This window comes from Coenobita brevimanus, chromosome 91 (assembly GCF_032717465.1).
Source record: "Coenobita brevimanus isolate Jiangsu-jjx chromosome 91, ASM3271746v2, whole genome shotgun sequence".
NCBI lineage: Eukaryota > Metazoa > Arthropoda > Malacostraca > Decapoda > Coenobitidae > Coenobita > Coenobita brevimanus.
Window position 1 is genome coordinate 4380622 of NC_137044.1, and position 72089 is coordinate 4452710.

At 42.1% G+C, this 72089-nt stretch overlaps 1 protein-coding gene across 1 annotated transcript; it reads right to left on the bottom strand.

The window, feature by feature from the left end:
* Positions 1-4167: 4167 nt before the first annotated feature.
* On the bottom strand, positions 4168-59064 carry LOC145411976 (monocarboxylate transporter 9-like). Its single transcript, XM_080281947.1, has 5 exons — positions 58344-59064; positions 31021-31164; positions 8306-9569; positions 7694-7914; positions 4168-7225 (listed from the first exon to the last, which is right to left on the bottom strand). Exons 1-5 carry the CDS (start codon positions 59014-59016, stop codon positions 7050-7052), a joined length of 2478 nt encoding a protein of 825 aa, XP_080138073.1. The 5' UTR covers positions 59017-59064; the 3' UTR covers positions 4168-7049.
* Between the last annotated feature and the right edge of the window lie 13025 nt (positions 59065-72089).

The following is a 72089-nucleotide window of genomic DNA, read 5'->3' on the forward strand; positions in this document are numbered from 1 at the left end:
TTCCGAGCCGCGCTAGATATGTATCGGCTCGCGGCTGGTGTGATTCCCCCCCCCCCAGGGGGGCTCTGGTTATCACAGGGATCAATAGGTGTCCGTCCGTAGAGGTGGGCGGCAGGCCGGCTGGCTGGGCATAGAGATTTCATTTCTGAGCCAGAACTCAGAAAGTTTTCACTGTAGATTCTTGAAATTTCACATGTGTCTTATAGTGAGCTGGTGTCTTTTAATAGGTAGAATACTACGTCTTAATTTTTTTAAATAATGAGAAATTAAAAAAAAAAAAAAAAAAACAGATTTCATTGCAGCCTGCGCAAGGATCTGAAGGACCCAGGTTATGTGTCCTCAAGGCGTTATCCTTACGCCCACCTTTAAAAGAAAAGATTGGGGGGGAGGGTCGTTATGTGCCTGGTTAGATGTGCAGGGAGGTTGGGGGGGTATGTGCTTGGTCAGGTGGAGCGCTGCAACAGCTTAGCGTTGCCTATTTTTTTCTTTTTCGTTTTTCCTTTTTCTTTCATTTATCTGTAAATAAAGGCGATTATGGAACCTTGCTGTACTAAGCTTTATAGCTCATGTTTTTATTGCATCTCTCTTCTTTGACTCTAGGAAGGGTTAGAGGGTCGCAGATGCTTGCATTTTGTGATAATATGCCCCAGTGACGCGTCAGAATGACGTGAATTACTTAAAAACATTTCCCTCTAGAACAGTTTATAAGAATTGGATGCGACACCAGCGTCACTGAAAAGTGGACCCTGAAAATATCTGCCGCAGCAAACAGTGATGGATTGAAATAGATTACAAGGGCTTCCAAGCAGCTTTTTTTCCTACTTAGTGATAATCCCTTCCTTTGCACTCCGCTTTTCCTCGCACTTTGTCTACCTACCTCATTCTCGATCCACCTCTTTCATACACAGTCAACTCCCATACACTGTCCTTCATACTTCACCAAGTCCCTCCACATCATTCTTACTATACGATACCTCGTTTTGCAACCATCTTTTCTTTACACCTAAATATTCAAGCATCACCTCTTTTCTTGGTTCTCTAGATGCTCCCACCTTGTGTTCAGCTTAAAAATGTCTTCCATGGAACACCACACCCTTCTTGCAAGCTAAATAGTCTCGCCACTTGTCAAAAAATCATGAAGCCAGTCAGTGCCTTCCTCGACAGACCCGGAGGTTTGTTACTCTTAGGGATGAATTACTACCACATATTGGTAGGTTAGAGATGAGTTACCAACACATTATTAGGGCAGGGATTTATTACTGTAGTCCGTTTACTGAAACTTGGGCCAGATTTCTATCATTTTGCAACTTATTTACCGTAACACAGTGGCTTAATTAAACACTACGGCTCTACATCCCTTTCATAGCACTTTTTCGTGACGAACATCGCATTTCAGTGTTAATCTGTTATAGCTCACCATTCAAGAAAGAAAGACGACAATTGGAAATCAGGTTGAAGTGAACGGGGTATGCCACGTAGTGTTAGGTTTGTGATGAAATGCTACCACAGATTGTTAGGTCAGTAATGAATACGACCACATTTTTGTGATGAATTATTAACATATGGTTAGGTTAGGGATGAAATACTGCCACATACCGTATTGTTAGGGATGAAATATTACCACTTATTGGTATGTCAGCGATTGAATACAACCACATATCTTTGGGTTAATGATGGAATAACTACATCTTTTCAGGTTAGGTTATATAGGATTGGTGATCTGATAACTTGTACATATTCCTAGTGTGATATGAATTATAGCCACGCCGGTCAGCACAAAACAGATCCCTAAAGAAGACGTGCTCCTAAGCCCACACGAATGTGATCGTGATAGTGTAGATGCAGATGCGAGTTTGGGTGTGGGTGGGTGTGGTTGTGGGTGTGGGTGGGTGTGGTTGTGGGCGTGACTAAGGAGTCGGTGTTTGTGCGTCTGGTGGGTACCATGGGCGATATTCGCGGTGCCGGTGTTCCTGGAGGTGGACGCCCGTGACAACCTGAGACGCCTCCATCCCCTCCTGGGTATCGTCTGCCTTCTGCTCATCGGCTTCACCTTCTCTGCCGCTCCCAGGCCCACACTGTGGATATTTGTAAACAGAGCTCCTCGTACAGTATAAGGAAACAAATGAAAGTACGAGCTACATCATAATCATACGTTCCGTTCACATTGCTGGTGTTCCTCGTTTTGCAATTTTGGTGATGCAGTTTCTGGCAAGCTTAATGTAACAAGAGCTCTTGAATCGTGCATGTAACTTTCATTTCCAAACTTACGTCATTCGATTTTTACCAGCCGCAGTAGCGAAGCTGGTATCGTTTTCAGTGTGTGTGTGTGTGTGTGTGTGTGTGTGTGTGTGTGTGTGTGTGTGTGTGTGTGTGTGTTAGCACGATAACTTCGCAGCCGCTCAAGATATCATCACAAAATTTTACAGGTGTGTAGTAGGGAAAAAACAATCAAGAGTTCGAAATTGGTGAAAGTAAGTCAAAGTCAGTCTGTCTGTTACCACGATAACATCGCAACCGCTCAAGAAATCATCACAACATTTAACAGGTGTTTAGTAACGATGAAAATATCCTAGAGTATTGTTTTCAGTTTGATTGTCTGTCTGTGTCTCTGTTAGCACGATAACTTCCCAACCGCTCAAGATATCATCACAAAATTTTACAAGTGTTTAGTAGGGACGAAAATCTCCAGTGAGTTAAAAATTGATGGAAGTAGGTCAAGGTCTATGTGTCTTTTACCACGATAACTTCGTGACCACTCAAGATGTCAGCACAGAATTTTACAGGTTTGTAGTAGGGATGAAAATCTCCTACGAGTTCGAAATTAGTGAAAGTATGTCAAGGTTATATATATATATATATATATATATATATATATACTGTATATATTATGATGGTGATATATATATATATATATATATATATATATATATATATATATGATGGTGATATATATATATATATATATATATATATATATATATATATATATATATATGATGATGGTGATCTATATATATATATATATATATATATATATATATATATAAAAGATACGTACTGCATATTCTTGCAAGGTTAAGACCATTTTCACCAGGTATGGAGAGAGTTTTCGAACTTGAGGTGTTAGAGAATTTAAAATTTTCAGTACCAGAGCTAAATAAAATGGTTGTATAATATCGTCCTGTGGTAACAGGTATGAATTACGACCAGTGGCTGGCTGGATGAAGGCATGAAGCCCAGACGTCCATTCTACGTCCTTGGTGGCCTTGAGTAAGAAACCTGTAGCCACCTCTTGGGGATTCCAACTTATTACAACTTATACTCCGGCTGGCGTCACGAGACCTCGCTTGTCTAGTTTACTTTTGGGCGTAACCTTCCACGCGGACGTATTTTTATACTTGTTTTTTGTTTAATTCTTGGCTTCATGGATAAGTGATTAAGTAAAGAGGCCGGTAGAGATCGAGCACCGTGGAGAGCTCCCATTAGGTGACCAAGGCCGATGCGTGCATGCATGTTGGAGAATTTTTAAACAAATGGAAAGGAAACGAACTTTCAAAGATTTATTTAGTTTAGTAGAGACTTTCTTGAAGAGAAGGCGGTTAATTTAACATTCTTTCATCCCTTCAGTGCGAGAGACCACCCCTAAGCAGAATAATATAAAATCGTCCGAGGACAACATGATTGAAAAAAAAAAAATCATCGTACCGAAGTAATTATTAGGGTCAAAAGTGATACTCTCAGTATGTAGGAATAATTTATTGCTCGTAAGATCGTAATATACACAGATCTTTGCTTACAAGATGAGATATATTTTCATTCCACATACCTTTATTACGCTCTACAAATAGAAATATACATTATTGTACGTATGGAAATCTCGTTTAAAAATATTTAAACGGGTAACAGAAAATACATATCTATTTATATTAATGCTGTACTTATACATTTATCAACAGTACGCTATATACAGCATATCACACAGTATAACGTGATGTCGCATGTGTGTGTGTGTGTGTGTGTGTGTGTGTGTGTGTGTGTGTGTGTGTGTGTGTGTGTGTGTGTGTGTGTGTGTGTGTGTGTGTGTGTGTGTGTGTGTGTGTGTGTGTGTGTGTGTGCGTGTGTGTGTGTGTGTGTGTGTGTGTGTGTGTGTGTGTGTGTGTGTGTGTGTGTGTGTGTGTGTGTGTGTGTGTGTGTGTGTGTGTGTGTGTGTGTGTGTGTGTGTGTGTGTGTGTGTGTGTGTGTGTGTGTGTGTGTGTGTGTGTGTGTGTGTGTGTGTGTGTGCGTGCGCGCGCGTGCATGCGTGTGCTTGTATGAAGCGCAAGTACAGTGTAATGGACTTGATCAGTTGATCACACAAAGTTCCTGATGCAGTGAAATAGGATGAAGTAGATGCATCACAGTTCAGTTAGTGTATAATCCTGCACCACGTCCTACCTTCCACTTCCCGTTCATCTCTTAAACATACTTAAGATAAATACCCTGTCCTAACTAAAATCTGTTTTGCAGGAAGAATGTGGAAAGGAGAATGCAGGAGCTTTCTGTGTCTTTTTCTACATGCAGAAACAAATCGTAGTTGCGAGAGGAAAGTCTTGTGTGTGTGTATATATATATATATATATATATATATATATATATATATATATACACGCACAGGTATATATTTATTAATAGCCCCGAGTCTATACACCAGTGTGAAGGGTTTCAAAAATCTGGATACACCTGTTGCCTATGAGGCATTTCTGGGTGTCCTAACTTTTTACCCAGTCTATTTTAACCCCTTCAAGCAGGTGAGGTATTTTCTATCACATTGTAACTAATACAGACGATTTTTTTTTTTTTAAGCTTGAGAAGGAGATATTCCGAACTTGAGAAGTTAGTGACAGCCTTGCATAACATGAGCTTTCGTAAGTAAAATAGAACCGTCCAGTTGTAACGAGAATAAAATATATAATACTCAGTTCTCTGAAGCTTATGAACCCATGATCACCGAAATTACACTGCAGTATTTTATCACAGGAAAGGAAACATTTAGCAGTGGAAGGAATGATATAATCAGTTTAACAAATGAGATTAAATTGTCAGCCATTGTGTGTGCAAGCGAGTTATGTACAAGCAATTCCTGATAAAAATAACAGAGGCTTTTGTGCTTCTGTCTCATACATGAAAATTTCGAATGTGGTAATACGGAGTTGGGAGATTCATCCTCTGTACAACTGACACATTTTATAAATCAGGCTGTATCTTAAATTTAAATCAGCCTTTTCAGTAAAGGGCCTGTTTACATTCATTCAAAATCAGGATGGCTCGGAGATTATAGAACGTATTATTGAACCTAAGATTGCCAAGAGGAAGGCAAACCACTGATTTTTATACAACTGGTTATGAATGTAAAGTGGAATGTATTGAAACCATTTCCTATTCCTACAGTGTAAATAAAAATTGTCCGCCGTCAGTTGGGGGTTTGACATCACTCCTGTACTCGTTTAAATAATACAGCTGTACAGTATGACGTTGCTGTGAGCCTGTTTACATAACATTTATTCGAGCCATGATTTTTCAGCCTACTCGCACAGTAGCCTATATTTGTAAGTACAGTGAACAAGCCACTTGCCGAACAGTTTCCATTCAATGAATTTTATTATGTCTACATATTTCGATGACGTTGAAGAGTCAGCATCATTGGTATTGTATGTGTCCTGTTCATATCGCCCTAGTCTGTTCACGATTTTAAGCATTAGGTGGGAAGATCACTTTCTGGAACTAAAATACAGGGAAAGGAAAGTTCCATTTCCAGTCTGATCCTCTTGCATCGTAAGAGCTACATTGATGCCTGCACCTCAGATGGTAAGCGATACGACAGTCACATGCCTAACCATTCGTCGCCCTCGTATGCCCTGTTTTTTGCAGTTAAGGTTAATGTAAATAATGAAAAGAGGCGACAGTGAATGAACTCAAGGTTAGGTGCTTGAGAAGTGCCTGTGGTGCCTGCCATTCCAGGTGAGGTGCCGGTGATGTATGCCCTGGATGCGATAACTGCTGGGAAGTATTTAACGGCAAATATTGTGGTCCGAGTTAACGTATTCCAAACTGGACGGATCTGGCTAAGCCTAAGGTCCCTGCATGACAAATAGTAATCCTAAAATAACTGTATGACGAATTTTACGTCATGCCGATTATAATACTGACAAATGCACATTTAGAAAGACCTTATTGTCGAGAATTGCAGTCGAAGTGGGTCCCGGTTGGAGCCACACTAATGCTATTTTACCATACTAGCATTTCCCAACAAACCCGGATCCATAAAACATTTCCGATGGCGTAAACCCAGATACATCCGCATTTTCACTCACTATCCTGCGTCCTCCTCATGAGGTGACAGGTTGTAGATAAGTAAAGTTACACTTGTTCATGAGGAATGTACACTTCCAACTCGGAGTTTAGTGTAATACTGTAGTTCCTCGTTTTCTAATCAAGAGAGTTAATTACGTTTTGATTACGCCTTAAAAAGGAGCACATATCAACAGCTTGACCTGCGTCTCGCCAAGGCACAGTCAAATTGGCGGGTAAAGAAGTGGGTGCAGTGAACAAGAGAGCATGGAATGGAAATCTGGTGGGCGCTGGGGCTGGAGCAGGAAAGTATACCGTATAGAAATGGACGTTGTACGACTAGTGGTCTGAGGGCAGCGAAGTTTTCCCCAACAAAAAGCAAGAAAGCAGTGAAGAACGCAGTCAGGGTATATTTCTTGTTATATTCCGGGAATGAAAGTATCACTGGGGATCAAGAAATTGGCGTGGGGCATAAAGAAGTGGGTGAGATGACCTGGTATTGTAGTGGGGTGTTTGAAGGATCCATGAAGGAATACCGTGTGAAAATGGATGCGATAGGATTAATGGTCTGAGTCCAGTGAAGGTATAATTTAATGTTTTCTCCAACGCGAGCAAGATAACATTGAGCTCTTCTTGCATTCCTGGCGACTCGCAACACACCCTGTTTTGTGGATCCGGGCCATTGAGAATATAGTTCTATGGAACCTGTCTTGGTTAGTGCTTTAACAAGATTCCTCGTCTGAGTTTGGGAGCGGTGAGGCGTTGGTGTAAAGGAGACGGCTGCGGCAGTGGTGTATGAGCGGCATCGTGATGGCCACCAAGAAAGACCCCGCCACCATGCTGCAGCCCATCAGCAGGTACAGCGCCAAGTAGCTCTCCGTTGCGTCGAACAGCACACCTGCACAAACACCATATTAAAAACTGTCGCACACCATCAGAAGCAAAAATTAATGACTTTAGAATTCTCGTCCTATAGATAAAAAAAGTAATAATTACTGAAGTTGTCAATAAAAGATAACCATTAGTCTATGTAAGTTTCTGTTTGCTTGAGTTTTGTACTGTGATAAATATTTATTGTGACTACGGCCCAACAACTGTATTAAGCTTGATTTAAAAATTAAGTGCGGTTTATAAGTACTGGAGTACAGAATGAATTTTTAGTTTTATTGACGGTTGTGGGCATACGAAGCAAAGCTATTTCCTGGCTTCCGGAGATCGGATGTAAGGCTTTACAAAGCCACTGACATTGGAGAATTTGCTTGCTCTACTCTGTCAGTCCAAATAAGCATATTGAGATATCGCTTACTCCTCCTTAGTGGAGAGGTTTGCTCCTATAGTGATCTATGCATGAACTGAGACTCCATACCAGTCATCTGTGGAGAAACGAAGTTCATCAACCCGTTGAAGAGCCTGACCAGGCCGTACGAGGCAGCGAGATGTGAGGCGCCGTGGTGATGGGCGAGGATTGGGGGGACCATGACAAACCAGGAGCCCACCCCAAACCCGTACACCGCCAGCACTGCTGTCAGCCCAAGAAACGTGGTCCCCAGGGGCACCAACAGCACGGACACACCCGCCGCCAAAGAGCTGAACACAAACACATAATCTCATCAGTTCGATAATCTCTCTCTCTCTCTCTCTCTCTCTCTCTCTCTCTCTCTCTCTCATTATCATATATACGCTGGATATTTTTTCAGTTAATTCATATTATTACCGGGTGATTATCCATCATAGAACACACACACACACACACACACACACACACACACACACACACACACACATTTCTCAGTGTTTAAATGGGCATTTTATATCCTCTGTGAAATGTGGTGTTATGTTGATTGATAGGTATTCGCAGTTAGATCATAGTTCCTGGAATTTTTAATATTTTCTCTATGGAAATTGAACACATTGTTATTATGCATGTGACCCACTGAAAATTGTCAAAATAATGTTGAAACTGTAAAATGTGACTAACCAAACACAGTAGATGTGGTGAAGCTTGAAGAAACCCAGGTCTGATACGAATCCTGTTCCTAAGCGACCGATCAAGTCGAAGACGGAGGATATGGAGAGTATGGTGGGGATGTAAGAAGTTGGAATGTTGACGGACTCAGCATAGGCAGGCACATAGAACAAGGTGAAGGGTGCCCCACAAGCCATTAATACCACTGAGATAGCCATGGTCCAAAATAGGCCATTACGCAGCAGCAATGGATCACACAAGTCGGCACACACCCCACACCAGCGGCAGCAACCACCAGGACCCTCATCTGGCTTGGCTGGTTGGATGTCCTTGTCTTCTTCTGGTTTTGATTCTTTTTGGGTGTCTTTGGCAGTGTCAGAGACCAAACTGGCACTCTCCTGCATTGTGTGTTCATCGTTCTCCGCTTCCTGGACTGACTCCATGATTCTACTCTGGGGTACGCGAATGGAACTCTGCCGGGTGACTGAGGGTCTGGCTTCCTGACCCAGAGCCGTGCGGGACAGGGAAGATCGACGAAAACTGCCACGGTGAACTACGGAGGTGGGAGTTCCCACTCCTTCCTCCTCGGAAGACAATCTTAATACACTAGGATGCTCTGCAAAGAGAGGTAACCGCATTGTAGACAATTTGCTTCCAGTACGATTAAAGAGCGAGGACCTGCTGCCTGTGGGAGAGTCAGTTTCTTCCAAGGGTCTGCTGTCCAAGGAAGGGGAGGCGCGGCCTGACACGGACCAGGAGCGGGCATAGTGCGTTAAATCTGGAATGCTGTTCATCATCGATGCGGTTCTTAGGAAGGAAACTTGACGGTGCAGTTCTTCCTGCCTTAAATCTGTTGTCGTGGTGTGTTTTCTTGAGATCTTCTGCCACAGTGCCCTTGAACGAGATGCTGTTGGAGATTTAATCCTATCATGTGCTGACTGGCGCCATGGGGAGGCCGGGATTTGAGACAGGAGCTTATTTTTCCCAGCATCCTCATCTACCTGATTTTGCCGCTCCCTGGCTTGTATGAGGGCGTGGTGTGAGATGGGGCGGTAGAGCATGGAGGCGGCACAGATATGCAGCTGGAGACCAGCCAGGATAAGAAAGGTACCCCGAAGTCCATACTGGTCCAGGAGGAAATCCGCCAGCAGCGGTAGCATGAACCCACCCAGGGCATTGCCAGACACGCAGATGGCGGAGGCAAAGGCTCGTCGCTTCTCAAAGTATAGTGAGACGATGAGCACGCCAGGAGTCGTGGTGAGTCCAGCCCCGAGCCCTGAAAAATAAAAGTGGTATTGACCAGATTGTCATACAGAAGAAAAGCTTTAACTAATCCACAACGAGGTGTGTCTCCTAAGCTGAAAAAAATGTTTGATGGCAAATAAAGTGAAAATAGATAACATCCTGGCTAATACATGTATAATGGGTCTTCTGCAGCTAAAAATGACACAGTAGCAATACCAATAGGCTGCAGGATTCGCAGTATGTCCCGTGAATGTGATGGTGGATCTCTTACAGTATAAACTGTAAAATATATTACTGTTTAACCTTTGCAACAAAGACTTTGCACCACAACCACCACCTCCATCACAATCACCACCGTCGCCAAGTTTCCACTACAATATGGGGTGGGTAACTAAAAGGTGGTGTGTCAAAGCAGACGTTACCATCAGTATACTACTAATGAAAAGACTGACATAGACATAGATACATAGATGATCACAGACAGACATACAGACAGACAGTTAGATAGATATTCCACAATGTTTGCCGGTAGCCAGAATAAAACTGAGGTAATGTTGGTGAAGGGGTGAAGCTAAATACGACCTCTCCTCCTGATTTTACTCCTTTTGCCCACAGACGATTTTATTCAGCATGGGGAGGATCTCTAGTAGTGTAGGAGATAGAAACACTCTCCATTAACTCCTTCGTTACGAGAAGCCTTCCCTAAGCTGCAGAAATTTCGCGTTTGGTAACAAGAACAAAATGGAATGTCATGGCGCTGATGTGGTTGATGTGCAAATACAAAAGTCCTTGGTAGATGCGGAATCATCAGGGTTGTTATATAGGGCTTCATGTGAAGTGAAGCACCTTGCATGAGAATATATTTAGGGAGCGACTGACTGACTGACCCGCTCAAGTAATGCATCTTCATCTAAAAAGGGAATCATCATCAGGATCCATGGTCTTGGAAAGTTAAAAAAAAAAAAAATGTCATGGATGATGTACTGATAATGTATTCTTGCTGTCACCAGATTATTAAAGTTTGGGAAGGACGTCTTGTAGTGTAACGGTTAGAAATTTTCACCATTAACCTCTTCAGTTCTCCTTTAGCTGAATAACATCGTCTGGTGGTAGCAAATATGTGAAAAATGGCGTCATCGTAGTGAAGAGGTTATAGGCCCGTATACATGTAAGCCACGCGCTGTCGCATCTCTTCCTTACAGGTTTATTCCCACGTCAGCCCTGTCATGGTCGGGACAGTTCTTGTATTCTTGTATTCGAGTGTCCAAAGAAAAGTGAAAGTCGGTGCTTGAGTGACAGAGGCAGTAGTGGGATGATGATGATGATGCTCCACAGTTGCGTAAAGTACAAATCCCGAATATTAGTCTCACAGATAAATCCCAGTTAAGGGGTTATTAGTTCGGGGATAGGAGACAGTTACTATCTGGTTCAGTGGTAATAGTAAGCATTTTATCATTGCGAAGAGGGACAACAAGAAAACCAAAGGTGATAATCATTTCCCTACTTGAGTTTGTGGTTATCCTTGTGACATAATTATCTGTGATTTCTGTCCATATTTATTTACGTGTAAATGAATTCCTCTATTTTCGTTCATTTGATTAACCTTTGAAATCGTTACTGATTTATAGTATTGCGTTTGCATGGTGTAGTGGGGGAGTTAGAAATCAACCATGTTCCGTCCATATTATCTGCAACAGAAGTAAGTGGGCTTCGTTTTCTACAGCATTTCCAGTGAGTATGAGTTCGCTTATTGAACTGAATTCGGCATTTCAATGCATGAATGGAGACTTAATGATTACATGGCACATTTTACAGGGCGCTTTGTCGGCAGCTCCTAGGCTTATATTGTTCTTTTATTGTTTCTTGGATCATACGTACCCAGTCATTGTAGTGTTGGGAAATTGGGTTGTGGTGATTGATGCTTCTGATGATGGTGATGATTATAATTATGAGGAGGAGGAGGAGGAAGAGGAGGAGGTGGACGAAGAGGAAGAGGTGGAAGAAGAGGAGATGGAAAAAGAGAAAGAGGAGGAGGAGGAGGATGGAGGAGGAAGATGATGGTGATGGAAGATGGGTGATGATGAGGGCTGGTGGGGATTGATGATGATGAATCCTCTCCAACATGCCTAATATCTAATAGCGTACACATCACTTCGTTGTATTATCGCCACAGTTACATTTTATAATATTTTGTCCCGTAAAGTCAGTCCGCTTTGTATTTCTACTATTTATGTTTTCACCGCATCAGTGCGCATTAATATGGCACCATTTACTTTTCGTCATACTTGCATTAATTACCATCATCACTGCTTTATGCTACACACTGAGATCGAATGAATGCTAGGCAGGACATACAATCTTTCTGTAATTTCATGCTCTTGCAGCGTAAAGTGCTTGGTTGATCCGTTGATATTCGTTTATTGTCCTGTTTCATAATTTTGTCCACTATGAATTCTTCGTGGCAAACAAGAAGAATGTTACCTACGTAATCATATGTCGAAAGAGACAAACACAAGGAGCTAGAGTGGGAGACAGGAAACCCTACCACCTTATCGTGGCATTGGGCTATATTGAGCCCATCGGTCACCAGCTGGTGCTGCAAGCAGTCTCATACTTTATACGACGTGAAAATGAAAAATATTTTAACGAACTATTGGAAGAAATAAAAGAGCCAAACCATAGGTTTTTTGCATGTATGTAGGCTAAGTGTACTTTTGAGAGATGTACTGTAGCTGCGAGCTGTCCTCCGTGTTAAGCGCCAACACTCGTTTTTGTACTACAGTATAGATATCGAGTGATAATGTTCGTGTGAATAGATATAACTAATATGATATCTCTAGATGGGAATAAAATCTGATGGTACTGAGTTCAGAAACACGGTTTTAATAATTGTATTACTTGTAGACATGACGCAGCCAGGTAGCCGATTAACGTAAAGTCGTAAAGCTGTCTTCACACCTCGGCTTCCCCAGGGTGTAAGTTCCGAGCTTGGATCGAAGCATGCACTTGTTACCAGGAGCGAGGAGGAGGAGGAGAATGGAGGGGGTGCCAGTTTGTTTGAGAGAGGACAAAGGTAACAAGGGAATGCAGGCAACAGACCCTGAATTTGCTAAACGTTGCATGCCAACAAACTACTCTGTAATATTACCCTTCGTCCTCCACATACTATACTCGGTCGGTCAAAATATGGTACTCACACCTGTGAACGCCAGGTATCAGAAATTCCACTCAGATGACTCCTCTGCAAGGGTGGTATGCCTGAATGGGAAGCGGCCACACAAAGGTGTCAGTGAGGAATATACATGAGTGTCATTTATTATTGTCATTTGTTATTGTCATTTATAATTATCGGCACTATTTCGTATTAAGCTTACTCGGTACAAAATATTTGAAATATGTTCACAATAATAATAATCAACAATGGTATTGTGATAGATCTACAGTGTTGCGCAAGAACTGCTTTGAAGAACTGTTTGAGCACATTATTATTAGGTAGAGTATTATTGTGTTAATATAATCGTAGAATTATTATGATTCATTCCTCCAGTCATACCAAGCTTTATTTAACCCAGAAGGCGATCGTAGTTTTTAGGACGAATACTTCCCAGACATTAAGTGTTTATCTATTGTTTCAGATCACAATCCGAGTCATAAAGGAGGGGTCATGCCTTGATATACGTTTTAAAAATGTTTTTTGAAACAAACGAAAAACCCATTAAGAACCCCTGGCTAGAATGAGTGTCATTAGCATAATTAGATTTAGTTTTGGTGTGTCCACTTTCTGCCACATTGTTTGATTACATTATTTTCAAACTATATGCAGTTCTGTAGACTCGCTTAGTAGAAACTGTTCAGATATCTGAATCCTCGTGATGAATCTGCTGAGTGGAAAACATCCACACCTGTGATGAGCAGAGCTACCAGTATGCTGTTCAGGCCAAAGCTACTTGCCCATACTGGTTCGTCCACATTTCATTGTGTTACACTCCCTTCGGGTAAAGATCATTCTTTTACCGAGTGTACATACAAAGTATATTATACTAATTAGGGGTTGTACTTTGGCTAACGCATGATAATTTTATCCTTCAAAGGAAGGGAAGACTTAAAGGGCTTATCGTGACTAACATCAGGCTACTGTATAGTGCTTGTCATTGGAAATCCCCTCGTCCTCCATCTCCCCTCACTGACATACCTACCCGATGCATAACTCGCCTTTCCCCCCTGATCACTAGCCAGTGCTTCCATCAACTTTAGCAGCCCAGCGCCCTCATACTGTTAGAGGTTTGTTCTGAGTAAAATAATATCTTCTGGTGGCAGCAGGAAGATATAATAATACGTCATCAGTGTGAAGTTTAGAGTTCATACTTTACGGAGAGGTGCCTGCTAGCGCTACGTGGTAGGGGCGGGAGTACAGCCAACTGTACATCGATCAAAACAAGCATCTAAAGCTTTTGTCTTTGCATTCTGAAACAGTGGACGAAGCCTTTGAAGATATTCTTTGATAGTAGTTCATGGGATTTTATGTCTGCCGTTATTATCATTACAGCATAAAGAAAGAACTTCATGCACCAGAAGAAATATTGTCGATTTAGAAGTATTTACCTTCATAAAACGCGACAGGTAAACACACTTACTGTGATACCATCGACCACCTAGCTGAAGATACAAATTTGTCAGGTGTACATGAAGCAGGTGTGGAGACTACTGCATATCTCCATTGACACTGATAAGCACTAAGCATGACAGTGATGTAGATAAAACTCCTTTATTCTCTCTACAATACTTTTGTTTTCATCACTGATGAATGCTTGAATTTCCTTTTAGAGTACTAGCAGCATTTTTGTATCATTGAGGAATGCGCGTAACTTTTTTTTTTTTTTTTTTCTATAACACTGGTCCTTCATTCTTTCCTCTTTCTTCTGCCTGTGGGTGACTCGACACTGACTGACAAGCCAAATGGTTTCCTGTACACCAGGAAAGTATTTACTACTCTGGGTGGTAATCATATAACCAAATTTTGGCGCCTGGTGGTTTAGTGGGTAATTATTGTGCTCCAATCGGATTGAGCCGGTGAAGATTTATATCCAAGGGGTGGTTAGGGTTTATTGCTCACGTAATGCCACTCTGGGATGAGTGAGGTTGGTCTCTCTCATCTTAAATTTCAGGACCAACTGCCTAGCCCCGGGCTCCTACGCTCCTCATGGGGCAACGTAGGATGATGGATGGATGGATAATACTGGTCTGTCAATCTGTTATCCAGTTTTTATTGCCCCATCAGAAGCGTAGGAGCCCAGGGATAGGCAACTTAGTCCACGTATTTAGAGCGAGTGACCAGTTGCTCTTCCTTCAGCGATATTATGAAATTATTAAACTCATCCACTCTTCGGAAGAAATCCTTTATGGGCCCCATCTTGTTAAAGGGCCTTAACCTTTAGAGCACAAGGCGTCCATTTGGATATATGGTTACCACCCAACTTAGTACAGTGAATGTTTTCCTGGACCAAGAGAAACCATTTGGCTTAACATTCAGTGCATTCTTCATGAGGCGCGCCCACCTACTACATTTTTTTTTTTTTTATGCGCCTGCAGTTAATCTAATGCTGAAATAGTGCATGAGAATGTTTAGACAAGTAATTGGCACCAGGCCTTCTCATGATTGAAACTGCAGTAATTTAGCCTCATCAGTTGTGCTGAAGGTAGGGCAGCATCAAAGGCGAGCTATGATATACGTTGGTGTGTTGCTGAGACGCACGTCCAAGTAAGGCCATAGCTTTTAATAAAGAGCTCTCGGCAACAGAACCGGGCATACACGAAACTATTTTGGTTGGTTCGGGAGGATGCTTAACGCCTCTTCCTCACCGGTTTATTTAGCATATTTCAACTCATTCTCTTTACTTGGCCTGAATTAAATCGTTGGGAATCGACCAAACTGAAATGCAGTGTTCGCAGTTACCATACCACAGGCTAAAGTAGATAGTTTGTAACCCCTCGCCCCCGTTTGGAAAAAAGAAGGAACCCAAAGCTGACCGCCAGCAAATATTGTCGCTTCCAGAGAACATGGAATAAACATTAATTCCAGATTCATGTATAGTCCATTTCGAGATGTCTGGATACATTGCTTGTTAAAACTCGGTCATAGACTGTGGAGGGTTCTGCTGAGCTGTATAAAATTGTTTGGGGATTGTCACAAAGAACGTTTTTACGTCTCAATAAGTAACATATATATATATATATATATATATATATATATATATATATATATATATATATATATATATATGGTTTCGTGGGTAATTGCAGCACTCCAGTCGGATTTAGTCGGTGAAGGTCTGTATCCAAGGGGTGGTTGGGGTTATTGCACACATAATGCCACTCAGGGATGAGTGAGTCTGGTCACTCTCATCTTAAATGTCAGGACCAACTTGCCTAGCCCCGGGCTCTTACGCTTCTCATGGGGCACCGTAGGATGGATGATGGATGGATGATATATATATATATATATATATATATATATATATATATATATATATATATATATATATGGTACATATTGAGACGTATAAACGTTCTGTATATATGATGTGAAACAGAGAGAGAGAGAGAGAGAGAGAGAGGTGGTAGGGAACCTCATAAGCCCACCGGAATAGCCGTGAGATCTATACGACGGCTGGGGCTATGCTTTGCCTGGAGGCTTCAGACAACGAGGGATAAAAAAAAAAGAAAAAAAAAGTACGATCATTTCCCCGTCGCAACTAAGATTCGTTTTGGGAAGAAGGACGAGAAAGAGACACCACAATTTTCTCACGTCTCCTGTTCGTGCTGCAGAAATGTGTCTTATTTATGAGAGTGAAAGCATCGTAAGTTATTGTGTGAATCACCCCCCTGGTCCCTTGCCAACACCGAGGCCAAGGAAACTGTGGAGAGAGAAGAGAAGGAGAGAAGAGAAGAGACAGGGCGTGCCCAAGAGAATAGGTGGGGGGGGGTAATGATCATGCCTTCCCTCTCTTTCTTCATTCGCTATTCTTACCTCATTATTTTCTCTTCCTTTCACTTCCATTCTTGATATTCCTTCCTTCCTTTATCTCTTTCTTTCCTTCTTCCCGTTCTCTTCCCTTCCTGCCATCCACTATTCCCTTCCTGCCTTCAGCTTTTCCCTTGCTTCCATCTCTTCCCTTCCCTTCCTTCATTCTCTTCTCTTCCTGTCATCCTTCCCTCTCCTTCCTTCCTTCTGTCCAGCCTTCCTTCCTTCCCTTCGTCTATCCAGCCTTCCCTTCTCTTCGTCTATCCAGCCTTCTTTCCTTGCTTCCATACTTTCTTCCTTCGTTTCTTCCATCCTTCCTTCTTTCTCTTTCCTTACTTTTCATTTCATTCCCTTTCCTTTCCTTTCCCCTCTTTTCCTTTCCTTATCTTCTTTCCTCTTCCCTTCCCTTTCTTTCCTGTTCTTCCTTGTTTTTTCATTCCTTATCTGCCCTCCTCATCTTCCCGTCCTTTCTTATTTTCCCTCCTCCTCTTCCATTCCTTATCTTCACTCCTAGTCTTCCCTTCTCATCTTCCTTTCCTTATCTTCCCGTCCTCTTCCTCTCCTTATCTTCCTCTTTCTCTTTTGTTCCCTATCATTCCCCTTCCTTTTCCTGTCCTCATCTTCCCTCATTCCTCTCCTGATCCTCCCTCCTCCTCTTCCTTCTCATTTTCTTAATTGCCTTCCCGCTCTTCCCATCCCTTCCTCTCATTCTTTTCTCTTCTTCACTTCCCATCATCTCCTTACTTCTCTCTCTATCTTCCCATTTCATCATCACTTCATTTCCTTATTTTTTTTGCACGTCTTCCATTCTCTTCCGTTCTTAATCTTCCTTCCTCTTCCCCCTCTGACCTTCTCTTCCATTGCACGTCATTTTCCTTTCCTCACAGCCTCCCATTAGGTTGTCAAATAAATTACCCTATATCACACAGCTTCCTTAACTCTGCCTGCTGGGATTTCTCTGGACATAATAAAAGTGTCTGATGTCACACAGATTCCCAGGTTTATTAATACTAGAGAAAGGATAATACTCGATGGTGTTTGAAGCATGTGACTGCAAGTATTTCTCAAAGTCGAACAGTATCTTATGGTTATATACTGAGAAATGAAAAAAATAAAAGGACTAACCGCAGCGAAAAGGTGAGCTATGAATTACTCACAGCCCTATGAAATTTAAGTAATTTTTAGCTCATCATTGTGACGATAATATCTAGCTGCGGACAGTATTATAATTCCAATTTTTACTCAAAGCCACTTTTTACTCGGACGACTATAAAACTCTCACAAATTATTCCGAAAAAGAGTCGAATGAACTCCGAAACTACGCTATTGTATTTCAAAGTTCATGTTGACTCAGCCATGTGCCTAACGCCACCACCTCTCTGCCACCCTCCCTACCACCATCACCCTGCAACTTGCCATCTCAGTTTTCAGTGCAGAGTTGTAGCAATAGATTAACACTAGAATATAATGTTAATCACGAAGATGTGCTAAAGGCTGGCTAGTTGTTGCACGTCTGTCTGCAACTGAGCTGCGTGAAATATGTTGCAAAATGCTTTAAAATATTGGCCAAATTAAAGTGAAAGAAGTATAATCCTACGCCTGTGTCTCGTTAAGTATGGTAATGAAGTGTGTGTGTGTGTGTGTGTGTGTGTGTGTGTGTGTGTGTGTGTGTGTGTGTGTGTGTGTGTGTGTGCGTGTGTGTGTAAGAGAGGGGGATTTTTCATGGTCACCAGGTTATATTATGGTGTCGGGTAAATCCTTTTAAGCGGATGATGTCATACGTAATTTATTCTCTTTGTTACTGTAGTCGGTTTGTTTTCAGTTGACAGTGATTCCTGTCATTTTTCAGCTCAGTTGATGGCCAAGTGTAGTCAGCTTGGAAGGTAAATTTGACTAGTAACCAAGGAGACTCATTCCTGTCTCATAACAAAGACTTGTCGAATTTCATGCAACCAGGAGCGACCCATTTCCCCATAGATGACTACAAATTGACTATAGAAGTGAAGGGGTTATTGAAGGCTTTATGTAACCCCTCCTGTCAGAAAAGTCTCTCCTAGGCTGAATGAAATCGTCTGTAGATAGTAAGATTAAAAGATACGTCCTCGAATTGAAGGGATTGAGGAAGAGGCATGGTCTGTTGGGGAGCAACTTACAGACAAGACATTATGGCACCAGATTCTCTCTCTCTCTCTCTCTCTCTCTCTCTCTCTCTCTCAAGTGCCAAATATATTCACTTGGGGGGGGGGAGTGGAGATTCACAGACGCTTAAGAATGTTAATACTGTCACCGTTAACCTTCGCATGGTGGAGAAAACTTTAGTATTAAGTTCCTGTCAATGCTTGACGATTTTATTAAGCTGAGAAGGAGTAACACGTTCCTGAGATTTTTCATTCCTTTAGCCAGAGAACTTCACACTTACTTCGCTCATTCTGTTACTGCACGATTTGATTCAGCTTAATAAGAGTCCTTTGTGTGAATACGTAAAGTGTATGATGAGGGCTTTATTTAACACCTCTAGGTTGCATTCATTACCTTACCCGACGGAGGCCGGTGAGGTAATGTTTTTGGCTGAGATTTTTAGCAGCACTATGGAAAAACGGCCGAATGAAATTACATGAAACTTTCAGGATATGTGGGTACAGGTCCCAAAAGAAAGTGATTAAATTTGGGAGGTAAACGAGTGACCTTGAAAGGTCAAACTCAAGGTCACGGATTTTCAGAATTCTATAACTTGAAACCGGTTGAAGATAGAGATAATTACTACCATGAACATATAGGGACTTGTAATATGGGCTTTCATTTGGCGGTAAGACCTTTGACCTTGAGTGATCTTGAAAGGTCAGACTCAAGGTCACGGATGTTCAGGGGACAATAGCTCGAAACTGGTTAAAGATAGAGATATTTACTAATATCAGCATATAAGAAGTCCCTTATAGGTTTTTAACTGGTACCGTGACCTTTGACCGTAAGTAACCTCGAAAGGTCAAACTCAGGGTCATGGATATTCAGGGGGCTATAACTCGAAACTCGTTGAAGATAGAGATATTTACTCTTATAAAGATATAGGAAGTCACTTATGGGCTTTTATTTGGCACCATGACCTTTGACCTTGAGTGACCTTGAAAGGTCAAACGCAAGATCACGGATTTCTGAGGGCGTAACTTAAAAACATTAGCGCCATTACGTTAGACTTTAATTGTGTACAGTACTGACACTAAATGACAGTACTATTTCAGTACTAACAGCAATAAAACAACTGCGGGCGAGGTTTGTTGTGCCTGGCACCATTTGTTCTCTCTGCAACTTGACGATTTTATTCATCATAGAGTCCCTTGTCAAATCTCTAGTTCAAATACTTTTCCCTCGGCTGAATAAAATCGCCCGTAGATAGCAATATTAAGGTACAAAGTACGTTATCGGATTCAAAGAGCTCTTCATTGCAATTTTCAGTGATACCACATTGTTGTTTTGACCCCAGGCTCATCTGAATCGTAAACCCAGTGGACAACAGGATTAAGTTGTCCTGCAATTCACCACCTTCTTTTCGGGGAAGGGCAAGTAGTTGAGGAAAGTTTTTATAACCAGACAGTTGTGCCGCGTGGTTATATCTATGCCACCACATGACGGCGTACCTATCCAGCACCGCCTGATCTTTTCAGTATGGTTACGTGTTTTTCGTAGTTTTGTTCCTGATGATTTTATTTGCATTATGAGAGCCACCCAAATGTTGATGAACTTAATGGAGTCAAAATTTAAGTCTTCCAGGTCGAAAAGTCTACTGTATACCCTGAGGTGAATGATTTTGCCAGGAAACAGCGCAGATAAAATGCAAACAACGGTATCTGATTTAAGGGTTATATTTTGTACCTGGTTAATTTTAGCACATACGTGGCACATACGTCCAGTTTACTTTGACTTGGCTTAAAATTGCCATCTTTCCGTCTTTAATGCTGAACTGCAACAAGAGATAAGAATAAAATGTGGTGCAAATCACGAAGAAGTGCTGTGGAAAGATGTAGAGTTGTTGCATTGTCTAAAGGAAAATAAGCTGCAAAAGGACGAAAATTTCCGTCACGTTAAGATGAATGAAATGTAGTTAAATTTATCACAGATCTGACACTTGGTTAATTTTAGCCCGTCTGGTGCAGCGTCTGAAAAGTTAGCATACTCCAAGAAAACCCAAGGCCAGACGGATGTAGCATTTCAAATATTAATGACATTGATTTAAAATACCGCACCCCCCGCTTTCTCTGCTCTCTCTCTCTCTCTCTCTCTCTCTCTCACACACACACACACACACACACACACACACACACACACACACACACACACACACACACACACACACACACACACACACACACACACACACACACACACACACACACACACACACACACACACACACACACACACACACACACACACACACACACACACACACACACACACACACACACACACACACACACACACACACACACACACACACACACACACACACACACACACACACACACACACACACACACACACACACACACACACACACACACACACACACACACACACACACACACACACACACACACACACACACACACACACACACACACACACACACACACACACACACACACACACACACACACACACACACACACACACACACACACACACACACACACACACACACACACACACACACACACACACACACACACACACACACACACACACACACACACACACACACACACACACACACACACACACTACTGTTGCTACGTGTGCACATTTGGCAAGGAAAGTTCGCTATGCAAGTCACAGTCGCGCTGAGAATGAACAATCAACCCCCACACATCCGGCTATCCCCACACTTAGTTCTTGATTTCTCTGGCTCCGAACATCGACTAAGGCACATTATCATCACGTGTCCATCTTTATCCTCATCTTCATCCTTAACAACAGCAGCTGCAGCAACAACAGCTTCAACATCAAACCATTCATCATCATCACAGTCATCTTCAGGGTCATCATCATTTTTGTGCTTTCCGTCCTTCCGTTATCATATTCTTACATACGCCAAATAATTGTGCTTAGTTTTGGGAGATATCTTGCAACGAGGTATTCCTACCATAAAAAGAAAAAAATTGCCTGGTGGTAGCAAAACTGAAATACAGAAGAAGGTATCGCAGTGAAGGAGTAATCGCCTGCTAACTTAATGCCACGAAGGGTTATACGACAGTCTTGTAAATCCTCCATTAAAGATGCTCACCTTAACCCCTTCTATGGTGACGACGTTTTGCAATTTATTCGTACTACCTACAGAAAGGAGAACCCGGAAAAAGACTGATGAAGATGTTAATATATGAGAGAACATTCAGCTTAAGGGAAATTTTCGCAGTGAAAGGGTCAGTGAAGGCTCTATCGAGTCTCAGCGTTTTGGAAAATGTCCCAAGGTTCATCTGGAGACAGCAAGAGTGTAGAGAAAAATACACCATAAGAAAGAAGGGGTTAAAGAAGAAGGTGACGGGGGATTAAATTCATGCCTATCGTATGCGCGACGGTCATTAAGGCTGGCTGGTAACGATCACAGTGTCCTGGTATCGGATTTCCGTTCTGTGTAACATTATGGCACCTTTTTCTTATCCAGGAAAGTCTAGGTTATCTGTTTATTGATATCAGTCAGGGGCGTCCGCAGGATTTTTTGAAAGGGGGGGGGTCAAAATAAATTATACATATGTATGCGGTTATATCAAAATACACACACTCCAAATAGGCAGAGTCATATACTTACATGAGTTACATGACTTACATCAAATGCATAGTGATAGAATGCATGAATCGACTCAAATCACTCAATCATCCTTGAACAAGAGCTGAAACCGTTGAATTCCAAGGGGGGGGCAACTGCCCCCCCCCCTCCGGACGCCCATGATATCAGGTTAAGTTAGTTTGGTAGTCGGTTAGGTTAATCTCTTAGGTTAGGAAAGGAGGTTAGAGTATTAAAAAAAAAAGAAAAAAAGAAAAATAGAAACGAGATCATCCCTGGAAAGTCAGACTTAGAACGTAGTGCAAAACTGGTATACAGAACGGAAATCTGCTTCCCGGTCTTCAAAAATGCAGTCCTCAAAATTCTAAGTAACATCCAGGTCCTCAGTCGACGTATTAACCTTGTTACTACTAGGAGGTTCTTCCAGACTTGATAAAATCGCCAAAGTGACAAAAATAAAAATGAAAATGGCGTCATCGTACAGAAGGTGTTAAAGTAGAGCAGAGCTGAGCGTATATTTTAATGGATGTTTGCTGAGTGGGCATCGTCACGGAACACAAAGCAGGAGGAACAGAATCGATCGCCTGCACCAGACAGTAATTGCCTGCCATTCTGGGGACGGACTCTGGGTTCACCAAAATTGCAAAAGTATTTATCAAGAATTTTAAATAGTTTTCAGGATAAACTGATGTCCATGGCAGTTGACTATCATCAGAAATCTTGTTTATCGTGTTTTTCATTTTTATATTCACTTTAGTCTGGTTGTAAGGTATGTATGAATGAAGACGGAAGAATGAACAAGCAGTCAGTACAAACCGTAGGCTTAAGAAGGTTTGTAAGTATGGAATCGGCTTTCCTATTCTCGTGGAACTAGAAATCTCCCTAACTCGTCTTTCTTACAAGTTTATTTCTCTGTGTAGTACGTAAATGTCCTCCCATATACTATTTATACAACTTAGTGTGTGTGGTAAGTGGTGGCGACCATCATCCACTCACTTTATATAGTGCTGCCTACTTCGTTCTTTATCATTCTTTTTTTGGGGGTCTGCCCTTCTCTCTTCCTATTTCTCCCATCTTTCCTGTCATTGTTTACTGCCACTGTTTCCACATGAGATGGCTGTACACCAAGTGACAAGCCTAATGGTATCTTTAACCTTGGAAACCATTTATAACGCTGAGTGGTAACCATATAACTAATAATGGGTTGTTGTGGAATCAACTATGATGCCTCTGTTAACTGAATGGAGAGACGGAAATGCTGCATCCATCCGGGATACTAAACTTCCACATACTTCACCTCGCCTTGCTGTGGCGAGACGATGTTCACCACAAAGAAACATCGGTTCGCTGCACAGGACGGCCATGCAGGAACGGTTGTTTGCCTTCGGTTGATGGGTCTGTTGGACTAGACAGACCGGGATTACTCAACAACAGCAAGAAACTTAGCATGCCAGTACCCTCGCATACTGTATATAATTAATGCAAACTAGTGTGTATCTACAATAAAAGGACAAAAATGCCCAACTCATATCTTTATGGGAGATGCGTTGACAGCCTTCTAACATGATGAGAAAATCTCTCTCTGAACCTACGCACCTGCTGCCGGGGAAAACCCACATCCGACCCACTGTTCCCTGGGAAGAATTAAGCACTTCATTCTGACGGGGTGTTTATTTAGTCTTGCTTCCTTTAGACGTTTATATTTACCTTAGGTGACATTTTCCGAACTGCAGGGGTTATATACAGCCTTTATTTACTACCTCACAACTATAGTTTATTCGCTTTTGGCCCAGATTTTTGTCCTTTTGAAGCTTATTTGTAGTTCATGGCCGACGACAATGCCACGGCGCTACAGCCTCTTCATAACACTTTGTTATTAGCGTCATAGCCCAGTGTTAATCTAGTGTTACAACGCAGCATTCAAGATGGAGGGATGGCAGTTTTAGGCCAAATTAGAGTGAAAAGGGTATAATAATTCCAGCGCTACTGGGATCTTCGCCAAACTGAATGTAATCGTCTGGTAGCAGCAAGGGTAAACCACAAACTGCATCATTGTGCTGAAGAGGTTAATTGAAAGCAACTGCCTCATATTTCCCTTGAGCATTAAGTTGTCGTTACCATTATCAATAACATCATCATCGTCACCTTCGTCATCTTCATCCCCATCGTTATCATCATGTCTGACATTTCACTATAACACAAAGACTTTTTCTTAGTTTTTCTCCAGTCTGACCTATAACCTGTCGATCTGTTCTTTCAAATACCAGCAAATTTGTAGATTTCGTATTTGTGTGATTCTGTCTACTACATTCTCATACAGTATCTCCGACAGCATTCTTATTAATTTCTTCAATCCGATTACGTATCTTGCATTTCACTTTCGTCTACAGGATGCTTTATTCACGTGGGGGGGGGGGAGGATTTTTGAACTGGAGAGGGAAGATAATAGCCTTCATTAACCCTTTCATTTTCGAATATCCTTCCCAAGTTGAAGAAAACTGGTTCGTGGTGTAGTAATTACAATGAAGGTTGCGTGCGGGAAGGTATACTCGTAAAGCCAGTTCTCTTGGATGGTCATTTATGGCATATCTTTAAGTCTTATATGTGGTCAGTCTGCATCCAACATTATTGAGTGCAGTCAGCAAGTTACAGAATAACTAAGGATAGTCTGTCATTGTTATATGCTGGAGAACTCATCGTCAGAAACTGGGGTTTTGTTCAGATCTTAGTGCTCTCAGTTTTAATAATACGACCCCCTTTAGTTTCCAGTGTTAAGTTAGTAGTTCATGTCGATATCTAATTATTATTTGTACATCTCTTACTTTTGTCTCCACATCAAGTTTTTCGTTCCACACGATACCAAACGTTATCCTCTCCGTTTTCCTATAGGCACATCGAAAATATCGTTCCAGGAAGAAGAGAGCTTTGATTCAAGCTCAATTAGCACAAGACGGTCATAAATATTTCCAAGTCTCTATGGCTTATACTCATAAACCGCCTGGCTTTAGCAGGAATAAAAACTGGAGTTTTCCTTACCACTAGAAGGTTAAGGCAGACAAGTTTTGTAGTCCCAGTTTTCCTTTACAATACGACCTGCAGTAATTATGTGATGTTACATCATGGTCCCAAGTGGTGCTGCTGAGTGAACATGGATAAGGGGGAAACAGACTACGCCCGCCAGTCTGATCAGCCCGCAGATCGAAGTCTGATTAATCTAGTAACGAACTGGACGTGTTAATCAATGCACCACTGCCCTTCTCTCCCTCCTTGTTCTAGGATTTTTAATCCCCAGAGGAAGGCTTCGTAAAAGATCTTAGCCAATATAACCGGTACATAAGTGTCTTCAGCGGTTTATTATTTTCACAGATAATTTTGCTCGGGCATAATTTTATCGTCATACTCACTCTAGTGTAGTTGTACAGTGTTCAGGAGCAATATGAGTGAAGATGAAAGTATAAGGGAACAGTTTTAATACAACTTAGCGTTAAGAAAATTTTAATACAACTTAGCGTTAAGAAATTTTATGAATTATTAATACAAATTAGCGTTAAGAAATTTTATGAATGTGGTACCAAATGGCTTCTCCACTATAGTTCGCTCAACTTAATTTGACGGAGGTTAAGGATTAGGAAGGGTAGTGCATCATAGGTGAAGGAGTCGTTACTGAGTAGGGACAGAAAACCATTAATCATATTGTCGAGTTACTCGTCACAGGCAACGGATACTAGATTTTGCAGCATAACATTAGGCATATAAGGGTATCGTTGAAGACCTGCTTAACGATGCAGATAAAGACAAATAAGAAGGATACGATTGTCATTAAATCAGTCAGTCATTTTCCGCGAATTTAACCCGCCTAAGCCGGTGAAGATCCTGGTCCCAAGTTATGCTTGTGGGTGAACTAACTGAGTCTAGTTTGACAGGCCAAGAAAACGACTGGTAGCTCTTTAAGATGCGAATTAGATTTGCCAACCAGTGTAGCACCGACTTGGCCGCAGATAAGGAACTCGTGCAGATTTCTTTGATGGTGTCATCATGGGAGCAGAAGTTTTGTCTTTTTTTTTTGTTTAACAGAAATAGGTAAACCAGTTAATTCTTCATTCAGATATTCTGCATTACCTTTCCTTAAAGGTACATTTTTCACATAAATAAAAGCTAATTAGCTTCATTGCGATGATGTATTTCTCTTTTGTTTATAATTACTTTGACTAGACTTTTGAGATATTCCATACTTCGAGGAGTTCGGTACAGCCTTCACAAACAATCAGAGGTCTCCCCCAAGCTAAATAAAATCATCTGGAGAAAGGAAAAATAAATTTTAAAAGACGTCATCGTAATGAAAGTGTTGTATCTAACCCATTCTGTGTTTACCCTGGCAAGAGCGGTGAAATTTCCGTGTCCCTGGACCATCAGCTGGGAGCTTAACAACGACCCTGTCACAGACGTACTCGTCATGGTTAATTCTCAGACTCTGTGACTCATTTTTCCCCGCATAAAATCGTCAAGGTGTAGGCTATCTGTAAATAAAGTATGAGAGAAGGTGCGACCATGAGAAGGCAACTTATTCGGGAGTGACGTAGCTAGAATATTGTTCGGGCTAACTCCAGAGGATATTATTCAGCTTTGGGAGATCTTTACTTCTTAATGGGATAGTGATGTAAAACAGACTAAAGTAATCCTTCTTTTGATAAGTATCTGCAAGGTGGGGTGTGGCGGATGTCGAAATCAACAGCACGGCACCTGTTGTTAGACTCCAATTGTTGAACACCTCTTGTTAAACGCCCATTATGGAACGTCTATTGTCTCGGGAGCTTTGGTAAGTTTGTATGGGCGACGCTACTGCTAATAGCCAAGGTAAGCTTCTCTATATAGCTTCTAATAATCGCTGGCAGGTAAAGTGCAAATGTTGCACTTCAACTGTACTTTGATATTAGCAGCATAATGTACAGTACATTAAAACTTGTCTGGTGCATAATGGGCAGAATTACTATGTAGAAATAAATGAATCGAAGCAGAGGTAGCAGAAGAACGATTGTTGTTTGCAGATGTTAAATCCTCGGATCATGAAACAGTAAAGGATATAATTCATTACCATCATGTTATAGTAATTTCCATTTCCGCCTTGCATGTCTAAATATTAGTAAGGCACACCTTTAGGTATTCGTAACATACAGGTTGGATGCAGGGGACACGGATAACGTGTTTGGAATACATTCTGGAAGTTCGCTGTGTGTTTATGAATGTTTCAGGTGTCGATATCAATGCCAGAGGTGAAAATCTGGGGATAAGATGGAGGATGCTACTCCCCTCCCCCAAGTATTTTGCTCACGGGGTAGGACAGCGTTTTCCTCTCAAAATCTCAGATAAAAACAAGACAGTCGAGGGAGGTTAATATAGTGCATGAAGGTTGGAGTATTAGATCCATTAATGGTAAATCAAGGTAGGCTTGAAATGAGGAAGAAAATTTTGAGCCATTCCAGGTGAGGATTTGTTTGCAATGTTTGGGCCCATTTTAGAGTACCGGTAAATGCGATGTGAGTGAGCGTGTGTTTGTCCTGTAAATATTGGACAGGGAGAGCGGACCAGGTTAGTTTTACTGTCTGCATCAGTTATTTTGATTTCTTACCAATAGTATTCGATACTGAAGTTGTTAGATTGACACTGATACATGGAAACTCACACTTGGTGTTACACAGGCGTATCATATTTTCTAGATTTGCAGAGACAATCCCACTTTTGAACAATGGTCTCTGCATCCCATTTGGCTAGTAATTTTGTCCTGTGGGAAAAAAGAAGAAGAATATGCTGTACTTTTTTTTTTTTTAGTGCAGGTGTTTTTTATTTGTTGGCATATTCAGGGTGGGTGCGAGAGTGACGAGATTGAACCACACGGGCACAGCTGACTTGTTAACACAGCCTTTACGTCAGAAACCAGTGACTTCAAAAAGAGGAGTGTATTCTGAAGGGTTGTTCATTCCTCCAACTTGCTGACTGAAACTTTCGACATAGATCTGTTCTTTTCTATTACGTTTCGTATTTCTTTTCATATATTATCAGATATACTTTAATCATATAAGGTACGTAGCCATCCTCATTTTAATGTAGCATAGTGAATGCATATGAAACATGTCATCATACACGACAGGAAAGGTCTTTTATTATCTACAGCAACCATTATTAGGTGTGCCGAGGTACCATTTGTTTAGCGGGGCCCTCAACCATTAGTCAGATGCCATCTTGTGTTATCATTATGTCTAATCTTGCACATTCACCTTGGAGCGAGTGCACTGCCTTTCCACCTGCAGTTCAAGAGGCTTCCTAAGCTAACCAGAACAGTTTGACGGAGACTATCGTTCTGAAAGAATTTATATTTCTCATGTTTTCTAAGGATCATTGAAATAGAAAAACATTTTTCCTCTTGCAACCTGAAGCGTGTAGTTTGCCTCAAAAGAGATCTCGAGGAATTTCTGTCCTGCTCAGTAATGTACGGATGAGAGGTTCCGTATAGAGGCATGAACTATGTCTTTGTACATACAAAAGGAATTTTAGTGACTTCATAATCTAACTACTTGTAAGAAGTTGTTTCAGTCCGTCCAAGTAGATGTACACTGACTTACACTGGTAACATGTTTTAGCCTACACAATATACCATCACTGCTCTACGCATTTGTGAATTCAGCGGTACTCTCCTTCCACGACACACAGCGCTCTCGTTTATTCGTATTTGTATATTGGTATCATCATCACCATCATCATCATCATCGTCATCATCATCATCATCATCATCATCATCATCATCATCACTGAAACTGGGGTTATACATAATTTTGACAGATGCAAAACCTACGCAAGCAAAGCTGATCCTGTTTGTATTGTGTCAGTATACTTATAATTCACTTTTTCTCGGCCGGAAGCAAATTGTGTGCTGCACAGAGGATATCACGAAAGACATTAATGGGCAATTATGTATCACGCCATAATAATTTATAGTAGCTCTACCGAGAACAACGTACTCATCACCTAACTGTCTGCTGCATAAGAAATCATTATCAAGCATCGACCAAACTAGTATTATTAATTCAGACGAGATTTAAGCTTTATGGGATGGTTTTGTGGCTAATAGGTACCTCATTCCAGACTTCATCCAAGATAGCCGAGAAAAAAGTGATTCATAGCCCATTTATCACCACTCACCGCCACCCTCACCCATGTACAGTTGTGAGTCAAGGGAGCAGGTCCACTAGTCAGCACACGCAACACGTAGCTGGAAGAGCCTGAGTTAGATTTTCATTCGAGGTAGAACATTCGAAGAAGTGTTAGCCTCCTTTTCCTGTTCACACTGAAATCAAAGTGGGAACCTTGATGTACATTATACTTGATTATTACTAGGGGAAGATTGTGATCGATTATTGCTAGAGGAAGATTGTGACTTGGAGGTAACTGTTTGTCTGCCTTAATGATCATCGTGAAGTCGACAGGCATTATAATAGGTCTTTATCTTTAGCTGCGATCACCAAGACTTTTACACGTTTGGAGCTCCGAGCTGACGTATATATGCCAACCCTTCCAGTTGGTTTAAATATTTCTGGGTTAGTTTGGCAAGGTCTCTAAAGGCTGCGACACAGTTACGAGACGGTGTAAAGAATTATTGATCGTATCTGTACCCTCTAACACCACTCAACGCCACTCACCCTCATTTAGTAGTAATAGTAATAATTAATAATAATAATAATAATAATAATAATAATCCAGAATTTTCTCAGAAGGGCCAGTTCTTCAAAACGAATTCACTAGCGCCTAGACCATATTTACAGCTTTATCATGACAAGAACTGTGACATTATTCATAGACAAGGCAAACATCATCAGAGAAAGGGATAACAAACACCACTCACAACAACCCCTTTCACCCTGCCCCTATCATTACACCTGTCGCCTTCCATGTCGTAATTAAGACTTATTTTGGCAGGAAGAAACAGGAAATGGGAGAGCAGAATCTTTCCATGCAGTTTTCTTCTTCTTGCAATATCAAATTCTGCTTCCCTGTTGTTTAGCGAATATCTGCCTATAAATCTTTCCACATCTCTAGTTTTTCCAGGAAAGGGGAGGTCAAAATCTTCCCATGCAGCTTTTTCCTTCTTGCAAAAACAAATTCTGGTTATCTGTTATTTAGCGAATCTCATCCAACAGTCTTTTCATATCTCTAGTTCTTCCTGCAAAAATAAATCTTGGAAACGAATAGAAAATTATCCTAAGTTGGGTTGTTGTGATTTAGTGTAGTAACTCCAGTGGGTAAAAGTGTATTGGTTTTCAGTTGTATCCTTGCCTTACACATGGATTCAAAATTCCCCGAGGAGGCAGGATATTAAAGATCATGTAATGCTGACAGGGACATTGGTCGGTCTGTTTGCCCGTAATGTTCTAATGGACTACGGTAGCGTTGCCTCGAGTTCCTACACCTCGAAGGAAAGAATGTGGGACTGATTATTACTTTATATTTTAGAATGTTAAGTTCTGCTGAAAATCTTCCTGCAAAAATAAATCTTGGTTACGAGAAGGGAAATATAAGTCAGTGGGTGAATCTTGGTCAAAATCTTTCCAGATTTTGTGTTCTGTGAAAAAAAAAAAAAAAAAAATCTCACCGCAGAGGAAAATTATCGTGTAATTTATGAATCTGTTGACTAACCTGTGAGGAAGCCAACGGAGAATATGAGCTGATTCATGGAGGTCGCGAAGGAGCCCAGGAGCAGACCCAGGAAACACAGGAACCCGCCCAGGAACGACACCTTGCGCGAGGTGAAGCGACGACACAACACTCCCGTCACAGGTGCTGTAGGAAGAAAGAAGCATTTACTTCATACGGTCTGACTTATGTAATTATCAAAGGAAACGAGTGATAATGATGGTGATGATGATGATTATGATGATGATGATGACTTGGGATGTGAAGGAACGGCACATCAGTCCCGTCACAGGCACTGCAGGAAGAAAGAGACAGTTACAAGTTTTCTGATCATTATAATTATCAGCAAAAATTAATAATGAAAGTGATGATGGTCATGATGAGATGACGGTGATGGAAAAGATGACATGAAACATGAAGGAATAGCATAGCACTGTATTCACAGGCGGTGGAGGAAGAAGGAAGTAATTAGTTTAAAGTCTGTGTGATTATTATAAACAATGATGATAACATGTAAAGTGATGATGATGATGATAATGATAACATCCATGACATAAAGGCAAAGCGATGACAGCGTACTCCTGTAACAGACGCTGGAGGCAATTGGAAACGCTAATATGCTGGATTTCAAAACATTATCGAAATTCATCTTAAAAAGTGGCAGGGTAATAAGACAAGGATGGCCGCCAGCTAAGGAAGGTTATGGAGAGAGCACCCCTGGACGGACCGAACAACAACGAACAGCCACTATTTTGCAGGCAAGAATCGGTAACCCCTGGGTCCTACCGAAGTTGTTCCTCCAAAGTCTTTTTCCTGCCTGAGCGTCAATATCTTCACGACCCCTGACAAAGGCGCTGCAGGAAAGGGAGTACCACCGAGTGTTTCTGAGGACTGTTCATGACGCATTACCATCTGGTACCCTCCACAGGCAAATGCGTTCAGCTTCACCTGCAGATATCAGCAATGCCATCCCAAACGATGCCGAAATGGCTGACAAAAGAGTACTACAGAAGTGTTAACAGACCATCTGGCACTGACTTCAAGCGATGGGCCCCACACTAACCCTGCCGAGATAATTAGCACCACACCTAGCAACACTTCAGCACCTCCTGAAAGAGGCTCTGCACTCTGCAGAAGGAAAGAATCAGAGTTTTCCGGCAGAACACCATAACACCCAGTGAGGAAAACAATATTGTTATTAGTAGTAGGTAGCTGCTAAGCGCATCGGTGCTGCTCATTGTTGTCCTTCACGCTCCATATATACCACTGGTACCCAGACTTCGTAAGGAGTCTTTTATTACTGTCGTGCTGCTGCGCCCTAGGACGGCTGGACTGAGAACCCTGACGTGGTCATTGCATTTGAGCGGGTGTACCCATGCCTCAGTATGGAGCTCCGTTTATGAGGAACCCTCAGAAGGACACGAAGCACTAACTAAATACCCAAGACTAGAGATGTGCCACAACAATCCTGCTACATCAAGAGATATCCTATTAGCTTCGACGTGATGGGAGGAGGATTAGAAAGGGCAACAGAGTATCCTACTGTATCAAGAAATGCAAAGCGATTACTGTCCATCGTTACTACATTTCGACCTGGGCTAGAGATACCCTACAACTAACTTACTATGTCACTGGTAGGGTGACTATATTGGTGGCCCGAGCAGAGCGCAGAGTACCCCATAAAACTTCTGTATACATTAGCAGCAAGCGCAAGGTAAGCCCACCACAAAGTTGCTCTCATACGCTGGTAGTGACTGGCAGCCCGCCGATCTGCCATATCTACCACTATGTTTAGCTTAGGGCCAGCTTGGGACTTACTGTCGGATATAGCCCTTCACACACACACACACACACACACACACACACACACACACACACACACACACACACACACACACACACACACACACACACACACACACACACACACACACACACACACACACACACACACACACACACACACACACACACACACACACACACACACACACACACACACACACACACACACACACACACACACACACACACACACACACACACACACACACACACACACACACACAAAATTCGTATCTTAGCCCCAACGGGAGAAGAGACAGGAATAAGGCAAAAAAAAGACAACGAAGGTAGAATAGAATAGTATAATATCTAGTAAAGGACAAGAATAAAGTATAAAGAAATATTGTCACGGAAGAGAAAAATAAAGTAACATTCGAGTGCGATTGAGAGGAATGAAATGGCAAAGATTCCCAAGAATATAAACAGTATCTGTGTCAGGAATAATAAAAGAAAATCAGGGGTTAGAAAGAGGATAGGAGAAATACAAGCCACAGATAGTGACGCGGAAATTGTTGAAGCAGACAGTGGCATGGTGTAGGTATAATTAATTGACTTGCGGATAGGCGTTAGTTTGTGAGCGTCCATTCCACAAACTGTGGACGTCGGTGGGGCACGAACCCACCACTCTAGAGAGCCCTACGAGTGGCCCAGATCTAAACCGACCGAGCCACGGAGTCGCCAGGAATAATGTAGGCAAAGCGGCCCTCCCCTACATCCACCTTGTTCAATGTGGTTAGGTGGCGGAGGTGGGTGAGGGGCGGGGTGGAGATCAGGGTCACGGGAAGCGGGGGCCTCTTCTTGTTTTTTTCACAGCAGGGGTTGTTTTGTTTTTTTCATTGTATGGTACGTTATTTACTTGTAATTTTTGTGTGTCTAATTCCGCGGATGGCATGTTAGTCTTGTATTTTTTTTTTTTTTTTACTTCGGTCGATAAGTATTTAAGAAGTGTAAAGAGCATGCGAAGTAATACTAACCCTTACAGTACGAGTGGCATTTCCTCAGATGAATAGAACTGTTTGGAGGTAAGAAGAATATAATAAAAAAATAAAAAAATAAAGAGAGAGAGAGAGAGGCGTCATCGCAGTGAAACCCATACTGGTAGTATAGATTATTTTCTTTCATCCTTTCTTATATGAGAGGATTTTTGCAAGTTGAATACAATCATTGGTTAGGAAGGATAAAATGTATGAAAAAGCGACATCGAAGTGAAGGGGTTAAGATGTACAAGCAGTATGCAAGATAAATCCCTGAGGAGGAGTGCTTAGGAACCTTGTATGTTCGTCTGGAGGTGGGCAGAAAAAAAAAAAATAGCCAAGAGATCATTGATTTTTAATATCATTTGAAGAATAAATTACAAAGGATGTCATTATTGTGAAGGAACTAAGGTGTATTGTGTAAACTAAATTGCTAAGGAATAGGCGTTACGGATCTTTCTAAAGTCACGAAACCCCGGCCCAAGGTGAAGAAGAGGTCAGACTGAATGCAGGGAGAGACGGAGCGGGGCGTTGTCGGGTGCCAGAAGGCGGGGTCCTCCTGGCATGGTTGTATCAGTTTACCGCAATTGCATCCTCGTGGTTACTTATTCTGTTGCGGTATATGGCCTTATTCTGGTTGCCAGAGGAGACTGACTAGGAGAGTGGATGCGGGTGAGGTAGAGGGGTGGCGGAGGAGGGGGAGACGAGAGTGAGATGAAGGAGTGGGGTGGATAGGTATATGAGAGGTGTGTGTGAGTTAGAGAAAAGGCAGCCTACTGGTGGAGGACAGGGTTACATGGAGGCTATAATTTGTGATCACTCGATCCGTGTTTAAGGCATCAGAAGTTGTGAAAGTCCCTCCTAAGAGTAAGAGAAAATCGGATGTGGAGGTAGCAAGAATATTTAAAGAAGATTATAGTCTACAACTGAAGAGGCAATGGGTCTTGTTCGGTGTGAGGTTGGCTATGACATTTCTCCAGCCAGATGTAGGATTAAAGGATGCCCGGAGACTATACTCGATTTGTTTTCATTTGACGGAACTGGGCTACTCTTACAACTTTACGTGTCGTGGTTGCATGGAATTCATGAATCCTTCATTATGGAACAGGAATTAATCTCTTTTGTTGCTAGTCAGAGCAGCCCTCCAGTTTGACTTTACAGCTTTATTTCTATGTCGTGGTTGCATAGAATTCATATAGCCTTAATTATGAGACAGACGCTGATCTCCTTGGTTAATAATCAATCCTTCAGTCCGACTTTACAACTTTATTACTATGCGTGATTGAATGGAATTCATTGTCTTTATTATGAAATAGGAATTAATCTCCTTGGTTACTAGTCAGATCAGCCCTTCAGTTTAACTACATCTTCCCATCAGCTGACATGAAAGGGGTTAAGGATGTTTGTCAGATTCGAGTAAAGAGATTATATGATGAATTAGTGATGTCCAAAGAAGATTAATCTGTTGTCATCAGAATATGCGTATGATGTTCACACTGAATTTAGAATGTCACAGGCAAGCGATATATGGCTTCCTCATTAGCAAAAAAAAAAGTATGGGTGTAAAATCATCGGGCAAATTGCAATGGCCATAATCTGTGTTACGGCATGTGCATTAACCCCAGTATTTTTTGAGCGAATGTACAGCGATATGTATATTTTTTTTAGGTTGCGAATTGGAGGGGGCAGTTCCAGATATATTTAGTGTCCACCTCTTCCACCTTCCCATGCCCTCGAAGCTGCGAGGATGCTTTCAACAAATGGTAATCGCTGAGGTCACTGTATTCCTAAGCCCCACTCCTTCCCCATTTTAGTCGCCTATTATGAACCTCCGGAAATATGAGGTATTCTTTCTTGAAAAATATCCGTTGCGAAAAATTGTAATAATTTGGAACTATCACACAACACTGCTCTTCGAAGTATGCATCAGTTGCTGGAAATTTGCAAAAAAAAAAAAAAAATGGTATTTGCAGTTTTCATAAAATAGAAAAATGACCAGAAGAATGGTGTGCTGATTATTAATTGCCGGTTTTAGGAACAGTTATTGTTCGCTTCCTTAATACTGAAATGAGAATAAAATATGGGAGAGTCTGCATGCGTGACATGAAACCATGCAAGGGACTTTATACATTATAGTAAATATCATTGTACAGTATACATAAATTTAAAGAATTATGTATTAAGCACATGCAATGAGTAACAAAATATAAACAGCTGGAATGTAGAACTAAAGTAGATTTGCTAGGAACAATGTTTTATTAGCTTCATTACTGAAATAATCCGGCTTTTTTGAAGCGATATTATTACGAGCCTCATTTGAGAACACTGTTGCATTTTTCGTGTGGGATGAGAAAAAAGTGTGGCATCCACTTAATACATTGTGGGTCGTGCAAGGCAACTAAAAGGGCAGACATCAAGAAACTAGAGTCCCATTCCCTCACTGTACATGCATACTGATGTGGTAACCTCACTCCCACCAGTTCTGATGTAAATAGCCTAGGAAGTGGAGTGGGGAGATGCAGAGTTTGAGTGGGGAGATACATGGTTTGAGTGGGAAGATGCTGCACGTATTTCCCTCTCGTCTGATTCCAACACTGAAAGAGATCAACGAGCCCAGATCTGAGTCATGCTTTAATTACCTCCCCCCCCCCATGTGAATAATACGAAAAAGGATGATGATGAAAAGGCGGTGAGTTTGGTGGTGCCCCATCAATGGACACAAAAAAAGGACCCTATTACATCGCTACACACAGCGAATGTATTGTTTGGTCTAGTTAGCCTCCTTTGTGAGCCGCCCTGTTCTGTGTAATATCTGCTTCACTCCACCGCCTCCACTGGCCTGTTAAACGGGTCACCTTGAGGTTCACATGGAGGGCATTGAATGTATACCGAAGAACACGCTTCGTAGCCTGAAGGTATTTATTACGGTTATTATTATTGTTGTTATTGTTGTTTTTGCTATCATAATATGTGTTCATCATCGTCTCTATATCTTGGGTGAAATATGTATATCAAGCAAGTAAAATTCTTGCGAAATATATTCAACTCCTTTATAGGGCAGTGACATGTAGTCTTAATATAAAAGGAACACTACAGGTATCCACGTATCACAACTGTATATTACCATTGCCAAAATCACTGTCATCGTCACACGTTGTTCGTTTACTCATTCATTACTTCTTTCCCCATGCTGAAACAGAATAAGGAGACCGATTAGTTGTGAAAGATCCACCGATGTCTTCCGGGACTAGAGAATGCAGTCCCAACTGTCTCTTGTGTCGCTACATCCCTGGGTCAATATTTGAAGGGGGGAGGGGGTCTCTCTTCCGGTTCTGCCTTTTTTAGACCACTTTCACGTTCTCACTGCGATGGTGCCTGTTTTTACATTTTCTTTCTACCACCAGACCATTATATTCAGCTTAGGGGAGTCCTCGCACAGTAGAAATGTTGCAGAAGACTGTAGATAATCTCCCCATATAGGAAAGGCTCCCCTACTTTTAATCATTAACGTCTGGCGGAGGGAAGAACATAAAGTCACACACACATTAACAAACTGTAGCATCTGGCAATAGATAGATAGATAAATAGCATGTATTTTTTTGCCTGTTACCATAGTTGGCGTTCAAACAATTCATAACTTACCTGTGCTGAGTGGCCATTAGAGTCCGCAAATAATAAAAATTTCGCCACATGTGCGTGTCGGGTCAGCGGCTGTGAGAAATGATAGATGGAGTGATATTTCCGGAATGGAGTGCTGTCATTACGCCTCCACCTGCCCCTCCACACCCACCCACTCTGCTCTAGGATACTCCACTCCAATACGCCTCATACTACTTTAACAGCAATGTACTTTCCTAATACCTCGATCAACCCAGCTGCACTCTACACAACACTACTCCACTCCATTCCACCTCAGTACACTCCGTCTCGACCACCCCATTCCACCCCACTCCAACCTACACCACCCCACACCATCCCATTGCACTCTACACAACACTACTCCACTCCATTCCACCTCAGTACACTCCGTCTCGACCACCCCATTCCACCCCACTCCAACCTACACCACCCCACACCATCCCATTTCACTTCTTCCCACCCCACTCCACCCAGCTCCACTGCAACCTATCCCATTCCAACCCACTCCTTCTAACTCCACTCCACTCAACTCCAACCCACTTCACTCCAGTCCACTTCACTCCACCCCAACCGAACCCACGTCACCTCATCCCACGCCACTCCACCTACCTCACCCCATCCCGCTCCACCCTACGCCTCCCCACTCCACTCTACCCTATCCCCCTTCACTCCTCCCCACTCCACCCTATCCCACCTCACCCCCCCCCACCCCACCCTACCCGACTCTGCATCAGTCCACTATAAATCTCAAATCACGAGTCAACTTAAGTCCCAACCCATGCGCCAACTTATGCTGCATCTCAAGCACCAACATTAATCCCAACTCAAGTGAAACCTTAGTGCCAACTTGGGTAAAAACTCAAGCGCCAACGTAGGTCCAAGCTCAAGCGCGAACTTAAGTCCCAACTCAAGCGTTCCAACATAAGTCTCAACTCAATTGCAAACTTAAGCCCCAACCCAAGCGCGACCTTAAGTCCCAAGTCAAGCGCAAACTTAAGTCCCATCTCAAGCGCCAACTTAAGTCCCAACTCAAGCGCCAACGTAAGTCCCAACTCAAGCGCGAACTTTGAGTCCTAACTCAAGCGCCAACTTAAGTCCCAAATTAAGCGCCAACTTAAGTCCGAACTCGAGCGCTAACCTAAGTCCCAACTCAAGCGAAAACTTAATTCCCAATTCAAGCGCCAATTTAAGTCCTAACTTAAGAGCCAACCTAAGTCCCAACTCAAGCACCAACTTAAGTCCCAACTCAAGCACCAACTTAAGTCCCAACTCAAGCGAAAACTTAAGTCCCAATTCAAGCGCCAACCTAAGTCCCAACTCAAGCGCCAAAGTAGATCCCAACTCAAGCACCAACTTAAGCCCCAACTCAAGCGCCAACTTAAGTCCCAACTCAAGCACCAACTTAAGTCCTAACACAAGCACCAACCTAAGTCCCAACTCAAGCGCCAACTTAGGTCCCAACTCAAGCGTCAACCTAAGTCCCAACTCAAGCCCCAACCTAAGTCTCAACTCAAGTGCCAAAGTAGCTCCGAACTCAAGCACCAACTTAAGTCCCAACTGAAGCACCAACTTAAGTCCCAACTCAAGCACCAACTTAAGTCCCAACTCAAGCACCAACTTAAATCCTAACTCAAGCGCGAACTTAAGCCCCAACTCAAGCGCCAACTTAAGTCTCAACTCAAGCGACAACCTAAGTCCCAAGTCAAGCACCAAAGTAGATCCCAACTCAAGCCCCAATTCAAGTGCCAACTTAATTCCCAACTCAAGCACCAACTTAAGTCCCAACTCAAGCACCAACTTAAATTCCAACACAAGCACCAACCTAAGTCCCAACTCAAGCGCCAACTTAAGTCCCAACTCAAGCTCCAACCTATGTCCCAACTCAAGCGTCAACCTAAGTCCAAACTCAAGTGCCAAAGTAGCTCCCAACTCAAGCACCAACTTAAGTCCCAACTCAAGCACCAACACAAGTCCCAACTCAATCGCCAACTTAAGTCCCAACTCAAGTGCCAACTTAAGTCCCAACTCAAGCGCCAACTTAAGTCCCAACTCAAGCGCCAACTTAAGTCCCAACTCAAGCGCCAACTTAAGTCCCAACTCAAGCGCCAACTGAAATTCCAACTCAAGCTCGAACTTAAGTTTCAACTCAAGCGCCAACTTAAGTCCCAACTCAAGCGCCAACTAAAGTCCCAACTCAGATGCCAACTTAGTTCCAACTTGTCCCAACTTAAGTGCCTAAAGTGGCACTCAGATGGCACCTTTCCGGAAGAGTTCTACTTTAGTTCCACTAAGTTCAAGTTCCACTTAAGTGGTACTTAAGTGGCACTTAAGTGGCACTTAAGTGCAGCTTAAGTTCCACTTAAGTTGCCCCTAAGTTCCACTGAAGAACCACTTAAGAGGAACTTGAGTGGAACTTGAGTGGAACTTCAGTGGCACTTAAGTGGAACTTGAACTTAAGTGCCACTTAAGTAGAAAACTTCCACATAGGTACAATCTGAGTGCCACTTGAGGCACTTGAAGTTGGCACTTAAATTGGGACAAGTTTGAACTAAGTTCGCACTTGACTTGGGACTTTAGTTGGCGCTTGGGTTGGGACTTAAGTTGGCGCTTGAGTTGGGACTTAAGTTGGCGCTTGAGTTGGGACTTACGTTGGCGCTTGAGTCGAGACGTATTTTAGAGCTTGAGTTGGGACTTAGGTTGGCGCCTGAGTTGGACATAAGTTGGCGCTTGAGTTGGAACTTAAGTTCGCGCTTGAGCTGGGATCTACACTGGCGCTTGAGTTTTGACCTAAGTTGGCACTTAAGGTTTCAATTGAGTTGGGATTAATGTTGGTCCTTGAGATGCAGCGTAAGTTGGCGCTTTAGTTGGGACTTGAGTTGACTTGTGAACTGGGACTTAAGTTGGTGCTTGAGTTGTAACTTACGTTGGCACTTGAGTTGTGACTTACGTTGGCACTTGAGTTGGGACTTCAGTTGGTGCTTGAGTTGGAACTTAAGTTGGTGCTTGGATTGGGACAAGTTGACGCATGAGTTGGGATCTTAGTTGGCACTTGAGTTGGGACTTAAGTTAGCGCTTGAGTTAGGACTTGAGCTCGTACTTGTGTTAGGACTTCAGTTGGTACTTGTGTTTGGGCCCAAGTAGTACCTGTGTTGGGACTTGAGTTGACGCTTGAGTTTGAGCTATAGTTGGTACTTGAGTTGGGATTTAAATTGGCGCTTGTGTTGGATTTAAGTTGGCACTTGTTTTAGGACTTAAATTGGCACTTGTCTTAGGATTTAAGTTGGCACTTATTTTGGGACTTAATTTGGCACTTTGGTCGGAGCTTAACATTTGAATTGGCACTTACGTCACCACGTGAGTTTGCACTTAAGATGGCATTTAAGTTGGCATTTGAGTTTTCTCTTAAGTTTGCATTTGAGTTGGCACTTAAGTTGGCACTTGAACTGGCACTCACATTTGCACTTATCATTTACGATAATACTTTATTTGGCACTTAAGTTGACAGTTAAGTTTGGACTTAAGGTAGCGCTTGAGTTGGGACTTAAGCTGGTGCTTGAATTGGAACTTCAGTTGATGCTTGAGTTGGGACGTAAGCTCGCCCTTTCGTTGGGACTAAAGATGGTGCTTGAATTGGGACTTGAGTTTCCGCTTGAGATGAAACATGATGGAGCTTGAGTTGGGACTTAAGTTGTAACTTAAGCTAAGACCCAAGCTGGCGCATGAGTTTGGACCTGCGTTGACGTTTGAGCTGGCACTTATTTTGTCACTTGAGTTGGCACTTATGTTGTCACTTGAGTTGGCACTTGTGTTGTCACTTGAGTTGGCACTTATGTTGTCACTTGAGTTGGGAGATATGTTTGCGCTTGAGTTGCAACATAAGTTGGCGCTTTAGTTGGCACTTAAGTTAGCTCTTGAGTTGGCATTTACGTTGGCACTAGTTGGAGCTTTCGTTGGCACTTACGTTCGCACTTGAGTTGGAGCTAACGTTGGCACTTGAGTTGGGACCTATGCTGACCCGTGAGTTGTGATTAAGCTGGTGCTTGAGTTGGGACTAAGGTTGGCGCTTGAGTTGAGACATGGGTTGGCACTTGAGTTGGGACCTACGTTGGCGCTTGAGTTTTGACCCAAGTTGGCACTTGAGTTGGCACGTTGTCACTTGAGTTGGCACTTAAGTTGATTCATTAGTTGGGACTTAAGTTGACACTTGAGTTGTAATTTACGTTGGCACTTGAGTTGGGACTTAGGTTGGCGCTTGGGTTGGGACGCTTGAGCTGATACTTAAGTTTCCGCTTGAGTTGGGACTAAGTTAACGCTTGAGTTATGACTTGAGTTGGTACTTGTGTTAAGACTTAAGTTGGTACTTGCGTTTGGTAACTGTGTTGGGACCTGAGTTGGCACTTGAGTTTGAACGTCAGTTCGTACTGGAGTTGGGATTTAAATTGGCCCTTGTGCAGAGAGAATGGGGAAGGGTAGGGGGAGGAGAGGAAGGGGGGAGTCGTAGGGGGAGGAGAGGAGGGGGGGAGAGGGTACGAGGACTGGCAAGGAGGGGAGAATAGGAGGGGGCGAAGGAGATAATGGCAGGAAGGGAGGAAATGCTGAAAAGAACAGGGAGGGAGAAGAGGGAAGGATGTGAAAAGGAGGAAGGAAGGAAAAGGAGTGGAAATGGTGAAAAGAATTAGGAGGAGGAAAAGGGAACTGGATGGGAAAAAGTGAGGAAGGGGAAATAGGGAAAGAGACGTCGAAGAAAGGAAGGAATTAAGGAAAAAAGGGAAGGAAAGAAGGAGTTAGCCTGAGACGTAAAGAGAAGCAAGGTCGTTCCCACAAAGGTTCGAGACAGGCAGACAAAATATAAGAGAGAGAGAGAGAGAGAGAGAGAGTTATCGTGCTATCGGACAGACGTAAACATGAAGCAAACTAAACATTATAATGCTAACAAAAACAACACTAATTCTACTGTAAATTTGTGTTTATCTGACGGAAGTGGGCCACTGACAGCTTGAATATTATGTTGTGGTTCCATGAAATTTAGTCAGCATTATTCCTGCTCTAAAAATGAGTCTCCTTGGTTACTATAGCCGCGGCGCGCGACTCTGAGGTTGTTATTATCGTGCCCTGGCAACCTACGATTCAAAAGTGCGTGATTTCGCGTATAATATCAGACGCATGTAATTCGCGTATAATATGTTCGTGTGGAATATTATTCGTGTATAATATATTCGTGCATACTTATATTCGTCTGTCATATTATTCGTGTATAATATATTCGTGCACAATAATATGATTCGTGTATAATATGTTCGTGTATAATAATATTCGTGTATAATATATTCGTGCACAATAATATGATTCGTGTATAATATGTTCGTGTATAATAATATTCGTGTATAATATATTCGTGCATATAATATGATTCGTGTATAATATGATACGAAATCGGACGCACTCTCGAATGGTAGGTTGCCAGGGTACGATAATGACAACCTCAGAGTCCTGCTCCGCGACTACAGTCTATTCAGTCCTCTAATCTGACTATAGAGAGAGAGAGAGAGAGGGTAGATGGGGGAGGGAGGAGGGAGACAAGAAAGGACGGAAGCAGAGGTTTAGAGAGAGAGAGAGAGAGAGAGAGAGAGAGAGAGAGAGAGAGATGCTAGATGGGGAAGGGAGGAGGGAGAGAAGGAGGGAAGCAGGGGTTTAGAGAGAGAGAGAGAGAGGGTAAGTCCGTTGATGAAATGCGAATATGGATATCCAGCTCAGATTGAAGCAAGGGGAAAACTGCAGACAACTCTGTCTTGTCATCTTCCAGGAGTCAGTCAGGTGCTGTGACCTGAGATGCCAACTTACAATGTCTTGATGACAGGCGAATCAAGCTCAAAAAAAAAAAAAAAGTAAAATAAAAGGAATAATATGCTATTAAATCTAAATATACAACGAATAACTGGTCCAATATTTTTCGTTTATTTTTAGCGCTTTAACTCAAAAAAAAAAAAAAAAAAAAAAAAAAAAAAGTTGCATCCAAAAACAGGAACCACAGTTCATATTGACCTGTGAGCATAGCGGGTCACTTATACCCATTCACTGAGTGTGTGTGTGTGTGTGTGTGTGTGTGTGTGTGTGTGTGTGTGTGTGTGTGTGTGTGTGTGTGTGTGTGTGTGTGTGCCTCTTGACCTCAGGCCTTGTCCCTGGCCAGCCTGTATTCCCACAGGTCGTTAAATCAGATGCCTTCGGCCTTTGACAGTGACTTTGGAGTAAAACAGATGATATTCTACATTCGTTTTTCCTGAGACAGACTATACACTCTACTCCACCCCGCCCTGCCCCTCCCCGCCCCACTCAACCTCACTCCGCCCCATCCCACCCGGCCCTGCCCCTCCCCTTTCCCGCCATGCCCTGCCCCGCCCAACCTCACTTCGCCCCATTCCACCCCACCCTGCCCTGTCCTGTCTCTCCGCGTTCCCGCCCTGCCCCGCCCCACTCCACCTCACTCCACTCCATTCCATTCCATTCCATTCCATTCCACCCCACCCCGCCCTGCGCCCCCCCATTCCCGCCTCACTCCAACTCACTCCGCCCCACCCAACCCAGCCCACCCCACTGCACTCCACTCCACTCCATGCACCTCTTCTCCCTCCAACCAACTTTATTCCACTTAACACCACACCATCCCAGTATCTACTAGGGCAAAAAAAAATAGCCACTTTTCAAGAGGTTTATATGACGAACATGCATTCTGTCTGTCTGTCTGTCTGTCTCTGTCTGTCTGTCTGTCTCTCTCTCTCTCTCTCTCTCTCTCTCTCTCTCATATTGACTTCCTAAACCCCTCTGATACCTTTCAAATTGACAGCAGCTTTTTTACAAGGCCAATTTCTCTCTCTCTCTCTCTCTCTCTCTCTCTCTCTCTCTCTCTCTCTCTCTCTCTCTCTCTCTCTCTCTCTCGTGTAAGGGGGGGAGTGAAGGTGTGTGTAGGTGTTTGTGTGCCCAACTCTAGCAAACACACGCAAAGCACCCGCATTACCAGCACTTCACTTCACTTCCACTTACCCCTAATTACTTTCTTCTTTGCAGTTTCTCATACGCTTCCACCTCTTGTCAGTGAAACTACGAGCGTTACTAGGAATCTATTTTTACTGTCAGGTACTGGGCCTTATTCTTGTTGCCTTAGATTTCATAACACTTCATCCTCAGACCACTCTACTTCGCCCTACCCCAAACAGTTTAGCTACATTCCACACTAACATCACTCCAAATTTCTCCACTCCATTCCTGTATAGTCCGTTCCATCTCAAGGCACTCCACCTCATCCCAAGCCACCCAACCCTACGCAGTCCCACTTCACTCCACCCCATCCCACCACACGCAACCCCATTCACACATCACACCATACCACACCACACCCTACACAAGCCCACCTTATCCCACGCAACCCCACCCCACTTCATTCCACTCCACATCACTCCACTCCGGCTGACCCTCTTCTCCCGGAGCCAATTGTACCCCACTTAACCCCACACGCCCCCACAACCCACTTGGGCAACAACAATGGCCAATTTTCAGGAGGGTTTTGTGTGATGGATATGCGAGGCGACTAACAAGCACTTCTCTGTTCTTTTGTTCTCCCCATCTACTATTTTCTCTCATTACTTTACTTTCTCCTCTCGCTTATACCATCCACCCTTCTTTCTCTCTTGTTTCTTTCTCCTTTATATCCTTTCATTCTAACCCGTTTCACTTATGTTTCTGCCATCACTCCCTTTTTGAACTTTTCATTCTCATTACTCTCATTTTTGCATGAATTGTTTCTTCACTCCTTTTTTTATCTTTCTGTCACTTCTTTCACTTTCACGATCCCTTTCTTTCATTTTTCATAACCTTTATCAGTAATTTCGCCCTTCATCTTCTTTACTCTTGTACTGCTGCCTTTTTGCTTTGCTCTTTTCACTCTCCATTCACTGACACTCCTTCCGTCTGCTGTCTCCTTCAGTTCTCTTCTTTTGTTCTCCTTTCACTCTGCCTTCTCTCTCCTTTCACCGTACTTAAACTCTTCACAGTTTCTCTCTCTCTCTCTCTCTCTCTCTCTCTCTCTCTCTCTCTTCCCTACAGCTCGCCTGAACCAACTCTGAAAACTCAGGGTGACAAGTGTTCAGTGGAAGAAAAAATTTATTGCAACATGATGGTTTAGATTTAGGGATGGAAAAAGTGCAGAAACGAGAGTAATAAAGCACAGAAACATGAAAGTATATGATATGGGAGGATACGCATAGTTCTATACCCATTACTACATTCTGCCAGCTATAAACGTTTTCTGGGTACAGTATGGAATGTAGTAATGAGCAAAGAAGTATGAATCTCCTCCCTTCCCAAATGTTCTCTCTTTTTCTGTGTTTTATTCATCTCTTGTTTCTGTAATTTTTCCATCCCTATATTTTAAGTTATTTTAGATGATAAATTTTCGTTTTCTAGTTTATGATCTTTTTATGGAAGCTAGCTACCAAATACACATAAACCGTACTATAAAACGACTTTACGTTGCATAATTATCACTTCCGCAGTAACTGATGCTGTACACTATACTGGCCGTAAATTGCCAATGTGGAATGGGGCAACACGAATCCGTGGAATTTTGCATACTGTGAGAACAGATCTGAGTGCTGGAGAATATTTTTAGGCAGTAACTCCCGAACTGTAGCTCAAATGCTGTACTAAATACCAAAGAAAAAAAAATCCCCGGTTGTTAAGCTGCGTTTTTGTGCGTTAACATGCTCGTGCACGCCAGTTCGTCTGGAGATACGACCGACGAAAAAACAAAGACTGAAAGAAATAATGACAAAAAAAAAAAATCGATATTTTTGCGATCCGATTTTTAGAATCCTAAGCAGGGCTTTGCGAGCAGCTTTGCACTTAAATAGCTGAGGTCTTGTAGTTTGTATTCTTCATGCTGAGCGTCGCGAGCGGCTTGGTGGAAGTGCCCCAATCGCCAATGTACGGGGGAATACATTTAAACCTGCACCATCTCAACATGGTAATCACTCCCCCCCCCCTCCAATTACCTATACAGGCTTAGTCGTTTTACCCCCTCTCTCTCTCTCTCTCTCTCTCTCTCTCTCTCTCTCTCTCTCTCTCTCTCTCTCTCTCTCTCTCTCGTTATTTCTCATTAATTTCTGCTCCAGAAAACACGCAGTCGAAGCACTCGCAATACCAGCACTTAGGTTCACTTCCATTCACTCAGATTACTTTCATGTTCTGTGTAGTTTATTTTCCACTTCTAATTGTTTCCGATGCTGCTGAGTTCGTTACTAGGAATCCATTTATACGTTCAGGTAATGGGCAGTATTCCCACTGTCTTAGATTTCGTTGCACCTTATTCTCAGCGATTTATTTGGCATTTTACTCTTTAATATTTTCTTGTTCGTTAATAACGCAAACGACGTCGATAATTAGGTAAATAACATAAAAAAGATTATTGTTTAAAGTGCATAATAAATCGCAAAGAAAGAGGTGCTGCGATGTCTCCTGTCCCAACAAGAACACGGTTTAATGAGCACTGTTGAGTCAAACGCGATCACACTGCTTGTATTACTTCCTAACTTTTATCTCTCCATGTATCTATCTTCTGCTTATTACCCACCACCGCATTCTGTAAGATGTGGCCACGAACAACTGGCCTCTATGTACTTCTTCCCTATTCAGTAACAACCCCTCTTCCCACGACACAACACCCTTATAATACATTCATCCGCTTTATCATTCCGTCGACTTTGGAAATTAAGCTATATATCGTTTTTTTTTTCAGATGTCCTTTTCATATCATTGAGCTTGAGCTCAATGTAATTGTTATTCCTGTTATTATGGTTGTTATTATTATTTACTAAGGCCCCTGGTGGTTTTGTAAGTAATTAAGGCGCTCCAATCGGATTGAGCCGGTGCAGGTTTATATCCAAGGGATGGTTGGGGTTTATTGGCACATAATGCCACTCAGGGATGAGTGAGGCTGGTCACTCTCATCTAAAATGCCAGGGCCAACTTGCCTAGCCCCGGTCTTTTACGCTTCTCATGGGGCAACACAGGATTAGGTGATGGATGGATGGATGGATTATTATTATTTATTAGTATTAGTAGTAGTAGTAGTTGTAGTAGTAGTAGTAGTAGTAGTGATGGTAGTAGTATTTTTATCATAAAAGTAAGAAGTTGCGCCAACCTTTTCCGAATACAACCAGCCTTAGCGAGATCCATAGTAATGTTCTCAGACTGCCCGGCACCACGCAGACTGACTCACTAACAAACACATTCCCGTTTTTATAACCTGATGAGATCCCTAACTCCCCTCAGTTCAGTTGATGGCCAGGTGTAGTCAAACTGGAGGGCAGGTATCACTCATTCCTACCTCCTAACCAAGACACACAGAGTGTCATGCACCCACAACGTAATATTCCGGCTGTGGGAGTGGATCGGTAATAATAAACCTAATGTAACCCAGCCTGACCAACAACTCAATCCAAATACCGCAGGGCTGTCAATATGTCCACGTCATCCCATAAGCTTCGACCGCGTACGAGGCGGAAATAAAGTGATGCGTGTGTATAGATTTCAGATATGCACGGCTTCAGACTTTGCTAAGCTACTGACTGTATTGTCGTGGCGTGGGAGGCCATCTAACACCCCTTCCGCTTTCCAAGCGATCAGTTTATGTGACGGTATAATTCTTTGTGTGTGTGTGTGTGTGTGTGTGTGTGTGTGTGTGTGTGTGTGTGTTTACTTCGTAACCCAGAGGACAGCATTTTATCACATTCCTGCTGTGTCCTAACTATTTTATTAAGCTTAGAATTGACTTTTCGAACTAGAAGAGTTAGATACAGCCGTCACTATGAGGGGGCTCTTCGAACCTGAATAAAATCTGGGTTAACGTGGCAGTAGATTGGATAAATAAATATGAGAGAATATTTATGTATTATATGCAGAAATAAATGGTAACAGGTTGCTGTGGAGGCTCAAGGCCCAGCGAGAATACGACCCAGTCATGCCACATCTCGTAGTGTGGGAAAGAATTTTGCTTCATGTCCAACCTCTTCTTCATTTCATTTTCTTTTATTGGATACTGTTACTAAGCTGAGAGAGATTTTATATATTTCTTTATCTGTAGATGATTCTGTCTGATATGTCAGAGAAAAGTGACGGACATCCCCAGGTATGAAGTAGGCGATGTGGAAGAGTATACTAACTTTTGTCTCTGAAACGCTATTTCAGTTTCTTGTGTGTTGGCGCCTCAGGTGAAGGTGACCTTGCAAAGCCACGTGCGGGCGGGCGTTTGTACTCAGTAATGGCCCTGTCCCTCAGCACACCACTCTCCCTCATACTCCTCATCTTATCCCTTCATCTTTGTTATTCTTGGTCTGGGGAGGTCGGTGGTGCATTGGTTAGCACATCAAAAGAACTCGAGATCTGTTCCCGGCCGGTCAGACCTTTGGCCCATGTTTGTTTCCCCCTTGTCCATGTTCACGAAGCATTATAACTGGAGACCTTGATGTAAATCTAGAGCGTACGGGTCGTACTCTGTGGAAGATTGGAAAAAAAAAAAAGAAACAAGTGCCTTAATGACCCTCGTGCAGTGTTTGTGTATGTGTGTGTGTGTGTGTGTAACGAGTTTCTAAATGCAGAATATAATCCTTTGACGGTAGAAGGAGTAAAATAAAGAAAAGCATCATCCTAAATAGGTTAATTTGTCTGCTTTCAACTTCATCATCACGAGGCTTGTTCCGTAAGTTCACTCAGTTCGTACGGCGGGTAGAGGAACGATATAAAAAAGTAATCGTGCTTAATAAATTAACTTATTCGCTACTAAGACGTCCTTTTCATTTTATTCCTGTTATCCGAGACAATTTTATTCGGCTTGTGAGAGACTTTTCAAACTAGAGGGATGAGCAAGAATTCATTACCCCCTCCACAACCAGAGACCCTCCAGTAAGTTTAGTAAAATCGATTATAGTTCTTTCACCTTAACTTGGCCCATATTTTCGTACATATGCAGCTTACTTCGCGTAGCTCAGTGGCAGAAAGACATTATTATGGCCCTACATCTTTGCAGTAGCACTTCATAGTGACTACCATCATGGTCTAGCATTAATCTCTTGTTTCAGCTCAACATTGGAGATGCAGAGATGACACTTTTAGACCAAGTTAGGGTGAAAAAAGTATAGTGTTAGTAATAAAAATAAATACATCACCTAAATGAAAGGGTTAATGGCAAGTGGTTCGAACCCCATCACTCCTAGGGAGTCTTATCAATGCTGCATGATATCGCCTGGTGGTATCAGAAATATACGATAACAGAGGTGATCACATCGCAGGGACAAAAACACCAAGATGCAGAGAAGTTAACCGCGTCAGTGTGATGTCTGATTTGTATTATAGTTATCCCTAGACGATTTTATTCAACTGGGAAGCCTGTCGCATTGAAAGAGAGAGAAACAATGCCCATCGTCCCGTTCAGTATATCTTCTTTAATTATTGCTAAGTCCGCACTGATTTTATTAGACTTAGTAAATGCCTATCGCAGTGAAGGGCTAACAACTATTTCAGTCATTTCGGTACAAGTCTCTCACTCTCTCTCTCTCTCGCTCGCTCGCTCGCTCGCGCACGCGCGCGCGCTACTGGCAGACGATTTTCTTAAGCTAATTGGAGATCAAGAAATAGCCTCCAAATGACCCTTTCACTATGTTGACAATAAGTTCTAGGTACGGACAGACAATTCATTCAGCCAAGGGAGAGAGGTTTAATAGTGAATGGAGTGTAGTAGTATAGGATGAGGGTTAAAAAGAGGTTTCGAATGCACAAGGTAACTTATGATCAGATCCCCAACGTAACCCAGACTATTTTTTGCAGGGAGAACAAGAGCCATACGAAGATTCTGCACTCTCCTGCTCTTGTCCTTCATACAAAAACAATTCTTACTTACGATACAGAATTAATCGTAAGTTTGCTTGTGATCTTAAGTTTGTGATTCCGGGCCCTGAAATCCACCACCAGATAGCTTAGCTTTATTCTTCATTGCGATAATTTTCTTCTGTTCATGCTACCATTAGACGATTTTATTCGCTTAGGAGAGACTTTTCGGTACAGGAGAGGTTAAAAATAAATTCTTAACCCCTAAGCTGTATAAAATCTTATGTGGGTTGCAAAAATAAAACAGGAAATCGCCATCAGAGTTAAGAATGATATAGGAAATCACCGTCAGAGTTCCGTCAGAATGAAATAGGAAATCGCCCTCAAAGTTAAGTAAGAATGAATTATGAAATTGCCATCAAAGTTAAGTAAGATTGAAATAGGAAATCGCTATGAAGGTTCCGTAAGAATTAAATATGAAATCGCCTCCAAAGTTAAGTAAGAATGAAATAGGAAATTGCCATCAAAGTTAAGTAAGAATGATACAGGAAATTGCCATCAAAGTCATGTTAGAATAAAACATGAAAGCGCCATCAAAGTAAAAACTAGAAAGCGCTCAGAGAGCGCATACCTCCGCCAATGCCGTTGTCATTAAAAAGTATCCGGATCCGGATCCGTGGATATAGGATCCGGATCTGGATCCGTCTCCAAATTTGATCATTTCTTTCTTTGGCCCACCGTTCCACAAAATTTCATCAGAATCCGGTTATAACTTCTTGAGTAATCCCGGGTCTGGATCCGGATCCGGATCGGGATCCGCCCCAAAATTTAATTAATTCTTTCTTGGACCATGGGACACCTTTCCACAAAATTTAATTGAAATTCATTGGGAACTTTTAGGGATAGTGTGCGGGATACTCCGGATCTAGATACGGATCCGGCCCAGAATTTAATAATTTCTTCTATGGGCCATGGCTCATCTTTGCACAAAATTTCTTCAAAATCCGTTCTTCACTTTTTGAGTAATTCTGCCAACAGACAAACAAACCAACGCGGGGTAAAACATAACCTCCTTGGCCGAGGTAACGAAATGAGAAATCGCCATCAAAGTTAAGAATGAAACAAGAAATCGCCATCAAAGTTAAGAATGAAACAAGAAATCGCCATCAAAGTTAAGAATGAAACAAGAAATCGCCATCAAAGTTAAGTAAGAATGAACAGAAAATCGCCACCAAAGTTTAGTAAGAATGAAACAGGAAATCGGTATCAAAGTTAGTTAAGAATGATAAGAAATCGCCATCAAAGTTAGTTAAGATTGACAATAAATCGCCATCAATGTTAGTTAAGAAGGACATAAGAAATCGCCATCAAAGTTAGTTAAGAATGACAATAAATCGCCATCAAAGTTAGTTAAGAATGACGATAAATCGCCATCAAAGTTAGTTAAGAAGGACAATAAATCGCCATCAAAGTTAGTTAAGAAGGACAATAAATCGCCATCAAAGTTAGTTAAGAATGACAATAAATCGCCATCAAAGTTAGTTAAGAAGGACATAAGAAATCGCCAGCAAAGTGTAGTGGTTAACCCTTGCACCACGATGACGTCCTAAAATCTTGACAACGTATTTAGATTTTATTCGTCTGTGATACGTAGGGGTAAATAAGTGTGACCTGTATTTAATTGACAAGACTTTAGTAGTTCTTCCTCTTTCGATTTTTTTTTTTTTTAAATCTTACATCACCTCATTTTGAAGTGAAAACAGAGGTCGGGATGATAATGGTAGTGATGATGATGATGATTCCTTAGAGGGATCTCTCTGAAAGAATCGGGTCAGAGGCAAAATTCATTAACTCATTAGTTCTCTCTCTCTCTCTCTCTCTCTCAATTTTTTCTTTCTGAATCCTGCCTCACACCATTCTTAAGTGCGAACAAATCGGGATGATGATGATGATGATGATGATCTTTGAATGAAGTGGGTCAGAAACGAAATTCATTAACCCATCTCTCTGTGATAATGATTTTCTTTTCTATTTCAGTCTGACTCCCTCCAGAAGTTCTTATGCGTCTTCGGAAGGACCTCTCGTAATGAAGGGGCTAACAACTGCTGACGCCAAATGTCCTTATAAGGTATTTCCAAACATCTTTATTGTTTCATGGGCTCTGATTTTGTGTTTCCTTTTCCAATTTGTGGATTGTACATCCCTTTTGGAAACTGAATGAGGATACTGATGATGATGATGATGGTGATGATTAATAAATGATTAATGATGATTGCTTGTGGGTTGGCTCGGCCTTCGCTCTGGTCCTCAGGCAGTGTGAGCAAGTAATACGACTTAGAGAGACAATTTATCAATCACCACTACACTTTGTCAAGCATCCCGCTAGCTAATGGCCACGTATTGCCGTCTGGGGAAGGAAAAATGTTGCCAGCTCGATTTAGGTGAACCGAAATATTATTTAATGTGTATTGAGATCTGCGCGTCTTATATTGATTAACTGGAAGAATTATATCTGCACAGCCTACTATGTAATAAATGTTTTCGAAGTAGCTGTTTATGTCTGAATGTACGTCATTGTAAGATTATCACCCTGTTTATGTCAGCGTGGTGGAGGGGGAAAGGGGGGAGGTAACCGAATATGAGGTGGAGGGATGAGGTGGAAACGTGCATGAATGAGGCTGGTGTGAGCTGATGGGAGGATGGCCTGATTGTCGGAGGACAGTGTGACATGCAAGCGATTTATTTGTGGTTACCCTCTCCTGGTTTAAGACATCTTGCTGCAAAAGGATAGGTGGAGATAGACACAGACAGACAAACTGATAGACAGATAGATAGATATAGATGGACATAGAGAGATAGACATAATAGATTCAAAACATTTTCTTTTGGACTATGTACAGTATTAACCTATGTTTGTTTGTTTGTCCACACGGTATCTCCGAAAGTTCTCATATTAAATTTTGTGGAAGGGTGGGCCATGGGCCAAGAAAGAATTGATTAAATTTGGAGGCGGAGCCGGATCCTTCAGTGGCATTGGTGGCTGTATGCGCTCTGAGTGCTTTCTAGTTCATTTTAGGAAGTGGCGTATTTCCCTCGGCTGTGTCATAAATATAACCTTGCCAGGTATATATTAATCTAGAGACTGAAGTGAGATATGTGTAGTAGTCGAATATTGAGCTACAGTTTCTTGACCTCGTAAGAGAAAAAAAGGATGGTAAATGCCTTATTTAGTTTTTTTTTTTTTTTCCGTCGATTTCATGCATAGTGATTATATCTGAGCCCAAATATTATTAGAATTCCGTAATCACTTCAGCAAAAATGTGCTGTTTCAACAACTGTGTGGCCATGACTGTGAATGATTGGCTACTTTCATGGTTGTAAAAAAAAAAAAAAAAAAAAAAAAAAAAAAAGGTTGGTCATCCATGTCGTAACAGCTGTATAACAGAATAGATAATATACAAGAAAACACATGAACTCTACAGAAGTGGTAAAAACTAACTAAAATTAAACCCAGATGACCTTTGAGCAATTCTGTCATTGTCCCCGAGTTCCCGTGGACCTTTGAGCTGAATAGGTCAAGAGGCCTTCCCAGTATCATGAATTGATATCATAGTGATGGAGTATTTGGAACGGCTACAAGTTAAATTCATTGTATTAGAATCAGATGGAAAAAAAAAATAAAAAGAGACAAGTTTTAGTAGGAATTTCTCGCATTTTACTAGGAACCAGAAACTTGGAAAGCACTTGGGAATGCATTTGTTGAAAGGTGTGTGTGTGTGTGTGTGTGTGTGTGTGTGTGTGTGTGTGTGTGTGTGTGTGTGTGTGTGTGTGTGTGTGTGTGTGTGTGTGTGAGCGAGCGAGCGAGCTAGCTTTAACTGTAGTTGTTATTCCGAGACTGCAAGCCTCATTCCAGGAATGCCTATGGCTCTCACTTTACCGTATTAGGGCCCGTGCATTTGATGACCCTGGACTGGAATCTGTGTGCCAATCCGTCTCTGATACTAACGGAAGTGATAAAAGCGTAAACTATCATGTTATTGCACGTGAGACGGGGTTTTGATCTCAGGTATCATAGTTAATACAAGATACTCATAAAGCTAGTTGTGTTTGCCAAATGCGGCTCATCAAGCATTTAGGTTTTTACCAGCAAGCAGACACCAACACGTGTTTTGTTTCAGCATCCTGAATTCAAAGAATGTACCTTATCCAAATGCTGCAGCTTTAGCACGTGAGGATACAGGTTTCATTATGTTCGAATGATGTATCCACAATCAAACTTTCCTAGTGCGTCACAGAATCCTGATAAAGTGTTCCTTTGTCGTACGTACATTCATCAGGTGTGACCAAAATGAGATTTCAGCTGTGATGATATCAACTGCATCACCACCCATTCCCTTATTATATAGTATCTTCAAATTTTTACCCGTCCCCGGCCCGGAGGGGCTCGGGGCGGGTATTGTTGCCACTCGGCTTGTCTGTCTGTCTGTCTGTCTGTTAACTATACTCGAAAACTACTGGTGCGATTTGGACTAAAATTAAAGGGATGGTGGGCTATGATCTTATGATCACCTGATTAATTTTTTGCCCAAATTGGGCCAAGCCCCAGGCTGTAATGTAAATGTAAAAATGTAAGAAACAAAAAATCGTTTTTTCCCCGTAACTCCTTTCAAATTTGTCATATCGACATGAAACCGAAGCCTAAAGGAGCATCTTTCAAATCTGCATCCTATAACGTACCTCATTACATCAGTGGGTTCACCTCCCAGCTAGTGGTTGGGGGTTCAGTGTTAGGTGGGTCGGGCCTAAAATTTCAAATGGACATAAAATCGTCAATTTTCACCTGATTTACTACTCCAAATTTGATATGTGACATCGCTGACTAGATATCATGTTGTGTTTATACGTGAGCACTGAAATGACTGCCGGGGACGAGTTTGCTGTGCCTTGGCACCGCTTCTTGTTTAGATGATTGTCTCTGAAAGTACCATTTAATCGTTTAATAATTGAGGGAATTAATAAAATCTGTGTAAATTGGCGAAAGGAAACAATTTTAGGAGCGATTGTTGGTATGAATAGTGTGTAAAACAGAGCTGAGTTAACAAGAATATATCGAGGTTGTCTGGACATATGGAACGCATGAGGATTAAAATGTTATCTTTCTGGATCCCATGACATATTCCATATTTCATTCATGTTACCTTCTGGCAGTTTATCCAGTTTAGAGAGACGGGGGAGGGGGGCTGATATATCCATCCCTCGCCCCATCACTAGAAAAAAGTTTGCTAGGTTATAAAATTGTTTGGAGGTAACTACAATAAACCAACATGATACGTCAAAGTTTGGGATACGTCAACTGCCTCTCTCTCTCTCTCTCTCTCTCTCTCTCTCTCTCTCTCTCTCTCTCTCGTGTGTGTGTGTGTGTGCTCGTAGGTGCGTGGGTGCGTGCCCTAGAAATAAAAGGAGGGGAAAACAGGGTGTGTCATGGACTACTTAATTCAAAAACTCTTACTTCTGAAGAGCTTTTTAAAATTTGACGAGTTAGTGTCAATTAATTATTTCAGTACTAGACACCCTAAGTTGTATAAAAATAGTTGGGAGGTAGCAAATTATCCCGATACGTTCCAGCTTGAATGAGGTTGTATTTTATCGTATGCGACGTATATGGTTTGTATGTAAATCTGTATCAGTGAGTGGACGGAGAAACAAAATTACAGCCGTTTTCTTTGTTGTGAGGGCAGACTTTCACAGCTGCTAAGGTGTAACTAAATTATATCGAATGTTAGGTCGCTTCGCCATCAGCGACAGTGTTCCCCACAGTGTTGGAGTTTGTACCGCATGGTAAATAAAGAACCAAAATAAAAATAAAAAGGTAGAATTAAGGATAAAACATTGCATAATTTCCACTTGTTCTGCTCATTTACACATGTTGGTTAATATTCCAAAGCTGAGAGGGGCTGGCTACATTTTTATGTTCATGCTGTATAGTATATGATTGTTTGATGTGATGCGTTGGTGGAAAAATAAAGACATGCAATAAGTGTGAAGCAGACTCACTGAAACAGTAGGGGAACTATTGTCCCTGACTCTACCATTGCGAATAAAACTATCGCCCCACTTTCTTCGAATAATATTAGAACTCTTACATAATATAATGAAAATAGCTGCTTCTAAGGAACGCATACTGGATGTTGAAAGTCACCGTTTCCTATCGTTCTTTCTAGGAAGGAAGTGAATCACTAGCTGTCCCCGCAACTGTACGTAATATATATATATATATATATATATATATATATATATATATATATATATATATATATATATATATATATAATATACTTATCTTCAGCGTACAGTGTCGTGTGTGTGTGTGTGTGTGTGTGTGTGTGTGTGTGTGTGTGTGTGTGTGTGTAATATATACATGTACACACAGCGTCCTCTCTCTCTCTCTCTCTCTCTCTATCTATCTCTCTCTCTCCAAGATACGTAAAGATAAGGAGAGAGGAAGTTTACAGATAAAAGGACAATAGCTATAAATAGAGTAGGAGTAGGCGTGGTTGGCAGGTTGTGTCGCGGTCTGGGACAGTGTCTGGGTGCTTTATTTGCCACTGACACTTGTATGTGTTCCTGATTGTCCCATATCCACAAAACAGAGCCTGCGCTTGTGTTAAACCCCGACTCTGTCATTTGTTTGGTTTTCACCAGACAAAGATTCCAAACTCCTTTTTACAGTCAGGTGTAGTCAGACTGGAAGATATATATACCTAGTAACCAGTGAGACTCATTCCTGCCTCGAAACAAAGGCCCGTGGAATTTCACGTAACCACGACTTAGTATTCAAGTTGTGAGTGTGGCCCCGCATCGTCAAATGAAATCATGCAGGTTACTGTTTATTCTGGGATTCACTTCTTCCCCAACTAATTCTTCCTTCCGACCCATTGACAAATCTCATTATATTTTGGTGGTTTCATTGTCAGGCACAGGTAGAAGACCAAGGAGGTGGAGGGTTGTGAGTGTGTGAGAAAGTTATGTATGGATGTTGAAGACGCGTGACATTGACAGGGTACCGAACTGCATGCGTGGATATGCAAAAAACGAGAACCGTTCTCCGTTTTCATCTCATTTGTCGTTGAGCTGACTTAACAGGTGTATATGAAATGCATTATAATGGAACAACCAATGTGTTTAAGCCTTATGACATTTGATTCTGAGGTAGAGTCAGTACTTCTGGGAACTTGAATGATGTTTGAATGATTGAGTGGCCATTTCATTCGATAATTTTCCTACTTTTGTGCTTTCTCGTTCTTTCAGGATCATGCTGCCTTCCATCTCTTAGGTCGGTATTAGGGTTGCGGTAATGTTGTTCGCAGCGTATTATGGGAATGAAGGGCGGGAATGAGGGATACTGATTAGGAGTGACTGGAGGAAGTGTTGATGAGTATTCTAGAGCTGACGGGGTTTTGTTACGGCCACTTGAGTGGACTCTGGGATTAGTCAACAGATAGAGACGTGATAATTGAGGATGCAAAGCCCCTCTTAACCCTCTTATGATTGGGACAAGTCTAGCAGTGCTTTCCAGCATACTTCACACGATTTTATCCAGGTATGAGGTAACTAAATGATGATCCAGGAAGAAAAATGAATGCAAACTACTCTGAAAATGGTATGGTCATGTGGAAACAATGGATAGCAATAGAGTGATGGAAAACGTATATCTGGTCGAATTTGAGGGAGGGGGGAGGCGAGGTAGGCCAAGGAGAAAGTGGAGAGATATGGTGGATGAGTGTGTGAGGCAGAGAGGTTTGGAAGTCGGTGAAGCTAGGGAACTGACAAGAGATCGAGCCGGCTGGATGAATGTTGTGAGAAGAAGTGCATGATCTGAGATTTGGTACCCCTTTTTAACGTGACAGCGTCCAGATGATGATAAGTTTAAAAAGAAAAAAAATCAGTTGCAAGGATAAAAGTGAAAATGTTTAACAAGTCGCTAGAACAACTGACCTATGAGAAGACCAACGGTTGAGAGGAGTGATGGGAGCCATGAGGCGTGGTAAGCGCTGGCCTCCGGGAAGGCGTTGCGTACGGCCACGTAGATGACACCATAGCTCTTGATGAAGCCCACGATCCAGACGTTGATAAAGCAGGCCGACAGCGCCACCACCCACCCGTATCCGCCGTCGGGAGGGGTGAAGGGGATGGGCTTTCCTTTGGCTGCCATCACGGAGAGCCGGGGACTGCCCACAGATGGAAGAGGGCTGCTCACGGAGTCCCGAGGGCTGAATACCCTCCCATCACGAGCTTGTGCTCCGTCGTCCCCGCCGATGTAGAAGGATGCAGCTTTGGAAGACAGGTGTTCCCGTTCGTCCGAGTCGCCAGATGCCAGGGAACCGTTTTCATGCGCCTCCAGAACTGGCTGAAGACGGACCACAGATGATTTGGGATCCATAGAGTTCGTTATGGCCCCGTTGCTTTGTTGAGGGAGAGTTGTGAGGTCTGGCAGGGTGTGGCGCTCTGGCTGCTCCTCCTGGCCGTTGGCACTGACACTGGCACTCATGCCCACCCCCATGGCTAGGTGAAGCGCCGCAACCTCGTCCTCGCTCAGGGAAGTGTCTTCCGTTGACCACCCTTCTATCGGTGCTAGAGCGGGACTGCTTGCAACCTTCTCCCCCAACATCACCCCCGACACAGTGCTTGTGCTTGGAAATTTTCACTTTTATACACAAATTCACTAGCGTTTTCTCCTTGGGCTTAGTTATTGCCAGAAATATTTAGTTTTACGCAGAGACGTTCAAAAAAGCACAGTGAACTACAACGAATAAACTTCAAAACAGTCACTTCTTAATGTTCAGTCACTGTCGTCATTTTAGAAAAGTATTAATAATTACACAGAGATTTTTGTGGTATAATTACAGCGACTTGAAAACTGGGAGTTAAGGTAGAGCGTCATAGTGTGTCTGGTGTGCCTCTCCATGACCAGGGTCACCTTGCTTGCTTGAGTTGCCTGCCGCTCACTGACTCACAGTTGGCCATTCCCGTCACAACTCCTCTCCCGCCGCTCACACCCTCTACCCAGGACTGCAGCGGGCAACTGACTGGCAGGCGGATGAAGTTGAGATTTTATATACACGTGCGGAAACATCCGGGCGCTTGCGCAGCTATGAGTTGTTATTAGTACATTTATCGGTACAGTTCGTGATCCCCAGCAACACAGATATATATGCCAGCTTTGTGAAGTATTTGAGAGGCATGTGGGTGGAGCTGGGCAGCACAGTAATTACAAACAGTTATAACCTTTCCCAAGAAAGTTGGAGCAGTTTCGTCATGGAGGTTTCCACTCACTCAGCGATCAATACCCAGACTGGCGAGGTGACTGGAACTCTCCGCTCCCGTGTACTCCTTTGCTTCATTTTCCACCTTCGCACCCAGGACCACAGGTGTTAGACAAGTTCACCACGAATTTCACGTGTACTCAAACGCCTGTGTGTAGGAGTAATGCTTAGGTAGCGTACTAATTCAATTTGCTGATTATTAAGCGTGGGTTGGAGATTTTCCCTAATCTGTGCAATAATGATTACCTCGCTGAGTGACGAAACTCTTACGTAAACATGTACGCCGGCGGCCCACGTGTACTGACTGCATAGTACATCATAATTTCGTCATGTTCTCCGTTTAGTTGCATCATTGTTCTTTTATCTCAAGTGTGATTGCATCACCTTCTTGGTCGACTTTCTAATCAGCCACAGTATCACCTTTTGCTTTTCCTCAATTCACACCTATAGCGAATTTTTCACTTCAGTCAAACTGCCACCGATCAGTTTTATTCAGCCATTTTATATAGCTGTAGCAGCGAAGGGGTTAACTGGGCCATCTACCCCCCCCCCCCCGCAGTTCGAAAAGTCTCCCTTAACTGTATTTGATCGTCTGGGTGTTATAAGTATAAAATGAACTGACGTAAATCGGGCTGAATGGGTTGGCAGTGGAATCACATCGCACATTTTTAAGTCACTTCATTTAGACTTTTTACGTAATTGCCTTTAATTCACGTTGTTATCGTTTCATACTGCAGAGAGAGAGAGAGAGAGAGAGAGAGAGACCATCACCTTATTTTCATGTCACCAGTTCATCTTAACACCATAGTCACAGTTTCATAACTTCATAATCATGCAACACTCACTTAACCCTCTCATGGTAAGAGTAACTCGAGTATTGTATTACAGCTAATGTCAGATGATACGGTTCCGCTTAGAGTGAGTCGTATAATCGTTAGAATTACAGTCTTATGCGTAAACATCAGTGGAGAAGCACTACATTGGTCCCTGATCTACGAAGTAAGGAAAACACAGGCAAACCCTGTTTTTACTTGGTATACAAGAAAGCTTTAAAGGAAAGGAGGCGGTTGGTAGCCCTGCATGACCATTCTTACCGGCTTGAGGAACAGTTGGTACGACGGAAACGCTTTATGCAGACTCCCGTAGGGCGCGGAGTCGCCGTGAGGCCAGTGACAAATCTTTGTCAAGACGATGCCAGTCAGGACAAAACAAGACGATTCCAAGTCATTTGTTTACCAGTAATGTGCGCTTTGTGAGCGCGTGACGAGCGAACGAGTGTTTGTACATACGCCTATCATCATAATTTCATCTTGATGTAAACTTTCAACGTTTATGGTGAGGTACTTGAACAATAACAGAAGAATAAATGCGCTAAACAATCTACATTCTCATGTTCTCCCTCTCAAGGTTTGTCTCTGGATGTGCATATAACTAGGCTCCGTAGCATTTATTGCACATGCAGTGTTCAGTTCTCTGCTACCGACCTGCCGTGTCAACGAACTGCGTTGGTAAACGATTGTCTATCGAGCGAATGATAAAACCCTGAAATGGGGCGATTACCCTTGCTGATTTCACCCCGTAAACATGGAAAAAAAAAAAAAAAAAAAAAAAAAAACATGTAAAATTGTGAGCGTAATATCCAATATGTTATTGTTTGAATTCATGCAAAAAAATTTAGAGTTACAATAGGAAGTCTTTTTTTAATTCGATTTCATAGTGGAGCATGTCAGTTGAAGCCCTCCGTACATTTCCTTGGGAAGCTGGGATTCCAAGGGGTTTCTTTGGTCTCATGAGTAATATTTAGCCAAAAGCAAAATTTATTGAATGTATCTACTACCTGCTGAAAGAATCTCTTCTCTGTCTCACATATTAGACAAGTTGTTAGCCTCTGAAAACCATCGCGGTCGGGCTGTGTCGTGTCGGGCCGCTCATTTTTCAGCTGAACGTAAACATCCCTTCGCCACGCTTGCTTGCTTCTCTTGCTGCACTTTTTCGCTCGTAATGAACATTTGTTTGTATGTGTGTGTGTGTGTGTGTGTGTTTGCATATATATATATATATACTTGTACAGCAATAAACTTCACAATCAATAGTTATGTTGTAAATATGATAGCTAGGACTAGAGTTATAAATCAGTAGTTATGATTAGGATGCTGCTTGTAAATATAAAGATCGTTTCGTTTCGTTTTTAAAGGCACCAACATGCATGCATGCGTCGGCCTTGGTCACCTAATGGTGGCTGTCCATGTTGCACGATCCATTGCAGCCTCCCTGTTCAGTCCCTTAACCCTGAGGTCACACTTAATGACCTCGTCCCATGTCTTTCTCGGTCTACCCCTCACAACCCCACCCCCAATATTAACACTTCTCACCTTCCTCACTCAATTATCATCCCCCATCCTCTCCACATGTCCAAACCATCTCAATCTACCTCTCCTCATCACAACACCAACACACTCCAGTCCCATCCTACCTCTCAATTCTTCCATCGTAAACCCAGCCACCCTAGACTTGCACGCAGGGACGCACTACACATCCACCTAATCATTGTCATTTCTGTACGTCTGAGCCGGCGAATATCCTCCTCCTTTACTGCCCAGGTCTCGCTACCATACAGCATTACACTCCTAACACATGCTGCATACAAAGACCCCTTAGCACGTAGGGAGAGTCCTCTCAATGTCAGGAGAGGCAAGAGCTCCCTGAACTTCTTCCAACCACTTCTCACCCTAGACACAGAAATAGCTCCAGCCCCACCTCCAGCACACAACATATCTCCCAAATAACAAAACTCTTCCACACACTCAAGAGATTCATCAACAAGTTCAATCCTTTCACGCCTGACAATCTCCACCTGCTCTCCCCGACACGCCGTACACATAAAATCAGCATTATCTCGCAGTCTACCTCTGATACCACTACATCTCTTGTGCACCCATTTATCACACACACCGCACAAGATGGAATTATTTCCCATGCCCTTGTGGCAAACTGCACATGGCCACTCTCCCTCGTCTTTGACAGTACCGCCACCAACCCTAGATATCATCACTTTTGTTTTATCTGCATTTACCCTTAAGCCCTTGTGCCCCATACCATCTCTCCACTTCCTAAACCTTTCCTCCGCCTCTCTTTCGTTCTCTGCAATCAACACCAAATCATCAGCATACAGTACAACATCTCCCACGGGAGTCCGTTTCTAAAGTCACGTGAGAGAGCTTCAAGTACCATGCTAAACAACATGGGACTCAAAACTGACCCCTGATGCACACCAACATTTACGGAAAACTCATCACTCAAATCTTCATTCACTCTTACCTGGGTGCGAGTGGTACAAAAAAAAATATATATATATATATATATATATATATATAATTCGCAGTGCCTGAGAATAAAATGCTAAGATGATTTGATGCTGTCACGACGCTTCATAGTTTGACCAGTGTGCTAAGAACAGTACCGGTAACTTTCTCGTCATATACGAAATATTAACATGTATATTATTACCTATAACATTGACTGAACGTCCGATATTCAGTTAAATCACGTGGTTTAAGTATGTTAACCTGATCTTACCATACGGTTAACCTGTAAAAATAGAAAATGACTGCAGTTCACCAGATGTCATCACTAGCACAGATTAGGGCCCAAGCTTGCCCTTGACCAGGTACTCGGTAAGGTAGAGCCAGTTGGTTTTATTAACAAACAGTTCATTTGTATTGTACACTTGTATGTTTAGCGTGTTAAAATAATCATTATATAATTTATTTACATTACTGAATGCTTTCTGCAGGTACAGGGCTACTTTGTTACGATTAATTAGATATAGGATTTGCGAAAGTCGTTGAATACTTCCCTTATAGGTTATGGAGCAATCCCCACAAACTAAGGGGATCATATTCCACTTAAACTTTTAAAAGTTTGATGTATGGGCCTTTAAGCATTTAGCCGTTAATACTTTCGCCATTAACCCTTTTTCTATTAGGACAACTCTAGTATTCTGTTCCAGCTAACGCCAGACGGTTTTATTAAGCTTAGTGAGTTTTAGGAGCCTGATAGATAGTTAACGTCTAACAGTTAAATTTTATCCGTATCATCACTATATCGTCTTCACATTACCATTTCATTTACGCATCACCGTCCTTTCATCTTCATATTATTTCACATCAGTCAAATCACCATCACATCATCTTCATGGCTGTCACATCACCATCACTTCATCATGTCACAATCACATCATCACATCATTCAGATCACCATAACACCATCTTCAGTTCACCATCTCTTCATCCTTATATCACAATCACATCAACATCGCAACAGCCACAGTCCCCTTGTTCACTTCTCGCGCCGCACCCCACACCACAACAAAGGTCCAAGTACCTTTGTCAGCGAACTCCCTATCGCGTAAGTGAACTCCCCACCGCATTACCCAGGGTCAAGATCATAAACAATGCCGGGAGAAAACTACACATCTGTTGGTAGTTATGTCTGTCATTAATCAAAACAGCACTCATTTGAACCCGTGAGTAGAGGTTTCTCGATTTAGAGCAAGGGAAAAGCCCGCGTACAATTGGATCGGTGAGAGGAAGTTTGTTGATATGATTTGAAACAAGGAAAAACCAACCCACATTTTCAACCGAGTGGATTTTCCTGCATGATTGAGAGAGAGAGAGAGAGAGAGAGAGAGAGAGAGAATGGCTGCACCCGGGAGTGTAGGTTTCTTGACTTGGCACACGCATACACAGAAAAAACACACACAAATACACACACTCACACACATCTTTACATGAACGTATTGATTTCATAATTTAGAACAAAAACTCTACTCCTGCGTCCGAGAGTAGAGTTTTCTTTTATGGTTTAGAACAAGGAAACACACACACACACACACACACACACACACACACACACACACACACACACACACACACACACACACACACACACACACACACACACACACACACACACACACACACACACACACACACACACACACACACACACACACACACACACACACACACACACACACACACACACACACACACACACACACACACACACACACACACACACACACACACACACACACACACACACACACACACACACACAAAGGCCCACATCTACACCCAAGAGCAGATTCAGGGCAGCGAACACTTGACCTTTGTTTTAAGAGTATTTACACCCACACCACTTCAGTACGAGGACTTTTTTCACCTTTTCTTTTCAATTATTACCAACAGAGAATATTACTCAGAATAAAACTTTTCAGACAGGAGGGGTTTGACATGGCTCTCATTATTCACAATTGAGAAGAGGTCGCCAGTAAGATGAATAAAAATCGTCGCCAGTAAAATGAATAAAAATCGTCGCTAGTAAGATGAATAAAAAAATTGTCACCAGTAAGATGAATAGAGAAATCGTCACTAGTAAGAAGAATAAAAATCTTCGCCAGTAAAATGAATAAAAATCTTCGCCAGTAAGATTAATAAAAATCGTGGCCAGTAAGATGAATAAAAAAATTGTTGCCAGTAAGATGAATAAAAAAAATCGTCGCCAGTAAGATGAATAAAAATCGTCGCTAGTAAGATGAATAAAAAAATCGTAGCAAGTAAAATAACAAAATTCTCGACAGTAAGATGAATAAAATCGTCGCTACTAAGATAAATATAAATCGTCTCTAGTAAGATGAATAAAAATCGTCGCCAGTAAGATTAATAAAAATCGACGCCAGTAAGATGAATAAAACTCGTTGAAGATGAATAAAAATCGTCCTAAGATGAATAGAAATCATCTGGAAGCAGCAGGACTAAGAAAGACACCAGCGGGATTAAGGGGTTTGTAGCTTAAATCGCAGGGGAAAAGGTAATCCCTAATTCTGACGGTAATCTGTGACGCATGAGACAAAAATAGAATTTGTATTGTCCCTTTGTATCGTTGCTGACTGAACTCGACAGTATGGGATGGAGGCACATGATGATGATGATAATAATAATAATTGTAGTAGTAGTAGTAGTAGTAGCAATGATAATAATAATGATGATGATGATGATGATGATTGAGGTTACAGAAAATGTTCATCAGAATTTTTGGATTAGCCTTTCTCTTGCCGCTGTAAATTTTAAGCCTGAAAGCCGCATTCTCCTTGACTTTGCAAATTTCGTAATGTTTCTTCCTCATCGATTTATTTGACACATTATAGCCTTTTATCGCCCTGTATGTAATTAATGCACACTGTGGCGACATTTAATAGATATAAATAACGTACGGGAAACTGCTGAGGTAAAATTTGCAAAATAAGTAGCTATGGAAATATGCAAAATAAATCGCTGTGGAAGAGATATTGCGAAATCTCCCATGTTGATGAAAATACGGATCTTATGGCCATGTAAATCATCTGAAATTCCTCCTTAAATTATTCACTTCCAGGAACGTTTTTTTTTTTTTTTTTTTTTTTTCTCTCTAGACGATTTTGTTCTGTGTAGAAAAGATGTCATAGTAGAGAAGGGGTTAATGATGACTCTGTTTAACCCCTTGAAACCAGTGACGTTTACTTAGGTTTATTCCTACCGATTCCGGACGATTTTACTCGACATAGGAATGGCATTTTGTGCTGAAGGGGTTTAATAAGGCTACATCCAATTCGAAGTCTCTCCTTAGCTGAATAAAATAGTCGTAGTTTGGAGCCAACAGAAATAGAATGAAATACACGTCGTCGGACTGAAGGAGGTAAGGGAATGTCCTAACCCGGATAAATCGTCTGGAGACAGCAAGAAGACATAAAAAAAAAAATATATAAGATGCATCCTGATGTTGAAGGGGATGATGAGAGAGAGAGAGAGAGAGAGAGAGAGAGAAGCCCCGGCATCGCATTTCCCCTCGAGTGGATATTCAATTTTTACCTTCGCCAGCGAACTTTGACGGGGGTTGTTTATTCACTCGTGTCTGCATTTCTGTATACAAATCTCAAAAAAGTTATCGTGTTTCAGTGAATTCTGGTGGATAGGTGGGTAGTTAGTCAAGGAAAGGATTATATTTTGAGTTGCATCCGAATTCAGATGCAGGAATCAGTCATAAACTTTATTGGCGTTGGCGGAGGTAATTAGCTTAGAGATTGTGTAACAAGGCAGACTAAGACCGTAGAATTATATGACTGCTGAGCGTGAGACCGTAAATGTGTTCCTCTGATATGAGAGAGAAATTACCGTGGTATTTCATGAATTCTATCGGCGTTGTCATGGGCATGCGGTCTACCAAGTGCTTTCCAGTATTGTGGTAATTTGAAACATTAATAACTTTTTTATCTCAACAGGCCGGGTTATTCAATAAAAGAACAACTACAACAATAGCCCCCTCATCAGAAGCACGTTATATTTCTTATTCCTGCAGCCATAATAGAACCAAGACGATGCTGTTCACCGTACGTAGAGCCGCCTATTTGAGAAGCGGTTGATGACGACTTACCAAACGCCTCCAGTTTGAAAAAAAAAAATCTCCCTAAGCTGGATGAAATCGCCTTCAAATAACATGAATGAGGTTAAATTACGCTATCGGATTCAAGGGATTAACTTCCTGATAATATACCAAGTTCATCATCCTTTAAATACCTTAATCCTTTCAGTTTGGTAACATTTTTTTCTCTTCCGTTATCCTCACTACAACCAGACGATTTTTCTTCAATAATGATAAGCCACTTGTAGGTGAAACGGGTAATGAAGGCTGTTTTTAACTTCTCTGATTCAAAAAGCTGAAGAGAATAAGTTCCTTTCGTGGCAGTAAAAAAATAATATAACTGACGTCACTGTATTGAAGGAGTTAATCCCGAAATGTCTGAGAAAAAGAGAAATTCTGTAACGACATTTATTATTAGAGATTTTGACGTCACTGGAAATATCAGACATTATACATTTTATTTTCATAGACCTTGAAGTTGCTTTTATGCGTCGAAAATTCTACGTATTAGCTATTTTCAACATATCTTGGGCATTTAAAACATTGAATATTTTACCCTCGTGATTTTTTTTTTTTTTTAAACCAAGGAAAGCATCCTTCTAAGTGCCTAAATTCCGAAAAAGATACGAGGGTAGAGGCTTGTGTTTTCGTCGGGCTAAAGAATTCTCGCAACACATCTGTCTTTGCGATTTATTATGCATCAGCGCCCCATTATCATTTCGAATGTTACAGATGCTGACCGTAGTTCATTCATTTTAACTAGGCGGATATTATCGTTCTTTTGCGGAGTATTTCCCATAGCTCATTGGCAGGATAAGAAAATACTGTGGCCTAGCATCCTTACCAGAGCACTAATTTAAGATGGTGAGATGATACTTTGACGCGTAGTTAAAGTGAACAAAGTGTAATTCGATGTTTAGAGGATACACGAGATTGTTAAAGGTGTAAGATGTCAAGTAAGTCGTTAAGGAAGATGTGCTGCGAACCCTCTTTTGTCTAGGAGAGGACGACTTTAAGGGCCGTTCTCCTAGTGACCTATAAGGCTTCGCCGTATATTTTCCTTAGCGATTTATTTTGTATATTACACCATAACATCCCCTTCTGTGTTATTTGTATCTTTTTAATATCGACCAAGATTGCATCAGTAATATAAAGGAGGATGTTGAAGTGTAACCTGCTGAATATATCGCTTAAGAAAATATGTCACGGAATCTCCAATGCCGCTGATAATACGGAGGACAGAAGCCTCGACACGACCAGGCTTCACCCGTCTCAACACAAGGTCGTTTTTTCCCCACCTCCTGAGATAATTTTGTGACCTTGAGCTCTTGCCGTGGTGAGACATACCCGCATAATTCACACTTGGAAATGACACAGCAAATAAATATGTGTCATCTCAATAAATGTTACTGAGATGTGATGCTAACTATCTCTTCAGGTGACGTTGTTTAGTTTCGTTCTTGATGTCTCCAGACGACTTTACTTGGTTTAGGACATTTTTCGAAGTAGATAGGTCACATTTAGTCTGCCGCCTTAACCCCTTCTGTACGAGAGACATTTTCGAAGTTGAATAAGATCGTCTGATGTGGCAAAAAAAGTCATGAGATTGAAGTGATTGTGATGCGTGGCTTGTGCGTGGGTGAACCTCTAACCGCACATGTCACCACCCATACGCATCAATCCCTCTCTCTCTCTCTCTCTCTCTCTCTCTCTCTCTCTCCACCTCACGCTTTGTTGCAACCCGATCCTTCAAGAGCAACAAAGCACCTGACGTTGACAAAGTGTACAGTTGCTTATGTTTACATGTTTGAAGCACTCGTGTTCGATTCTTGACCCGGTCAGACTGGTGGGCTCAGTTCGTTAACCTTCATCATCATATTCCCGGCAGTAGAATAAAAGAATCATTATCCTTTTAATTTTGTCAGAAGAAAACTTACAACTGACGAAATGCAGCAACAATCCTATCTTTACTAATGATTGTATTAGATGGTTCCTTTGTATTCGTCATGCTTTGGGAAGGTATTTATTTCTTTGACTACATTTGTCCACCTGGATTTATTCTAGGGGACGATTACGACTTAGCATGGGTTGATTATTTGTCTTAATGAACCTCGTAGAATCAGTTGAAAATCTTTTGTATTGTTCTTCTTGTGCTTTTTGTTCTTTAGATTAACGTGTTTGTTTTGTACTTCTCTCGTCTATATTTTCATTTGTATATCCTAAACGGTGGAGTGTATCTCATGATTATATCTTGTCATGGATACTTTCTATAACTTCACTTTCAAATGCAACACATCTCTTATATCTCAAGTATGCTGTGTCAGTTGTTCCATAAATTGTACCTCAACTAACCAATGTTCAGTTTTGTTGAAATATCATAATGGACACCGAGGCTCATCTTTCGTAAGCGCATATATTTTATGCAGCCTTTTCTCCTCTTCTTTTCTCTTCACTCTCATACCCTTTACAATCTCCGAGCGGTACAATACGGGGCATTGAACTTGATTGCGCAGTAAAAGTCAATACCAAACCTCTCACTTGTCACATTCCGCACTGCCGCTTCTCCCACACATTCATCATACTGCAACACCTCCCACACATACTCGTACACCATAGTGCCACACCTCCCACACATACATCCCACAGCAACCCCTCCCACACATTCATCACACTGCCACACCTCCCACACCTACATCACACAGCAACCCCTCCCACACATACAACCCACTGCCACACCTCCCATACACACACACATTACACTTATGCATTTCACACTGCTACACTTCACGCTACTGCCCCGTGCAACACAACACTGCTCACTATCACACCACGCACTGCAATACTACACAGTAACACATCAGTCACACAACACACACACACTTAACGCACACCTGACATTTCACACTGCCACACCTTAAACCACCACAACTAAAACATATTACACTTTGTCACATCGCACAGTGTCACATTGTATACAGTTAAGCCACATACACAGCCACACCACACACTGCCATAATATATACAGCTACACCACATACCTGCCATATCACGCACTGCCACACTCACCACTAACCTCACACTGCCACATCACAAACTAACACCTCACGCATTTCTCAAAGTGCCATATTGCATATTCTTTCAAATTACACAGCCACCTCTCGCATTTCACACTAATACCACACACCATTACACGGCACAGTGCCACCTATCACTTGGCACAAATACATGTCACACCAGTCATAACTCGCACATCCCCGCCAAAAACCGCCACACAACACACCACCACACCAATCACCACACCACACATCACCACACCACACAACATCACACCACACATCACCACACTACACATCACTACACCACACATCACCACACCACACATCACCACACCACACATCACCACACCACACATCACCACACCACATACTGCCACATCACACAAACACATCATACACCGCCACATCATACACTGATGCACCTAATTCACGCTCCACACTGCCACTCCGCATCATGTCACACCTCGTACATGTCTGACAGTCACACCTCACACTGCCATACCACTCGCAGTTACATCTTATTTACACCTCACACTACCACTTCACACCTTGCCACGCCTCACCATACCACCTGTTACCAAACCACATACTGCCATACCACACACTACCACACCACATACTTCCACACCTCACAGCTTATGCCTCATAGTGCAGAGCCTCACATTGCCACACTTCCTGCACACATCACATTGCCCTTTCGCATTTCACCACACACACACACACACACACACACACACACACACACACACACACACACACACACACACACACACACACACACACACACACACACACACACACACACACACACACACACACACACACACACACACACACACACACACACACACACACACACACACACACACACACACACACACACTGCTACACCACATATTGTTATATCTCATACTGCCACACCCCACACGCTCCTCATAATTACACGTAACAATTCTTTCCCACAGTATACCAAACCTCACACTACCATACCTCCCATACCTTACTGCATCGAGGCTTTTCCAACTCTGTATATGTCTTCTAAGTTATTCGTTTTTATTTTCTGAACAGGCTAATCGTGTACATATCTTCTTTTAACTTCGCATCTCATAATATTTTGCTTTATATGGTTTAGTTTTTCATCCAGACCTGTTTTCAGTTTCTCTCCTTTATCTTGTGTTGCAGTTTCTATTCCTTACCTGTTCCCGTTTCTGTTTCACACCTGTTTCATTTTCTATTCCACACCTGTTTCATTTTCTTTGGCTTAACTTGTGTGTTATTTTCTCTTCCATACCAGTTTCTCTCTTACCCATGTTCCGATTTCTCTTCCTTATTTGTACTTCGGTTTCTTTTCCGTACCTGTTTCTCTCTCTCTCTCTCTCTCTCTCTCTCTCTCTCTCTCTCTCTCTCTCTCTCTCTCTCTCCTGTACTTCATTGTATTTCAGTTTCTCCACCTCTTGCCTGTCCCTCATTTTCTCATCCTAACCTATTTTTTTTATGTGGGAGCAAAGTAGAAAAAAATAATATGCAAGCCAACTCCCCTCAGGCCCAAAGAAATGAGGTTAGGGCAAGGTTCAGGGGAAATCCCAGCGTTGCTACACCTGAGGCTTCCCACCTTCACTCTGCCCACCTACCACTTTCTCTGGGCTGCGGTTAAGACGAGTCCAGAAGCTTCTCTTACCACATCACCATGGGGGCTACAGGAGTCTCTTTTTTTCGATGACCCCAGGAGAGTAGGCATTAGCTCGTAGTGCAGTTCGCCCACGTCATCTAGCAATGAGTCCAACAGGTAGAACCCATATACTGTACATCCCAAGTACTTCATTGGACAAAGGGCACCATTATGTAGGTCACACTTCAAATACATGGGTACAAGGAGTTACACTTGGGTTCGAACAGGGTAC

Coding starts and splice junctions, on each gene's coding strand:
- LOC145411976 (XM_080281947.1), bottom strand. CDS start 59,016: ATGTTGGGGGAGAAGGTTGCAAGCAGTCCCGCTCTAGCACCGATAGAA. Junction 9,570..31,020: donor CTCCGTTGGCTTCCTCACAG/GTTAGTCAACAG, acceptor TTTATTTTTCAG/GGCTCGGGGCTGGACTCACC. Junction 7,226..7,693: donor CGTTTCTCCACAGATGACTG/GTATGGAGTCTC, acceptor GTGTTTGTGCAG/GTGTGCTGTTCGACGCAACG.